Below are 69692 nucleotides of genomic sequence, written 5' to 3' on the forward strand. Positions count from 1 at the left end.
GTGTTGGTGGGATAGGCATTGTTCCTCTCACTCCATAACAAGGGAGCCAAGACCCAGTGGAGGTGCTGTGTGAGGTCCCACCAGTGTTTGGTGGCAGAGCCAGGCTCAGCAGCTGTGAGACGCAGCCTAGCACAGGCTGGGTGAGAACCAGATTGGAGGGAGGGTGTGAAGGCCGCAAGCCAGGGCAGAAAACTGGGGTTAGGATTTACTTGGAGGTTTAGATTGGAGGGGTACATTCCCAAGAAAGTGGGAGATGAGGGTGTCAGTGGAGAACTCTGGGAGAACGGGAAGAGTTACTGAGGAACACGGAGTCCTTGTCATGTATCAGACACGTATCTGCCCTGTTTCAATCAATCTTTACAGCAACCACTTGAAATGGGGTCTCACTATTTGGCACATTGGAAAGTAGGCTCAGAAAGTTTAGATTGTTTGTCCAAGACCACCCAGCTAAAAAGCAGAGGACTTTGAACTGTACCTCAGGGAATTTGAACCCAAAGCCCTGGGTCTGTCTATTGCTGTTCAATTGGGAGAAGCCAGGGAATGGGGGTGAGGAGGGAGGGGGCTTACTGCGCGTGGGTGTTTGGTTGGGAGGGTCAGGTTGGTGGATCCAGGACTGTGGAGCCTCCCACTGTGCTACAAAGAGTTAAAAAACCTTTGCCCCCTCCTCCCGCCTCTACCCGCCTCCTCCAGCCTCCTCCCCCAAGTCCTTCCTGTCTTGCTGTTGCAACACCCATCGGCCTCTTTCCCTTTCCCTCCCACCTCTTTCTCGTAGTCCGGGCTCAGGCTCGGGTTCTGGCCTTCGGGGTTTGAGGCCCCTGGGACTGGATCCTGATCTTCATCCCAAGCTCAACCCTACACTCCCCCACCTAAGGCCAGGGCTCCTCTTGGGATCTCCTGACGGGCTCATCCCGGGACTCCGGGACTCGGTGAATGCCACTTCGCCTGCCGCCACCACTGCTGCCTCCGCTGCCTGGGCCCTGATGGGGGAGTAAGAGGCCACAGCTGGCCGGACATGGGCCTCCCCACCGTGCCTGGCCCACTGCTGCCACTGGTGAGACCAGGGACCAGGGCGGAGTAGGCTGGTGGGAGCAGGGTGCCGCCGGCGGGCTGGAAGGAGCCCTCGCCGCCGCGGGGAGAGGGCCCATGGCCTGACCTCAGCCAGAAGCGCAGGTTTCTCTGAATCAGGGGCAGGGGAGAAGTTTGAAAGGTGGGGAATGAAGGGGGGCTCTGGCCCCTGATAGCCAAGGAAGTTCGCTGGGGTTAAGGGGTGTCTGAAAAAGTGGGGACAGGTGATGGCCGAGGGTAGGGCAGATTTGGTAGGGAAAGGAAAGGAGTGGGGGAAGGAGTCAGTCTCTCAGATTCCAGATGATTCAGAACTCTGGCCGGCCCAGGAGTGAGTTGGGGTGTGGATGTGCGGCTGCCAGCAGGAGAGCAAACCCTGCTAGAGGCAGGAGTGGGGTGATAGTGAAGTGGGGAAACAGAGTCTGGGAGAGGGGGTAGGTGGGTGTGGTAAGTTTGGGGTGGCATATGGTGGGAGCTATGTGGGAATGGAGTGGGAACTGGCATGGGCCGCCTGTGTAGAGCATGTCCAGTGCTCCCCCCAGGCTGAGGCCTCCCACTGGGGACGTTCTTGTTTGTTTGTTTGTTTTGAGATGCCACACTTTCAGTGGTAAATCTGGTACCAATGGGGGCATTCTTCAAACTCTGCCTCCGCCTCAGTTTCCAGGCTGGTGGCCTCCGCTGGACTGCCCCTCTCTAGGTAGCTAGCACCAGCTCCACCTGGACACTGCCCCTCTGCCTGCCTGCCGGCCCCTCCCCACAGCCCTAGACAACAATCCCTTGATTTCTTCTAGAGTCAGTTTGAGGAAGTTGGAAGAAAGTTGTTTTCGTCACTGGAAAATGTCCCTTTCTCTTGCCTTGGTCTTATGTCAGGTATCCCTTATCACTCTCCGTGTCTGGAGTCACCCTGTGCAGATGCCCCAAGTCCCGTCCCCCCCCCCCCCCCACACACACACCTGGCTAGGTGCATTTCTCACCTGTGATGCCCAGTTTCTTCTGAGTCCCTGCCCACCCATGGCTCCTTCCTCTCCTCCCTCAGGGTGTTAACTTTCTCTTCCAGAAATCTCCTCAGACTTCTCAGAGTCTCCTTTTGGAAACCCTTTCTCTTGAGTTGCCTTCCTCTCCCTCTCTTCTCCATATTTCTAGACCTTAGTGTCCCATACAACCTCTCTCTACCCTAATCTTCAGGTTCTCCCACCTCCTGTCTCCCAGCCCCATCTCTTCCCTTCTCTCACGGCTGGCCTCCCAGGTCACCCCATCCAGCAGCTCTGCTATCTTCTCTTCTCTTTTTGGCAGCAGATTCAGTTCTGGCTCCCTCACATGCTAGTTGCCTAAACTTGAGCAGGTTATATAACCCCTCCATGCCATCGTTTCCTTATCTCTAACATGAACGTAATAGTCACTACCTCATGATGTTGTTTGGAAGATTAAATAGATCGATATAGATTAAATATTCAATTTATTAAGTGTCTGCTCTGTGCTAGAGACATTGTTTCAGGTGTTGGGACTACAGAATACACAAAATCACTGCCCTCATAGAGTCTCCATTCTAGAAGAGGGATAGGATATAGCAAATAGAAAGTGCTCCGTAAATGCTGGCTTTCACATCGTTAGTGTTAGGAGTCCATAGTAAAGTACAGTAGTCATTACTTGATAGCTACTGCATTTGGAAAACAGGGGACACACATAAAGAAAAGTGTCTGGGGGCTGGGGCTGATCTGATCCAGCCCAGGTGAGAGTCTGACACCAGCTCAGCCTGGAGTTGGAGGGGAAATGGGAGGTATGCAAGGTCTGGATGAGGCTGTCCATGAACTTTCCAGCAGCTCACCATTCAGTGGGCAATTCAGAGCACACAGTGTGTGTGTGTGTGTGTGTGTGTGTGTGTGTGTGTGTGTGTGTGTTGGGGAGGGAGTGGGGAAGAATACAGGAGAGAGCGTGACAAGCAAACAGGACGTTGCTACTCTCAAAAAGCTTACAGTCTAGGAGCCAAGACAGCTTTCAGCAAAAATATGATTTTGGAACAGTGTGGAGGGAAATCTTCACGAAAGCATCGTGACGTGGTGCCCTGGGACACCAATGGAGTGTTGTCCAGCTGCCTTTTCTTGGGTAGCAGACCTCAACTCTAGTGTCTGTGCTCCTGTGCCCAGACCGCAGAGCCTACAAGTGGCTGTCTGCAACTGTGGAGAACTCATGAGAGCATGAGCGGTGTTGTTTCATCTCTGCCTCCCTGGTGCGTAGATTTTGAAAAAATATATGTTTTTATTGATTTTTTTTTTTTAGAGAGAGAGGAAAGGAGAGGGAGAGAGAGAGAAACACTGATCAGTTGCATTTCCCACCTGTGATGCCGTTTCTTCTGAGTCCCTGCCCACCTATGGCTCCTTCCTCAGGGTGTTAACTTTCTCTTCCAGAAATCTCCTCAGACTTCCTCTGACCAGGGATGGAGCCCACACCATGGGTATGTGCCCTGACCAGGAATTAAACGGGGGACCTTTTGGTGCCTGGGACAGGTCGATGCTCAACCATCTGAGCCACACTGGCCAGGGCCCTGGGGCATAGATTGATTGCTCCTTAACTATTTGTTGACTGAATAAAGGAACAAAAGATTGGTTAGATGGGGTGAGGTAGGGAAAACCTTGTAGAAAAGTGGATTTTCCCTGGCTGGATGGCTGAGTTGGTTGGAGTGTCATCCCATAGACCAAAAGGTTCAGGTTTTATTCTCAGTCAGGGCACATACCTAAGGTTGCAATTCCATCCCGGTCAGGACATGGGGTACAGTCAGGGTGTGGGGTGCATATGGGAGGCAACGGATCCATGTTTCTCTCTCATTCTTCCTCTCTCTCTAAAAATCAATGAACATATATTCTGGGGTGAGGAGAAAAAAAAGAAAGGAAAAGTGGATTTAGAGCTGAGATTCGAAGTCACTGACCGGCAGGGTGGCTAGAAAGAAGGGAGACTGGTTGAGGAAAATTAGAGGAAAGGAGAGAGGGGTTTTTGTGTTGGGTGGTGGTGGCAGGAAGCTGAACGCCTTGGCTGGAGTGGAAGACCATGTTGAGGAACAATAAATGAGAAGAACCTTGGCTGATATGGCTCAGTTGGTTGAGTGTTGTCCCATGCACCGAGAGGTCACCGGTTCGATTCCCAGCCAGGGCACATGCCTGGGTTGCAGGCTCAATCCCCCAATCAATGTTTTTCTCAATGATGTTTCTCTCCCTCTCTTTTTCCCTTCCTTCCTCTCTAAAATCAATAATAAAATAAAAAAAATTAAAAATTTAAAAAAAGAAAGAAATGAGCCCTAGTGGGTTTGGCTCAGTGATAGAGCATTGGCCTGCAGAGCGAAGGGTCCCGGATTTGATTCTGGTCAAGGGCACAATTCCGGTCAAGTACACGTACGTACCTCGGTTTCAGGCTCCTCCCCTTGCTGGGTCCCTGGTCAGGGCTCATGCGGGTATCAACCAATCAATGTGTTTCTCTCACATTGATATTTCTCTCTGTCTTTTCCTCTCTCTTCCACTCTCTCTAAAAATCAATGGAAAAATATCCTTGGGTGAAGATGGAAAAAAAGAGAAAGAAATGAGAAAATCGGAGGGAGTGTGGGAGGGGATGAAAAGAGAATCTTGAACCGTGGTGCCAGGTGCAGGAATTCATTCATTCATTCATTCATTCATTCATTCATTCATTCATTCAGAAAGGGTTCTCTGAGGGCCCACTGACCAGGAATGTGTTCAGAATTGTAGTGAGACACCTCTGCTATTCTCAGGATAGCAGTGACCTGTGGAAATGATGTCGAGGTCAGGCTCTGGAGAGGAAGATTCCCACACATGTGGGTGCAAGTTGAAGCATGAGTGCAGATAAGGAAGTCTGTGGGATGGGTTGGAGCAGGAAAGGGGCTGGCAGTCTGCTGGATGGCAGTTGCAGGAATCCAGGTGTGAGGCAACCATGAACATGGAGAGGGCCTTGAGATCACAGAGGAGGGACTGGCAAGAAGAATGACAGACTGGATGGCAGCAGAGGTGGGGAGGGCCCTGAGGAAAGAAAGGTGGCAGAGGTCTCAGCATTGGTGCTGAGAAGTTGGTGGTGCGACATTTTTCTAGGGCAGGAGATTGATGGATTTAATTCGGGGCCTGCGAAGGGTCCGGGGAATAGCCAAGTGAAGTACGTGTCTTAACAAGCCAGAGCAGAGGTTCTCAAACTCTTATCGGCCTTTGTATCATTCGTAGGTGCTGCTTTTACTCACCAGTGACTCTCAAAGGGAGAGTGGGGGGGGACACTTATCACAATCTCCAGTGAGGGTGTGCATGTGTGGGATGGAGGCGGGTACTTTAAGAACTCTCCCCTGGAGATAAACATATTCCTAAGGGGAGGCGGGACACTGACTCCCTCTTTGGAAATCATTGGCTTCACCTGGAGTGGAGGGCAGATCAGCCATTAGGTCAACCTTTTTTTTTTTGTTTTTTTGCTCCCCAAGTTCTGGGTGCTGAGAAGATACCCAAGAAGATAGGCCACTATCTCTGACCAAGATACTCTCTCTGGTCTCTTAGAGAGTTTATGGTCTAGTGGGAAGATCATATCTACTTACCCAAGATAATTCTATTATGATAAGTGCCAAGAATACATAAAGTTAATTCGTGTTATTAAAGTTCACAGGGGGCTGAGCATCTAATGAGCTTGGGTAGGGGAAGCCTCATTAATGGAGGGCTTCAGGGCAGGGAGGTGGGATTGCAACGGGGCTTTAGAGAAGCTGCATGAGCTCCTCAAAGGTTCTGACATTAAGTGAACAAACACAATGTAATGGACAAATTCTTACAGGGGCCCTAGCCCCTGTGGCTCAGCTGGTTGGGCATCGTCCCGTGCACCGAAAGGTTGCTGGTTCAGTTCCTGGTCAGGGCACATGCCTGGGTTGCGGGCTCAATCCCTGGTAGGGGATGTGCAGGAGGCAGCTGATCCATGTTTCCCCTCTGATGTTTCTCTCGTTTCTTCTCTCTCTAAAAACCAATAAAAGTCTTTAAAAAATTCTTACGGGGGAAGGGAACAGCTGAGCAGTCTGGCGAGATGGCTGGGTCAGAGTAGACCACAGGGTCGCTTTCCACCCCCTGCTGCAGCCCCAGCACAGGAAGTCGAACTTCAAAGCCTCCCCAGACGGAAGTTGTGGGGGAGTTGAAGGGGTGCTGGGCCACCCCCTCAGCTGTCTCTCCACAGGCACCCCCGGCTTCCTGCCCTTCCCCTGCTCCAAGTTACAGTTACACAAGCTGGGGTCTGGGTGCTCTGAGCTCACCTGCTTCTGCTGTTTTGCTGCAAGATGCAGCTGCTGAGGATGGTGCTCACTGGAGCCAGCCAGTGCTAACAAACAGTGCCGCTGCTGGGCCCACAAGAGACCTGGGCGATGGTACTGACTGGCATCCCTTCTTGTTTGTTCTCTCCTGGACGAGGGTATTCAGGGCTCCGAGGTTTTCCTGTGCTGCCTGTGTGTTTGGGGAGGGGCTGAGGAGGCAGAACTAGCCTTATTTCCCAAGGATCATCTGGGAGCCCAGAGAAGTCCCCAAACTCAACCTAACTGGTCAGAACCTGGCAGCCAGGCTGTGGGAATGTAGCAAACCCGATGGGACGGGGGCAGCCTTAGCTGGCTTCCTTCTGGAACTGGGGCCTGGGAGAGAACCCAGGGATGGGGCTCATCTGTAGGGACTGGTTGAACTGGGAGGAGGAGCCAGGACTGGGCCTAGTCTAAAGGAAGGGTGCTGGGGGGTGGGAAGGAATTGGGGAAGGGATTGAGTGGCTCTCAGGGAGGGGTGGGTAGTGACTTGATGGGAGGAAGCCAGGGGTTGAGGGAGACTTCCCTTCGGGATGGAATGGGAGAGGGAGCCACTTCCCGAAATACAGGGGCTTAGTGGGACAGGGGTCGGTTGCCTGGCTCTTTTGAGAGGGAGGGGAGGGAGGAAAGGGGGCGCACAGGAGGAAGGGATCCGGTGCTACCAACTGCTGGCTGGCCCCTTCATCTTTCTGCTGACTCATGACCCCTGAGGAGCTGGGGAACTGCTGGTTCCCTCTCCCCTCCCCCAGGTCCTCTCCCTCCCTTTGGCCTGAGTCACTGGGCGGTGCTTCTGGGAAAAGATTTCCCTTTCCCGGATTTGACTTAACCCCCAAAGTGCTGCTGGAGAGGGGACACGTGGCCGAGAAAGCTTCCCTCCCTCCCGCAGTCCTGGGAAGTTTATTCCTCACAGGCTGAGGTCCCTGAAAAGCTCCCCCCAAGGCTGTCCTGGAATTGGAAGCCCCCCTCCCACGCCCCCCCGCACCCCCCCCCTCCTTCTTCCTGGCTCTGCCTTTGCTGGTTGGCTTGGCTCCCAGCCTCCTGGATGGAATGCCAAGTGCCCACGACCTTAGGTGCTGAGCTCTCCTTCGGGGAAAGCTCTCCTTTTGGGATCAGGAAGTTCTTCTCATTAACTTCTCACACTCTTCCTGTTGCCCTGGAAGCCCCAGGCCTGCTCAGGGGAAATGGTGCAGCGCCTGCCTGCCTGCCCGCCTGCCCACCCGCCCGGAGTGGGCCAGGAAGGGCCGCTGCCCTCTGAGGAGGGGGACATGCCTCTTGGGGAGCTGCTCGGGTTTGCTGCTGTTTCTGAGCGAGGCTTCCCCTGTGGACGCCCGAGGCCCGGGCGTTTGGGCTGCTGCAGCGTCTGCCAGGGGGTGACTGAGGTGTGTGAGCTGCCTAACTGCCTGTTGATATGCGGGGCCACTGGGGCTGCGGGCTGCTAGGCCCTCCTGTCCGGGCCGAGGTTTCCGTGACCTGATGAGTCTGTGGCTCCCCATTATTTAATGTACTTTGAGGACATCCTCTTTTCTTGACATAAACAGCTCTTACAGCAGAGAAACAAAAACCGAGAACTAGGAAAAGCCAGCAAGAGGCTGACAAAGAGCAAAGTTTGGGTTGGATGGAGCTCAGCACTGACCCCTGGCTTTGCTGTTCAGGCACCTAAGCCAGAAATGGGCCAGTGAGTCAGCTGCCATGGGCTTGCCCCGAGGCTTCCAGAATGCTTCGGTGTGCAAAGAGCTTTGGGACTCCCTGGCCCCCCCTTTGCTCCTGACTTGACTGAGACTTAAGCTGGATCCCCAGCCTCTGGCCAGTGCCAGCTGCATGTAACCGACATGCCTTTGTCTACTCCTGTCTTCGTGGGAATTTTGTAACCCCCCCCCCCCCCCCCATTCTTTGACTCCCCTCCCACTGGCCCTGGCCGACCTGGAGTATCTGTGCAGATTAGGTGGTGGAAGGGGTGTGGCATAGAGTCTGAGGGTGGGATTCTGAGTGAGTTTTTGATACAAATTTATCAAGAAACTCTTGCTTCTGCGTGCTGCCCAGGAGTGGTGCCCACAGGGACATCACTTACCTCCATTCCACTGTGATGTGACTGAGAACCTTGTTGCTGGTATAACATAAAAGAGGAAAAGTGCACAGATCCCCTGGCCACCTCTGCGAACGTTCACTTTGTGGTAACACAGCACTCAGATGGAGAAACAAGCTCATTCCTTGGGACTGCTTATTGGGAAGGAAGGGGCAGAACTGAGGTAACCTATCAGTTCCCAATTAAAAAGAACAAAACACCTTCCTTGAACATCTGCCCTGTGTCCAACACTGTTAGCTGCTATGGGGAAATAAGGATAAAGATACAGCTGGGCCTGGGGTCCCCCAGACTTGAGTTGAAGGGACATAGGTCATGACTACACAGAACAACTAGAGGACAGTTAAGCACGCGATTGCACGGTGTCAGCTGTTCAAGCTTAGATCCTGATGGGATCTCCTCTACTTATTCTTCCCCAGGTGCTCCTGGCTCTGTTGGTGGAAATATACCCCTCAGGGGTTATTGGTCTGGTCCCTCACTCCAGGAACCGGGAGAAGAGAGAGAGCCAGTGTCCCCACGGAAAATACGTCCACTCTCTTAATAGCTCCATCTGCTGTACGAAGTGCCATAAAGGTAGGAGGAAGTCATAACCGTGAATCTCCTCGTTATGGGTCCTGCTACTTTCTTTCCTTTTGTCCCCAAGTCTCCTAACTTAGCTGCTTCTCTCTGGCTGAGATTTTCTCCCTCTTTTCCTCTCTGGAGAGGTGGCCCAGGCTGCTTTCCCTAGCATGGAGTTCCATCCTTGAGCTCTCGGCTGCAGCCTAATCCAGACCCTCCCAATCACAGGGACCTACCGGTACAATGACTGTCCAGCCCCAGGGCGGGACACAGAATGCAAGAAGTGTGAAAACGGCACCTATACTGCTTCGGAGAACTACCTCAGTCAATGCATCAGCTGCTCCATATGCCGGAAAGGTGAGTCTCAGGAGAGGGCAAGGGCTCCAAGTAGGATGGGCCAGGTGGGCATTGAGAAGGGTGTGCGTGCCTATCCACCTGGGAGGGTGTGCAAGTCTGTGCTGCTGGGTGCGGGCAGAAGTGCGTGGGCCTGTGTGATAGAGTGCGTGGGTGGGCGTGAGTGCGTGCCACAGAGAGAGAAGAGGCTCCTACCCCATCTCTTCCTCTCGCTAGAAATGGACCAGGTGGAGATTTCTCCTTGCACAGTGGACCAGAACACCGTGTGTGGCTGCAAGAAGAACCAGTACCAGGAGTCTTTGAGTGACACTCTTTTCCGGTGCCGGAACTGCAGCCCCTGCCTCAATGGCACGGTGCAAATCTCCTGTGAGCATGGCCCTCCTGACCCCAGCCCCATCCTCATTGCAGGGGTGGGCCCTGTCTTAGGGGGAGGGTCTGCCCCTTTCTGCACCCCTTCCCCAAGAGGCAGCACTTTCTATCCTTCCCATTCCTGCAGTCTGTGGGGACACCTCCGCTCGGGCCATCTATCCCGGGCCCTCCCGGCTCCCGCCCTGCTCCTCAGGCTGCAGGCCAGCCCTCCTCTAACTGTGCTGCCCCTCTCTTCACAGGCAGTGCGAAGCAGAACACCGTGTGCACCTGCCACACAGGGTTCTTCCTAAAAGACAACAAGTGCGTCCCCTGTGATAAGTGAGTATCTCCCAGCTGCTGGGCACTGAGTCAGGGGGCACAGGGTGGCTGAGGTGAGAGCCTCCAGCAGGACAAGGGGGACACCCCAGGGTGCTCTGGCTCCCACTGGTTGTTTGAGTGGGAGACACTTCATGTCAAGACAGCAGGTAGACCTTCTCCTTTCCCCTAACTTATCGGTCAAGTCTTAAGAAGTCTTTGGGGATAGAGGCTCAGACACCAGGGACTTGTAGTTCTCCTAACTCAGGCATTCAGATTCTTCTTTTTTTGACATTGAAATTCTTGGGTGACAGTGCCTATAATTAATTCACATCTCTGAAATCAGACTGCATCTGACAACAATGGATGCTGTAGCACGGTTTAACTGGTAGCTCTGTGTGAGTGTTTTATGCAAATAATGGTGCCTCCTAGTGTTGATGGTATCGTAGGTTTCATGCGATATGGTATTTCCTCCCCAGTCCCTTTGACCAGGCCTCCTCACTCCTGGCTGTTCTTGCATACTTGCTTGCAAAGAAAAAACTCTGAGAGCTCTAAAGTTGAACTGACCTGGGTTTAAATCTCAACCTAGCCATTTATTGGCTGTGCACCTTTGGGCAAGTGATGTAACATCTCTGAGTCTTAGTTTTTTTTAACCTTTAAAGTATGGGTAATGTCTGGCAAGTGTGGCTCAGTGACTGAGCATTGGCCCATGAACCAGGAGGTCACGATTCCATTCCCTGTCAAGGCACAAACCCGGCTTGCAGGCTCCATCCCCAGTAGAGGGCATGCAGAAGGCAGCTGATCAATGATTCTCTCTCATCATTGATGTTTGTTTCTCTCTCTCCCTCTCCCCTCCTCTCTCTAAAAATCAATAAAATATGTTAAAAAAAAAAGTAAGGGTATAATGACATCCACTTGGCGAAGTTGTAAGAACCACGATATATAGCTACAAAATGTCTGACAAGAAACTCTTCTTTTTCCCGCTAAGCTTTGTCTCTGCTTGAAAGAGCTTTACACCCATCCCATATGGTTCTCATCATGAACTTGTGAATCTGAATCTTTCTGCTTTCAGATTCCTGGTGAGAACTCACATTTTCAAGGTCCTTCTAGGCCTCCCATGGAGTTCGCATCACTCCACGCTGCCCAGTAACCGCTCCCAACGTGGGAAGATGTGTTTGTTCTAGAGTGCTCTCTGGTGCCGGCCAGCAATGTGTATTTTTAAATTTTTCACATGCATGTTGGACCCCTCCCTCAAAGTCAGGTATTGTCTATAGCAGTGCCATCTTGAGAAAAAGCTCTTTAACCTCTCTTTGCCACAGGATTCTCTTCAGCAGAACAATGATAAAGTAACAATCCAATGACAGCTACCATTTGTTGAGCACTTATTATATGTCAGGCAGGATTTTCTCACTCAGTCCTCAATCCTGATAGGTGGGTAGGATCCCTGTTTTCCTGATGAGGAAACCGAGACATATAGGTTACATGACTTGCTTGGAGTCACACTGCTAGCCAATGACTGGGCTGGAATTAAACCCCAACCCTGGCTGCTTTTAACTGTTTTCCTACACAGCCTCTTCAAGATCAATTACAGTTTTAAATTATTTAAAAAATATTTTTTATTGATTTCAGAGAGGGAGAGATAGAAACATCAATGATGAGAAAGAATCATTGATTGGCTACTTCCTGCACGCCCCCTACTGGGAACTGAACCCAAAACCCAGACATGTGCCCTTGACCGTAATTGAACCCGGGACCCTTCAGTCTGCAGGCTGACGCTCTATCCCCTGAGCCAGGCCAGCTAGGGCTAAATTAGATGATTTTGTGGTTCATTTGTTTCATTCCTTTGCATCAATTCCAAAGCTAGTTTTAATTTTCATTCTTTTTCAAGAGGTAGTTAAAATACTTGTAAAGCAGAGAATCAACAATGTGTTTTTTTCTTTATTTTTTAACCTGTATTCCTATGGTAGGGCCCCTACTCACCTCTGCAATTTCTTCCTTTAGTTGTGAGAAAAACACGGAGTGCACAAAGTTGTGCCCATCCACAGGTGAAGTTATTGGGGGCTCTCCGGACTCAGGTGAGGAGAAATAACCGGGTGCCCATGCTCACCTGCCCTGTCGTAACCTTGCCCCGGCACCCACCCTTCAGCCCTGCTTCCTCCTGTAGCCCGCCCTGATCACAATCTGCTTTGTCCCCAGTGCTGTTGTCCCTGGTGATCTTCTTTGGTTTCTGCCTTTTATGCCTCCTCTTCATGGGCTTAACATGCCACTTCCAACGGTGGAAGCCCAAGCTCCAGTCCATTGGTGAGTGGGGCCTCTGGGAGGGGAAAGGGTGCCAGTGGGGACGTGAGAGGAGGCCGGGTGGTAAGACCCACCTGTGTGGTAAGAGGCACCAGCGCGCCAGTGAGGAGGGGAGTGAGCATCCCCCTCGTTCGCTGTGGGGCTCCCTTGGTGGGAGGTGGCCCTGGATGGTGGTAAGAGGTCACACTGCATCAGTAGCTCTCTCATCCCTGGGACTCCATAGGCCCTGAAGCATGTCACCACAAGTCCCCAGGGCCAGCCCCAGTATGGGCGCCAGGGCTGAGAGGGGAAGTGAAATTTGTGACATATTGTCTCTCTCTTTTTTTTTCTTCTTCTCAGTTTGTGGGAAATCGACACCTGTAAAGGAGGTAAGATGAAACCAGGGATCCCTCCCCTGCTTCTCTGACTGCCCCTTGTAATCTTGTAAGAACCAAATTAGGTATTGTCGCCCCTGACCCTGAGGATCCCCTAACTCCCTCTAGCCCCAACCCCATCCAAAATGAAGAGGACCGGGCTGTTTTCACTCTCCCCCACGAATGCTGTACCTCGTCTCTTTCAGGGGGTGCCGGAGCTCCTGGCCTCCGCCCCAGGCTTCAGCCCCACCACAGGCTTCAGCCCCATCCCCAGCTCCATGCCAAGTTCCACCTTTACCCCTGGTGACTGGCACGACTTCAGAGCTGCACCACCGCCCAGAGAGATGGCCCCATCCCACCAGCAGGCCGGCCCTCTCCTCACGGCGGCTCCAGCCTCCACCCCCACGGCCACGCTTCTTCAGAAGTGGGAGGGCAGCACCTACACGCAGCGCCCAGAGGGTGAGCGCCCAGCTAGGAAGCCCGGTGGGGGTGCAGGCGGGTGGGGCTCCAAGAGAGCAGATGCATGAGCCGGGAGCCGGCTGGCCCGGGCGGGCCTGGGAGCCGCAGCCCCATGTTCACCCCCGCTTCCTTGCAGCGGACCCAGCCATGCTGTACGCCGTGGTGGACTGCGTGCCCGTGTTGCGCTGGAAGGAGTTCATGCGGCGCCTGGGGCTGAGCGAGAACGAGATCGAGCGGCTGGAGCTGCAGAACGGCCGCTGCCTGCGGGAGGCGCAGTACAGCATGCTGGCGGCCTGGCGGCAGCGCACGCCCCGGCGGCGCGAGGCCACGCTGGAGCTGCTGAGGCTTGTGCTCCGCGACATGGAACTGGAGGGCTGCCTGGAGGAAATCAAGGCGGCTCTGTGCGCCCCCCCCTCCCTCTCCCTGCAGCCGCACCTTCCCCGATGAGGCCATGCCCTCGGGAGGGGCCTGCCCCGAGGACCCGAAGACTTCCTGCCGGGGGACCTCTGAAGGACTTCGCAAGATGTCCTCTGGACCTTTTTTTTTTCTTTCTGCAGAGTAAGGGTCTTGGAGGGGCAGGCATGAGCTGGCAGCCACTTACTTGGTGCTACTCCCTCAGTGTTCAGAGCTCTCTCAGCTGAGCACTGCCGGAGGGTCAGCTGTGCGTGTGCATGTGCGTGCATGTGTGTGTGTGAGAGAGAGGGAGAGAATGGAGATGGATAGATGCGTTGTGTGCGGTTGTGAGAGCCTGAGTGTGCCCCGAGCCCAAGCGGGTGGTTGTGGGGACGGCAGGCGCCATGCCTCATTCCTGTTTTGCCTGGAGGACCCATCAAGGCCCTTTAGCAGCCCTGGTTGGTCCCTGGGCCTTTTCCACAACCCATAAGCAATCCGTATCAACTATGTCATGCTAATCGAAACCTGGCACCCCTGCGGTCCCTGCCTGGACACAGAGTAAGCTGGACTCTCCCCGGCAGGGACAGGCACACACCCTGGAGCCTCCCGCTGGAGCTTGGACTTCTGTAAATACACTAAAACTGGAGAATTAAAGCTCTGCTCCTGGAGGGAGTGGTCTTCTAAGTGGTGGTGGGAGCCCGGGGCCAGACCTGGGTCCCGCTGGGTGGGATGGTGACAAGTCCACTCGGGCCAGGTACCCCGCCACCATCATGCCCGCTGCCAGAGGAGCAGCCTGTGAGCACTGCTACCCCCTCCGCTTCTTCCCCCACGCAGCGCTGACGGGGCAGTCATTTTTATGCACAACTTTATGTGGGGCTCCGGTGTCTATGGTACACAATGTACAGCGCTCGATGCCCAGAGTTCTTAGAGCAGGGAGCCCGGGGTATCCCGGGCCAGGCTTCCTCATGGGGAGTGTGGACCTTGAGGTGCAGTCCTGGGGGGCGGGGTGGTGGTGACCAGCACTCTTGGGAGAGAGATGTCCTCGGGAAGCAATGCCAAACCAAAGGTCCTGCGTGTTCCTCACACCTCTCTGAAAAGACAGGGGATGAAGAGTGAGGCTCAGGGCCCGGCCCTGCCATGGCCCCTGCTCTGGCTCTGCCCTTTTCTACCGACCCCTCCCTACCGACCTCCTACCCTGACATACTGGCCCACTCCGTCCTGGCCTTCCTTCCCCTCTGCTCCCTCCCAGGCCACCTTCCCTTCAGCACTTACGATGTGGACACGGGGGTGTCCAGCCGTATGATGTGGGGCCCACGCATCCTCTGCAATTGGACCCGAGTCAGCTTCCGAGGCCCGCTGTCCCCAGGCTCCGGGCTGCCCTCGATCCTTTGGCTGGCCAGCTCCTCCCGGATCTCTCTGAGCATGTCCTCAGCACTGAGGGGGCCCGGGGAGGGTCTCCGGAAGAGGGGCCCCTCTTCTTCCTCGTCCTCTGAGGACGCCCAGGGGCTTTCCCCAGCAGAGTCAGTGTGGGTCGAGGAGTGTGGGAGCTGCCCCCGAAGCTGGGCCCTATGCAAGGTCTCCACTACCACGTTCCCTCCCACCGAGGTCCCATCTTCTTCCTCAGACCAGGCGGGCCGCTCTCCCCTGGGAAGGCTGCTTCCTCTTCGGATAACTTCCCCTGGCAGTTCAGGGGTGCTTCGGCGCTGGGGAGCTTGGGGGTCAGGAGGCTGGGGGCGCAAAGTAACATCCCGGAGGTCCAGGGCGGAGAGGGTGAAGCCGGGGTGCCGCCGAAGGGCCCATGGGCGCAGCCGGCTCAGTGGGGAGTGGGAATCCTTGGGGGAGACTGGGATCAGAGTGCTGTAGCCAGAGTCTGAGGTGTCATCTGGTACCAAGGGGATGTCTTCATCCGTGTCGTCCGTCACCACCAGGTGGGGGATGATGGTGCAGAACTCAGAATTCCTACGAATGAATGAATGGTCAGAGTCAGATGCTCAGGGGTCAAGTCCAAATCCAGGAAGCATCCCTTGATCACTCCATTCAGAAGTGGTCCCTCCTCCCAATTTAATTTGGTCTCGCCTTTACACTGTTCTATCATCTCTGGTTGGACTGTAAGCTCACAACACTTGGTCCAGGTCCTTGTGTCAAGTAAGTGCTCAGGTATGTTCTGTGGGGTTCCTGACATCCGAGGTTACCCCCCTGATGGCTCTTTTTTCTCCAACCATGCTGCTGAACAGCTGCTTTTAAGGATGAACCTCTCACACTCTGGGAATCTGGACTAAGTTGGTCCCTGCTGCTCTTTCTGCAAATCCCTACCGGCCTTCACTCTCCATCCCCAGCCTGGGGAGCCTGCTCCTCTCAGGGAGTTCACGCTTCTTGTGTTTATTTCTTTCAGTCTGCGCCAACCCTAGGCTGGCTAACCTCCTAGGCTGCCCCAGGAGGCCCTGCACATGGCTGATGCCAACCTGTTCTCCAACCTGTAGCCTGGGTTCCCCAGTCTATTCCTAACTGCCCCAAGCGCTGTCATATCATTTTGCAGCCTTTCCCCGTCTCTCCCTCTTTACCTGCAGCCTCCTTCTTGTGGGAGAGCTGGTGGTCCCTGTGGGTCTTACCTCCCCTCCACGCTGCTCTGAGAGCCCTCTGGGGAAGGCGTGGAGGGCCTGGTGCTCAGAGACTCCTGGTCCTGGTCCCTGTAGAGGGCCAGGAGTTCCCTCTTCTGTTGGACATATTCCTGTGCCTTTAGCTTTTGCAGGGCGACCTGGGATGGGAATACTTCCATTAAGATCCTTGATTATTGTTGGTTAGAGTGCCATCCTGATATGCCAAGGTTGCGGGTTTGATCCCCCATCAGGGCACACACAAGAATCAACCAATGAGTATATAAATTAGTGGAACAACAAACCGATGTCTCTCCTCTCTCTCTTTCTAGTAAAATTTTTAAAAAAGATTTAAAAATCTAAAAAAAAAAAAAAGATCCTAGATTATTGAGCATTTGCTGTATGCCAGGCACTGGGCTAAGTGCTTTACATACATTATCTCCTTTAGTCTTCACAACAACCAGATGAGACAGATGCTATTTTTTTTACTTCTACTTTGCTACTGAGAAATGGAGACTAAGGTTAATGACTGCCAAGATCATGCAGTAAGGAAGTGGGACAGAGCCAGGATTTGAACTCCTGGACAGAAAGCCCTCTTTCCTCCATATACAGTTCTTCCTGCTTCTCATGCCCCTTGACAAGCCCTCTATCTGGTCTGCCTCCTCCCTCAGGATGCCCTCCCTGATTGGTGGTGATGGTGGGGCATAAGTCCTGCATCCTCAGGTTATTCTTCCTCCTGCCACCAGGATGGGTAGGGGCAGGCTTTGTCCTGCACTGAGGACTCTGCTGTCCTTCAGAGATGAAAACAAGGCTGTCTCAAGAGGTTTGGAGAGAGGATACATTATGTTTTCTGTCTTCCTGCCTCAATGTTTTCATAGGGGCATCATCAGGATAAAATAGTGACATCTGAGAAGTGGTTCACAGAGCACCTCCACATGCACACAGTCATTTGAGACACACCATCACCCTGCAGAGTGGAAAAGCACGGATATTAGCCCATTTTACAGATGAGTAAACAAGACTTTGAGAGATGAGGGACTTGCTCAAGGTTGCACAGTAGAGAGAAACAGCACTGGGACTGGGCTTTTCCCTGAGTCTTCGGGCAGTAATCAAGGGCAGCAGAAAGGGTTCAGAGTTGTGAAAGGATAACATCTGCTGGGGGAGGAGGAGGGAAGGCCGCGGAACCCAGGAGAGGCTGAAGGAGGAGGTGTGGTGAAAGGGACTGGTGGCTTGCTGGGGGCAGCGCTGATGTCAGTACTCACTGGATGGCCCATAGTTGTTAAAATACTCAAGTACTTCCATGCTGGTAAGCCAAGGGCTGCTGTCTGAGCCTTCTGCCTCCTTTCCCTAGGGCTACCCTGCTCCCCCAAATCCAGCAACTGCAGGGGACAGTTAGCATCCTGCTCAGCAGAGGACCTCTAAGACCCACCACCTTCCCAATGCTCCACTCTGATTGGTTGGTGCCCATGCCATTCTGGATGGTAAGCATTTGAATATCTCCCCACTTCAGGTATATGAACCCGCAACTATTGGGTGCCTAGACCTCCCTAAAGCTTCTCAGGAACACAGTGGTTCGGGAGATCAGAACAAGAGACATATTGGAGAATGGTGGACAGGAATAGGAAAATGACATCAGCGACATGAGCTTCTATTTCCAATTCTCCTTGCCCTGGCTGTCCAGTCAGTCTCCAGAGGGAGAAAGCATTGTGAGGATTCTTAGCGGTCTCATAAGACTTGGTTGGTTGGCCAGAGCAAGGGATGATGGTGCCTGGGAGCAGGAACCCAGCACACCAGGCCAGGGCCTGGGACTTCTCCCTGTCCCCTCTCCGTGCTGAGTGTGGGAGGGGCCATTCTGGGGCCTGGGAGTGGCTGGGACAGCCGGCTCATCCTGCTTAGATGCCAAGCCCTTTTACCCTACAAGACCAAAGTTCAGTGTTGTGTTTGGGACGTTCAGGATAGGGACAGTGTGTGGAAGAAAATAACTGGAAATGGGGGTGGGGTGTCTGTAAGGAACATCCAATACCAGCATCTCCACTAACCTTGCTCCTGGCCCTGCCCCAGGAAGAAGCAGGGAGGCAGGGACCTCAGACACCAGGGGCTGGGGCTGTTTGAAGGGCCCCCGGCCACCCCAAAGCCTCTCCAGTAACCCAGAGGTTTTCTCAGCAGGGATAACAGGAAAGACATGCTGGGGGCAGGGTGGGAAAGGAAGAGGAAATTGGTGCTTGAGCCAGACTGTGACACCCCAGCAGCCGGGAACAGGAGGGGAGGGCCCCCTCAGCACACACTCTTCCCTTGCCCTGGCGGGGACCTGACGCCTTGAGAGGAAATGCCTCTTGTCCCGCTGCCCCTGGGGCGGCTCCCAGATCCACCCGCTCTCCTTCCAGAGGCCCCCAGATGTTGAGGTCCCCCACCCGCCTCATGATGACAACAAGCATGTATGGAGCGCCCATTTCGGGCTGGGCTTCGGGCCAAACAGTTTACAAACATAATTCTCTCGTCTGTCCTGCGTGGCAGTTCCCATTGTCACGGCAGTTCCCCAGAGACACGTAATGACTCCTGTGAGAACACAGACAACCCGAGCTAGGCTCCGCCCTGCCTCTCATTTCTTGGCCTTCATCTCTTTCTGTTCCTGTCACTGGTGTCTTTTCCTCTTCTCATCCCCTAAATATGGGCATTTCCCAAGATTCAGTCTGCCTTCCTCTGAGAAGCTCCTTTTCTCTAAAAGCTTAAGCCACTGTGGGCAGACTCGCCAGGAATAAATCTCCATCTGCATTTCTGTGAGGGGAGAAAAAAAATCTGACCCCTGGGGGTTGCTGTAGATCCTCTACTGCCCTCTGCAGTTTACAGTGACTGATGGCGATAGAGGAGGGGGGAGGGACGGGGGGGGCGAGGGGGGGGTTGTTCTCTGAAAATCTGGTGTGAGATAACAGCAGGACAAATTAATTTCAAAGCTTCCGTTCTTTGTTTTGCAAAGGGTGGCCGGAGTTTTAGGCATCAGAAGTGACCTCCTTTCCTCTGTTAGTCAGTAGTGAGACTAGGGGGCTCAATTATTTTGCATAATAAAATGTCAGCACGTCTTTGTGGTCCCTTGGGGGTTCTAAAAGGAGAAGGGGTGGGGGTACTGTCCTGGGACTAGGAACCAAAGGAAAAGGAGAAGGTCCTGCTGGCGGGGCTGGTACAGAAGGGAGGCTGCCTGCAGGTCAGGGCCCCACCTGCGGTCCTGACAGGCTGGGCTTGTCTCCAGTTTTGTCCTCAGCTCCACTCCTATCCAGCCTTCAGTACAACTCGACTGGCCACTGGAGTGGTGCCGGTTGTCGGCCAGTCCAGCCATGTGGACACTGTGTTTGTGCTGGGGAGAGTGGGATAGAGAGAAGGACCCTGTCACATAGAGAGAGGGAAGTATGAGGGGGCCTGAAGCAGGGCAGCCGGAGACCAGTCAACACTAAAACCACCCCCACCCCACACCCAACCCTGTCCCCTACCTCTGCCTTCCTGGGGACTGTCACCATCCTGTTTTAGGTATTTAAGGAAGTGGCAGCCCACAGGGCTGGAGGACACAATATCTTGAGGTTCCTCCTTTCACCCTTAATTCATTCTTCTTTTTTTTAAATGGCAAAAAACCCGTATTTATTTTTTACTCCCCCAATTCAGAATTTTTAATGTGGTATTTAAACAGAGCCCAAGCTCTGGTTTTTCTTTCCTCAAATAATCTGTCCATATTATGATACGATATCATAAATAAGATTGCGGAAAGAATGCTTAAAATTATTTAAAGAACAGACTCTTCACATATTCTCAGAAGTTTCAGAAGCCCTAACTGCCTGATATGCTAATGACAAATCATTGTTATCTATTCATTACAGCAAGCTCTATGAGGAACACTAATTTGACTTAAACACCTTAAACATAATGAAGTTGCATTCTTTAGAAATAATCTACAATAAGATTTCTTTCCTTGTTCAAAACGTCTCTTCTGTTTTTAAAATTGAGGTATAATTGACATATAACATTATATTAATTTCAGGTGTACAAGGTTATGATTTAATATATATATATATATATATAAATACATATTTATATATAAACTAGAGGCCCAATGCACAAAATTTGTGCACTCGGGGGGTCCCCTTCAGCCTGGATTGCGAGAGGGCACAGGCCAGGTCCAGGGACCCCACTGGTGCAGGATTGGGGTCAGGGAGGGATGCGGGAGGTGGGCCAGCCGGAGAGGGACTGTGGGAGGGCTCCAGGGCAAATCCAGCCCACCTCGCTCAGTCCCGATCGGCTGGACCCCAGCAGCAAGCTAACCTACCGGTCAGAGCGTCTACCCCCTGGTGGTCAGTGCATGACATAGCGAGCGGTTGAGTGGCCTTAGCTTATCATTAGCATATTATGCTTTGATTGGTTGAATGGCCAACCAGTTCGCATATGAGGCTTTTATTATATAGGATAAATAATGAAATGATCACCACACTAAGTCTAGTTAACATCCATCACCATACATTGTTAGAAAAAAATTTCTTCTTGTGGTTAAGATTTACTCTTTTAGCAACTTTCATAGTTCACCCTCATTTCTCACCTGAACTCAGGTCTGTGTTTCCATGTTTCGACAAGCCTCCAAGATGCCTCCCCTTGGCTGTCTCCCACTGACGCATTTCCAAAGTGCTTCTGTTTAAAACTGAATATTGCTACCCTAGGAAACAACTCCCAGGAAACAACAACTTAACAAACAGGCTTCTCTTTCTAAGGATTCATTTCTGTCAGGGGCACCATAGCCAAAGCAGTCTTTCATACGGGAACCTTGGGGAGCAACCATCCTTGGTCTCTGTGGAAGGGTTTCAGAGCTGTGATCATGCATTTGCTTAATCAGAATGACCTTGGAATCTTCTCTGTGAAGCAAGGACTGTTATCTTATCTAATAAAAGACAAACATGCAAATTGACTGTACCTCTGCTACACTCATAAGCCACACCTATAAGCCATGTCCACCAGACAGAGAGACTATATGCAAATTAACACAACTAAGATGGCGGCTGGCAGCCACGGAGCTGGAGCAAGCAGGAGGCTTGGTTGCCCTGGTGATGGAGGAAGCCAAACTTCCTGCCTGTCCTGGCCGGCTCTGCTCAAGGCAACAAAGTTTCAATTATAGAAGATAAATAAATCCCAGATACCTGTTTCCAGCTAGCCTCTACTGGGAGCTTTGGTGGCTGGGGGCTGTGGCCAGCCTGCAAACATCCCTCAGCCCCTCACCCAGGATGGCCAGGCACCCCAGCAGGGACCCCCACCCTGAAGGGGCTGTGGCCAGCCTGCAAACAGCTATCAGCCTCTCACCCAGGTTTGCCAGGCACCCCAGCAGGACCCCTACCCTGATCTGGGACACCCTTCAGGGCAAACCAGCCGGCCCCCACCCATGCACCAGGCCTCTATCCTATATAATAAAAGGGTAATATGCAAATTGACCCTAACAGCAGAATGACTGGGAATGACTAGTCACTATGACACACACTGATCACCAGGGGGCAGATGCTCAATGCAGGTGCTTCCCCCTGGCGGTCAGTGCGCTCCCACAGTGGGAGTTTTGCTCAGCCACAAGCCAGGCTGCCGGCTGCCAGTACAGCGCTGGTGGCAGGAGCCTCTCCCGCCTCCTCAGCAGTGCTACGAATGTCCGACTGCAGCTTAGGCCTGCTCCCCGCTGGCAAGTGGACATCCCCTGAGGGCTCCCAGGCTGCCAGAAGGATGTCTGACTGCCAGCTTAGGCCCAATCCCCCAGGGAGTGGGCCTAAGCCAGCAGGTGGTCATCCCCCGAGGGGTCCCAGACTGTGAGAGGGCACAGGCCAGGCTGAGGGACACCCCCTCTCCCCCCGAGTGCACAAAAAGTAAATAATAACAGTATATCCATTTGCAGGCGAAGGAATGGAAGCTCACCCAAGATGACCCAGCTAGTGAGAGGTAGAACTGGTGTTTGAGCCTAGATATTCATTCATTCAGTGTAGGCTTTTAACCAGTCTCCCTAAGTCTCACCTGTTTCTTCTTCTTTAGCTCCTTTCTTCCTCTCTTCCCCTACCCCCCCTTTTTTGGCAACGTGTCCCAAAGACCATGGCATTAAATAAACCTCAGTATTTTACACCCAAACCAGCAAAATAAATCTCCTGCCACCAATCTTCCCCTCCCCCAGCCCACCTGTCACGGTCACCTTACAATTCAAGACAAAGACAAAACACATTGATTTCACCATGGCATTCCTGGCTCAAGAATCTATGGTGGTTCTCTCTCATCAACCCAATTCAGTTCCAGTCTCGCCCAGTCCACTCTCTTCTGTAGCTCTTGGGGTCCTGTAGAGCCTGGCCTCTCAATCACCAGCTCACATAAACCCTTTTGCTCCAGACTCAGACACACAAGGTCACTGCCCCCAACGAATCCCACCAAGTGCTCCCTTGATTCTTCTGCTCATGATCTTCCCTGTCCTTTAAGTCCAGCTCCACTCCTCACACTACTTTGGTCATTCTTCTCCTGCAGTGGGTTGAACGGTAGCCCAGGAAGATTTGTCTAGGTCCTGGGAATGTGACCTTATTCGTAAAGAGGGTGCGAAGATCCTAAGTTAAGGGCCATCCTGGATGTAGGGTGGGCTCTAAATGTAATGGCTGGTGTCTTCATGAGAGACAGAAGAGGGAAATTTGGACAGAGGCAGAGAATAGAGAAGCCAAGGAACAGCTGGAAGCTGGGAGAAGCAAGGAAGGGTTGTCCCCTAGAACCTTGGAGAGAAAGTGTGGCCCCTTGGTTTCCAACTTCTGGCCTCCAGAACTGGGAAAGAACATGTTTCTGCTACTGTAAGTCACTCCGTTTGTGGTGCCAGTACAGTTCCATGTGGCTCTGCCTTCTGAACTCCTCTAGCTCTAATCACCTACATCTGCCCACGTCACTTTCAGCACCTTCACTGGTTCCCTGTCATCGGAAGGACAAAGTTCAAGTTCCTTACGTGACATGGGAGATGGGCAAGCTGGCGGGGCCTGCCTCCCAGCCTCTCTGCCGCTGTGCCTGCCTGTGCTTTATGTCCTGGTGATATGAACTCCCAGGCTGGTGCGTCTCTCAACACACCACACAGCTGTTTCATATCTCCGACCTTTGCACATTCCGTGTCTCCATTTGAAATACCTTTCCTTCCCACCCTGTTTCCCTGAAACACTCCTAGATATTCCTAGATATTCCCCCAAACGGAGCTCAGATAAGGGCTCCTCAGTGAAGGCTTCTCAGCGCACCCTCCCCCTTGTCTGTCCCCTTCCTAACCAACCCTCCAGGCAGAACGAATTATTCCCTTTTGGGCTGAGTTCCATTACATATGCATGTTTCTGTAGTCGTACACTAACTTGTCTAGCTAGGCTGCCATGCACATTCCTTGAGGGCAGGAACATTGTTTTACTCCTTTCTGATTGCCTAGCGCTGAGCTGGTGCCTGCAGCCGGTAAGGACCCCATTAATGTCTGTTGACAAGACTGAAGTTCAGAAGTAAATTGTTTCAAGGCGTAGAAACTTCTAGGGGATGCCGTCTTGGACTCTCCCAGGGACTGGCAGAGCAGGTGGCTCAAGGGGCTCTTCTCTTCTCTTATGATGGTCAGGGATAGTCAAGGCTGTGTCTCCCTCCTGAGGACAGTCTGAGCCTGCATCAACTCCAGCCTCTCTCTCTTCCTCCTCCCCTCTGTGCTCCAGGTTCTGAGCTCCAGGGCCCCCAGCCACCCCTTCCACACCTGGCTCTCACATACCTGGGCCTGCTGGGTCTTCTCCAGCCACTGGGCACGGTCTGCAGCGCTGGGACAGTGCACGATGAGGGCACTGGAGACGCACTGGAAGTCAGTGAGGTGGATCGCCAGAAAGCTGTCTGAGTGGGGGAAAAGGTTTGCTTCAAGGACTGGATTGTTTTGGAAGCCCATCCTGACACCTCTTTCCCTCTTCCAAGAGGAAAGGGGAGGGAAAAAGTCCTCACAGGGGAGACATACTAGGGTCCCGGAGTGGTCGACACACAAGCTTCTCCAGCATGAAGGGGGGGCGGATAACCTTGGCTTTGTCCGCCCTGCGTTGAGGCTTGGTCACCAGGAGCACGTCAGAGAAGAGGAACAGGTACACGTCCAGCTGGGGGCGTGTGTAGGAGAAAGAGGCCAGATCAGCTGGAGCAGGGGGAAGGGCGGGGCAGGGACTGGACTCATGCATGAGTGTGCACACGTGGGGTCTCATGCATGGGTATGCACATGTGGGTGTGCACATACATAGGGACAAGTGCACATTGTGGAATGCTAGGGCTGGAGGGGGTGTCAGCTTGGTCCCTTCTCTCACTTTACAGGCAGGGAAAGTGGCTGACTCAGGGTTGTACAAACAATCAGAGCTGTAGCCAAAACCATGTCTTCTTCCCCATACACACATAGAAGTGACCTACTCACACACATAGACACACACACAGAGACAGACAGACAGACACACACACACACACCCCTCTCTCCCATTTTCATCTTATATGACTCTTATCCCTACCTCCCATCATCTCTCCCTCTCTTCAGTCCATCTCACATCATCTCTGCTCCTACCCATGCTCCCTCACCTTCCCTTCTCGCCCCTCCTTCACTCTCGCAGGTCCCTCCAGCAGCAGCTGCCTGGTGTGCTCAGGAGCAACCCCCAGCATGGGGGACATCAAGTCCAGGTTGGAGAAAGGACGCAGGTTCTGAGGGACACAGAGGAGAGGGTTAGGGGACTGGATAGGACTCCTGTGTACCTCCTGGCCAAGGTGGTTCTTTGTTCTGTCACCAGCACTGGCTCTTTCCATCTGTCCTCCATCCTCCACTTGGAGGGAGAGGAAGCATTTCAGGGCCTTTCTTCTATTCTTTTGAACTCTGCCCCTGGGACCCTCACCACCAGGAAGGAATGATGGGCACACCCCTCTGTGGCACCTCCACCCCTTCCCCTCCAGGCTTCCGCTGCATCCACTTTCCTGGGGACCTTGCTTTCTCTGAGCCCCCTTCCCTCTCTCACCTTCTCCATCTCCTCACTGGACGGCTCCAGCACCTCATAGGGCCCAATGCGCTGGGCTGCCGCCACCAAATTCTCCTGATCTTCGCCCTGGCGGACCTGCTTATTGATGTGTTGCAGGAACGACTCCACAGCTGTGATCTAGGTGAAGGTGGGGTGTGGCAGGAGGAGCAGCTCAGCTCCACACCCTGTACATCCCACCCAACCAACGGCAACCACAGCCTCCTTACAGGCTGGCCAGTCAGTGCCACACTGTCACATTCATTCAAGAAAAGAGACCCTCAAGAGTTCCTGGAGGGCAACTCCCGCACACCACCCTCCAACTCCCAGGGTACTGGCCCTGCCAGGCCACCTACCATGTCGTTCAAGGCCTGGCGGGCTTGTGCCTCAGGGGTCCTCTTGAGCACGGCCTGTAGCAGCAGTGGGTACTTGGTGATGCGCTGGTGGGGCTTGATGAGTAAGTCACCCAGCATCTGCCTCCCCGAGCGCTTGTGCTTCTCACACCACTGCCAGGGAAGGTGGGCAGGGGGTCAGCAGCCTGCCCCACCCTAATTGATGGACTCAGCCTTGGGCCCAGCTGGAAATCGGGGGTGGGGGGTAGAGGGGAATCCAGTTGTCTAGGGTCCACCCATCTCCCTTCCTGCCACCCCCTCTCCCACCTGCACGAAGGTACGGAAGAGAGGGTTATTGTCTTGCTGCTCCCGGGCGTAAGCCATGGTCTGCTTCACTCTCAGGCAGTACTGGACATAGGGCTGGAACCGCTGGCTGATCTAGAGGGATGGGGGGTGGGAGGTGAGCAGGCAGGGAAAGAAGGTCATGAGATACAGGCTTTGGCTGCAGAGCATGGGGATCAGGGTGTACAGGGTAGGGTGGGGGTGGAGACAGCCTCTCATAGACCCTTAGTCCAGCTCCTGCCAATCCCTACCTCCCATGACTGCCAGCCCTTCTCTCTAGATTCCAAGGAGGAGTTGAGGACCTGAGAGGCTGACCTACTGCTGCTCTCTGAGCTTCTGTCCACAGCCCCTGCCTACCCTGCTGCTCTGAATTCACTCCTGCCATCAATAATTCAGCCGAAACGTTTTCAGGACATGCAGATCCCATTTCACCCGACAGGGGGGTGGTGATCTGAGGCTGCCCCAGAAGCCCTGTCCTGTGGAAGGGTGCCACCTATGGCTCCCAGGAGATTGTCTCCCCAACTCACTACCCCTTTCCAGCTCTGCAAGGCCCACATCTTCCTGGTTGGAGAAAACTTGGAAAGTCTGATCCTGGGCCTCTCTTTCTTTCTCTTGTCATACTTCATGCTCCAGGTACCCTGGTGGCCTTTTACACCCCTCACCCAGGCCCCATTCTTGCTTCCAGCTGTTTGTCAGATCTCTGTCTAAGAAGTAAGATGTTACAGTTGATAAGAGCTTAGGTGGAACTCTTTCCTCAGACAGCTGCAATTTCACGTCATATGTAAGGGTCTCCAGAAGCCCAAAGAACCTCTGGGACAGAGGTCATACTTGTCAAGTGAAGGGCAGGGGGTGAAGTGATATTTGGGGGTAGGGGCTGTGCCCTGGGACGCCCTCAAGTGATGGAAGGATTCTAGTTGTGTAGACATGCCCTGCAGACAGGACCCCTGGGTTCCCCCAGTCCCACTTCATCAAACCCTTCTCCATGCCTCACCGCCAGGAAACCGTCCTGCAGGCTGACAGGGTCCAGAGGCTGGCCAGAGGCTCGAGTCTTCCCCAGGGTAGGCCCCAGCACCTCTTCCCAAAAGCTCCGGTGGGCTCGAATCAGGCTGGGGACATTTCCGAACAGGGTCTCAGCTGACACCTGGAGGAGGGAGCAGAATTTAGCAGCATGACTTGGCAGGTCACCGCAGGCAACTTTGGCCATGGACAAGCAAGAACTGCTAAGCTTGGATGGTGAGGAGTGGGATGGGACCAGTGGCTTACTGGGGTCTAGACCAAGAAGGGGAGTAGGAAGGGCAGGTGTCCTAGAAAATGGGACAGTGGAAATTCAGACTGGGCAGCCTAGAGGGCTCTCTGTGACCCCTCCAACCCTACCTCCCGCTTCTCGGGCTCAGAGGTTGGAATGTACCAGACTCCCCTCCTGAACTCCCACTTACTTCTATCAGCAGCCCTACTCGCTGCAAGTTCAGCAAACCAGCGGCTAGGAGCTAGATGAAGGGAGAGATGAGGGTTTCAGCACCCAGCCTCTTCCTCTCAGGACCCCAGCCTAGCCCTTTAATGCATCCCCACCCCCAACTTCAGTACTGCCAACTTCTCTCCCAAGATCCTGGGAAGGTCTCAAATCAGGGGGATCTTTTGGTATCCTGCCCCTCCTTCCCCCAGCAACCCTGCTCCTCTGGTCTGGGAGGGTCAGAGAAAATGTAAGGGAGATGGGTATATGGCTGAGGATGGGGCCAGCGCTGGGACCGAGGGAGGCTCACATCGGTCATGATCTTGAGCATTCGAATGTAGGTCAGTTCTGTGGTCAGTAGCTCCCAGAGTGCTTCCTGTTGGTGGCAAAGCTCCCGGCTCATCTCCTGGGATGGGAGTGGGGCTGGTTCAGTTGGGGAACAGTGAAAAGAACAGAACAACAGCTACCATTTGTTATGCTACTGGATCTACTTCATAGATGACTTTTGTTGTTGTTGTTGTTAATCCTCATCTGAGTATATTTTTCCCCACTGGTTTTTAGAGGGTGGAAGGGAAGGAAGGAGGGAGGGGGAGAGAGCTAGAAACACCAATGTGAGAGATATTGGTTGCCTCTTGCACACAGCTTGACTGGAGCTAGGAATTGAAGCTGCAACCCAGGTACATGCCCTTGACTGGGAATTGAACCCAAGACCCTTCAGTGCATGGGTCTATGCTCTAACCACTGATTCCATCAGTTAGGGCTTATAGATGACTTTTTAATCTTTAAACCAAACCTCCAAAGTATAGGTGTCATCCCCATTTTACAGGTGAGATGACTGAGGCTCAGTGAGGTTTGCTGTCATGACCAAGGTCTCACTAGTAAGTGACAGAGTTTGGATTTGAACCTAGAGCAGTGATTCCCAACCTTTTTTTGGCCATGCCCCACCTAACCATCTCTAAAATCCTGATTACCACCCCCTCATGACATATAATTCTTTTATTCAAAAAGTGAATTTCTATTCACGTGGAGGAAGCCTAAAAGGCCATTAACTTGGTCTAAACAGGCTTACAAAGGCCATGGTATCCATGAAAGAGAAAAATAAAAGAACGAAAGGACAGTTGAAGTACAGAGGAAGAAATCACCAAGAAATAGTTAAAAAATAATAATAATATGAAGTGATATGAAAAAATAGCAAATAAAGTTTCAAAACATATACTAGTAATAGAGAACTGAAATGCATAAATATGTCACTATATATTTATTTTTTATAAAATATATTTTTATTGATTTCAGAGAGGAAGGGAGAGGGAGAGAGATAGAAACATCAATGATGAGAGAGAACCATTGATTGGCTGCCTCCTGCACGCCCCACACTGGGGAACAAGCCCACAGCCCGGGCATGTGCTCTGACTAGGAATCGAACCATGACCTCCTGGTTCATAGGTTGATGCTCAACCACTGAGCAATGTTGGCTGAGCTCACTATATATTTATATACTGTAGATGAGGCCCCTAGAACCATAAGAAATGCAAAAAATTCACTGTTAATAACTCATTCTCAAATTGCCCCCCTTAAAAATCAAATTGTCCCCCTGTGGGGCATGTGCCCCATGTTGGAAACCACTGACCTAGAGTAAGATCTCTCCAAACACTTTCCCCACATGACCCGAGGCCTTTCCCTTGGGAAGAGACAGAGGTGAGATGTGTGTGCTTGTGTCTGTAACCCCATGGGGACAGACACTATGTTACAGGCTCACCTTGTGCCCAGGCACCAGCTCCTTCCAGGACTTCTCAATGGTCAGGTCGCTGTCGCTGCCCTTTCCTATCTCCCAGTGCCGCCGGTCCTCAGGAGGCAGGCGGGGCATCCCAAACATGCTGAACGTATACAGCCTCATCTCCAGCTCATGGGCCTTGGTGACTTCCTGGTGGAATTGAGAAAGGGATTAGTTGTGGCCACAGCCCAGGCATGCAGCCCAACAGCCCAGGGAGGGCTGTGTGTGTGTGTGTGTGTGTGTGTGTGTGTGTGTGTGTGTGTGTATGGAAGCCTAGGGGACAGGGATCGACCCCTGCTGGGATTACAGGGGCAAGGGTGCCCTGGAACATGGATGGAGAGGCACTTTGGTCTGCAGAAAGGTCCCAGGATAGAGGGGTCTGACCTGGGCTCCCTGACCAGAAAGGTGCTTTCCAGGGGTCTCTTGAGACATAACCCTTTAGCGGGACCTTCAGGGGGAGACCAGAACAGGACTTAGGAAACCAGAGGTCTCAGGCAGCATTTTGATATTTGCCCATAATGTGGACATTTTTATGAGGAAGCATAGCTTAGGGACGTATCCCTGGGAAGGACTCCAGACAGGACCAGTGGCTTATTGGAGGGGCTGCCTGAGCTCGCGGCTCTAATATCTCTGGAGGACATCACAGCTCAGGTTGTGAGCATGGCAATGGGAAGAGAGGGACCCCTCACCTTGAGTTTGGGGGAGTGAGGTGGGCCAGCCCCAAAAGGGCTTCCAAGCCTTTTCTCAGGCTCTGGTTCTCGAAACTTCATGGGAGACAGGATTCGGGTCTGGCCAGAGCTCTTGGCAAAGGGGACATAGTCCTGGAGGCGTAGGCGACCGGGATCCTGGGGGAAGAGCAAGGAAAGGTCAGGGGGTGTCTCCCTTCCCCCAGAAGTCCTAGGGAGGGGCTGGGGGCCAGGTCCTTACCCGTCCAAGCTGAACTGACTCACTTCTCCCCTCAAACCAGTTTGGTGTGAGCCGCTCCTGCCCTGAGTCACAGTGGCTGCTGCCAGGGAGGCCAAGTGGGTTGGGCAGGGACATGCCAAGCTAGCTCCTCGAGTGAGCCCAGGGCAGAAGCAGGGCCTCCTGCAGAGCAGCACACAGGTGCGCACACGCCTGGGCTCTGGTGTGTGTCCTCCCCGTGTCTGCCCACTCACGTGTGCGCTCCCGGCACCTTAGGCTTGCATGCACAATGCATGGTGCACACTACATCTGGGTCCCTCACAGCTTCCCTGGTTTGGGAACAGCCTCCCTGACACGTGGGGATGAGGGCACACACATGTGTGGCTCCTCCCCAGGGGCATGCAGCCTGCGTCCCATCCAGCGGGGGCAGCTGCCCTTCCATGTGAGAGGCTGAGGCTGTGGCCACAAGTCTCCTCCTGGACAGGCCTGGTCACATTCCTTGATCGGCCTGTGGTTGGATTTACTCCACAGACTTCCTATTCTGCCTTTCCGCCCGCAGCCTGGGAGAACCCCCAGCTGTCCTCCCTATCTCCCAGGGACACATCTTCCTCCAGTAAGGCTGGGGATACCCCCAACGGGAAGCAGAACTGCTCTCAAGGTGGAGGGAACCGTGGAGGCTGAGGGAAAGACCGCTGGCCGCCACACCCCTTTCCTTGGTCAGCACTGGAGGCAGGCCAGGAGGGTGGGGCCAGGGTGGAGCTAGGGGGCCCCCACACCCCTCCTCACTTTCAGAGTAGGGGCACTCTGAACCTTTGCTCTTCCTCCAGCCCTGACTCAGAGCCCACAGGCTCCTCCCAGGAGAAGTGGGAGTCTGGGAGGTGCCATCCCCAGGGCTTGGCAAAGTTCCCCAGCTTCCTGACTCGGACCTGTCTAACAGCACCTCCTCTGAGGGCCTGGCACCCCTGGCTCTCTGCCTCGAGTGCCCCATCTGTCTGGGATGGGTGCAGAGTCCTGGGAGCCTGGCCCAGCACTGTCTTCCTCAACCTCTCCCAACCCAGGAGAGAAGGTAGGGTGAGGGATAGGAATAGAGCAGCCCACGAACCGGTAAAAGGCAGAGAGACCTGAAAGCCTGGGCACCCTCCCATCTGCCCCACCCAGGTCACCTTTGGGGCATGGCCTGGACTCACCAGCACGAGGCCTCTTCGGGCATAGAGATTGCTGCCAGTACTCTGGGCCGAAGCCCGATGCTGGCCCCCATAAGTCTCAATGCGGGACTCCACAAGTCCTCGGAGGGGACGCTCATCTGGAGGACCAAAAGGTTGCATCCCTTCTCTCCTAGGTCACCTCCAAAGGTTCATAGTTCCAAGGTCCAGGAGAAAGGGGTCCCCTGAGTCTGCAAAGAGAAAATGAATGGAAGGGCCAGCCTCAATCAGAGGGTGGCACTAGACCTGAGACCAAGGTGATGGAGGTGGGGAGTGAGGAGGATGGAGGGTCAAGGGCTTGGTCACTTGTTGGGAGAGCCTGGCTGCCTCATCTCTGACTTGGTGGGGGTGGGGAATGCCCCCACCTGCTGGTTAGAAAGCCCCTGGAACTATACTTCCTCCATTTGTGTGCACGTTTGGCGTATAAACTCCCACACTGGCCTCAGACGAGGCTGTAGTTCTGAGAGGAGTTGGATAGACAAGTCCCCAGTTTCCCGGATGCCCCCAGGTGGGGGGATTCCCCTTGCACCCAGTTACAGCTTCCCTTTCCCCATACGCAGCCGGCATGGAGGTCACATGAGAGAGGACAGGAGACTGCCTGGACCTGTCATCTGTTTTTATACAACCTGCCAGCTAAGAATGCTTTTTACATGTTTAAATAGTTGACAAAGAAATTAAAAATACGATTTCATTACAGAGAGAACGTATATAAAATTCACATTTCAGTGCCCATAATGGAAGTTTTATTGGGACACAGCCACATTTACTCGTTTACTGATGGTCCCTGACTGCTTTCCAGCTAGTTTCGATAGAGATCGTATAGACTTCGAAATCTAAAATATTTACCACCTGGCCCTTTACTGACAAGTTTGCCCACCCCTTACCTGGACGCTCCTGGCTACAGACACGGTGTGAGGGAGGAGCGGCTATGGAGCCCTTGGCCTTGGAGGTGAGCAGAGCAGAAGCAAGGTCTCTCTGGTCTCAGGGTACATTGGGTCTTCCCCAGTTTCTGTGGACACGTCTATGGAGCAGGGGGCCAGGTGTGGGGCTCCATCCCTTCCCCCTCTACCTGGGTAGAGGACCCACCCTCTGAGTAGGCAGGGCTTGAATAGAAGAGGCCTCTTAAGCAGCTGCTGGCCCCTCTCCGGTGGGCCTGGGCCCCCTCTCCTTACCTTTTCCCTGATTTATGAGCCGGGAAGAAAAGCTGTCACTGTCTCCCAGGCCCCTCCCTCCGAGGGCTCTGTCTCCCTCCGGCTGTCTTCCCACTCGGCTTCCCTGCGTCTCTCGCCCCGCGCCCCCGGCCCGCCCCGCCCCCATTCGCTCACCTGTGCTTGCAGGTGTCCCGGCGCCAGCGGGTCGCGCTGCCGGCCCCCGCCCGCGGGGCTCCCGCTAGCGGACGGCTCCCCCAGCGATGCCAGCCCCGCTGCCGGGCCTGGGTCTGGGACCAAGCGGCCCGCAGGACCCGGGCAGCGCAGCGCAGGGCCGGGCGGAGGGAAGGTGGCAGGACAGGGGCGGGGACGCGGGCAGGCACCGCCCTCTCACCGTGGGCGCCGGACCGACGGCGCGGTGGGGACGCCCACGCGGCCTGGGGAACCGAGGAGCCCCTGCCCGGGACGCAGCCCCCACCCTCCCGGGAAGAAGAGCTCGCTTCGCGGCGTCCCCATTTCCCTCTTTCCTTTGCACCTGAGCTCACCACCCACCCGGCCGGAGCGGAAGGGCTGCAGCCGCGCGCCACCGTCAGGCGCTCGCTCCCCTCTCGGCCGGACCCCGGAGGCTCCCGAGTGCTGAGGCTTAAGTGCGGGGCTGAGCGCGCTGAGAAGGCGGCCACCTCGCTTTCTGGGTGCAGTGAATGACCGGCTATTCCGCCCCCCCCCCCCCCCCGCCTCGTCTTCCTTTTTCAACCAGGCAGGGGAGCGGGGCAGCCAGGAGAAGGGATGTAGGGGCTCAGGGATGCTGGGGCCCTCATGGGGCTCTTTGGCGTGGAGTCCAAAGTATGACCCTTATCTCTCACTGCCCTGGCCATCTGTGGAAGGCTGGACTTTGTCTTTGCTCCAAGGACCGCACCTGGGGCCAGGTCCCTGACCCAACATTTCTCCCATCACCTGAGGCTGGGGAGGGAGGACAGGAGCCACCGGCGGGGGTACCTTCATGCTTCATGGCAAACAGGCACCCTCCAGGTTTCACACCTACAGCAGCTGCTCAAACAGACCTGCTCCCGGAAGGGCAATGCTGGACATGCCATGGAAGGACCGCACTGTCACATCCATAAATCATGACGCGTTGTCTGACAGAAGGGTGGATACTGGGAATCAGAAGTGTCCATGGAGGTGTGATCATTATAATCTTACAGTCATGAAGCCAAAGACCCTGTAATGGGGCAGGGGCAGGTCTGAGTGCCCCCACCTGGCCCCCCACCCCCACATCCTGGGTCTTCCTCCTGCAGCCCGGCTATGCAGGGACTGATACGACTTCTTGCATTTGTAGAGCATCCTGAAATTTACAAAACACATTCACAAGCATAATGTCAGGTTACTAGATCTTTCTCCACTCTGCTCTCCTGTCTGGCAAATTAAACACCTATATGATCTGCAGTGTTCTCGTCCTCACTCTGAGGACTCTATTTTGTTTGGGAGAGAAATCTTTATCATTCTTTGTATTTTTTTTTAAAGTGTCAAACAGCTTTATTTAAGCAACATGCATAATTTAAAGTTGTAATACAAAAATTAAACATACAAAAAAGTGTAAATAATAGTATAATGAGCCCCACATTCAACAACTATCAATTTTTTAAACTTTATTTTCATTGTTGACACTATTACAGATGTCCCATTCCGCCCCCAACACACACACACACACTTTGCCTCCCTCCACCCAGCCCCTAACCCCCTGCCCCCTTGCCATCCCCATATCCATTCATTGGTTTCTAGTTTTGTCTGCCCTCCTCATATTTGCCCTTCGATACTCTCTTTTTCTTAGCTTGCTGTTACGTGATTGCTCTGTTGGTTCAGAAGAGTTCTTTGTGCCTCTACCCCCTGCATGCTACTTCCTGCTTCCTGCCTCCCAGTGGGTTGGAGGGTTTTAGAGCAGGAATTGGAGTGGAGAGAAGACCTTTTCTCTTCCCATTCACTGTGTGTGTGTGTGTGTGTGTGTGTGTCTATTATCACTACCCTGCTTTTAAAATATATATATTTTTATTGATTTCAGAGAGGAAGGGAGAGCTAGAGATAGAAACATCAATGATGAGGGAGAATCATTGATCAGCTGCCTCCTGCATACCCCACACTGGGGATAGAGCCCACAACCGAGGCATATGCCCTTACGCCCCAACTGGGAATTGGACTGTGTCGACCTCCTGATTCATAGGTCGACGCTCAATCACAGAGCGTTGTTCAAACACAGAGATATCAATTGATCCAGTGATGACAAGAGTAGTCATGAGGGAAAGAGAGCTAATAATAAACCTGGAGATGGCGATTACTGGCAGCATTAAATGACACCCCAGGAATAGCTGGTGCCAAGGGTCCCTAGCTCCTCCTTCTACTGCCTCCCAGAAAGAGGTGGGAGGAGGAGTAAGAGAGAAATTGAAATTCAGAGAACACCAGAGATAAGTCTGGGCTCACAGCACTCTGGGGTGAGATATCTAGACTAGCCTGATGGACATGGGGAAAACTAACCCTTTCACTTCCTGCAAGACTGGAATCCAATCTCCATCTACTGCCTGCCCCAGGGCCTGTCTTCAGCCTCTCTGGAAGGAGAGGTTCCCAGGAAAGCTGGAGTCTTAAAGCTGGAGGTGTGGCAGGTCACTACGTGGGCTGGGAGGTGGGATCCCTGTGTTCTAATTGGTCTATTCTGGCCTTCTTGTCAGGTTGTTGTTCTCACGACTTCCATTTTCCCTAGCCCTTCTGTGTTGTGGAGAGAAGACACATGAATGAAGCCTGAAGAATTGGGAGGTTGGAGGATTGGCCCCTATTAAGTGGCACTGGGGAGCACCTGGCCTTTGGCCCAGAGAGGGGACCTGGGCACTTGTCTTTCTTTCTGGCTGGCCCCAGTCTTTCCTCACATCTTTAGCTTGAGTCGTATCCCTTCTCCATGCCTCAGTTTCTCTCCCAGTGCAGATACCCCTCGTTGGGCCCCAGCTCAACCTCACAGCTGGTGAGGTGTCTGTCCAAGATCAGAGCACTGGGGGTCAGAAACTTCCACCTGATACAGCAGGAGGGTAACTCTCTGGGGCTGGCATGGGGGAGGCCCAAATTTCTTCTCCCTTCTTCACAGGCAGGGAGGTCAAGGAGACTCACTGGAGCCCTGAGCTCTGCCCAGTCCCCACCTCTCAGGGCAGAGCGGAGCCATCTGGGTTAATAAGCATCTGGGCAGGTGCTAAAGGAGGCAGATGATCGGAAGGGTGTCCTCCTTGGCCCAGAGTGGGGGAGAGGGGAAGCTGAGGGCTCAATCTGGGAGGCACCAGGTCATGTGAGGCAGATAAAACCAGGAGGCTGGGCCACTGGGCACAGCTGCCAGTGACTTAGACCAGCACTGATGCCCTCTTCCTTTCCTTTTTAATTCTTCCCTTCAGCCCTTCCTCCTACACTTATTGACAGTGTGCAAGGTATGAGGGATAGTCCTATTCTTGAAATAAGAGACAGTTACTGACTTCCAAGAGATTACAGACTAATATGGGGAGACAGACAGACTAATGGTGAACAGAACATTGACATGCAAGTCATACATAGAAAGAATGCACCAAGAGCTGTGGGAGCACTTTGGGAGGGACTAGTAACTACATAAGGGAGTCAGGAAGGCTTCATAGAAGAGGTGAACTTTGTGCTGGGATTTTAAAGATGAGTAGGAATTTGCTGGGCAAAGTAGAAAGGAAGGGAATTTCTGGAGGAGGGAACAGCATGAGCAAAGACACAGATATAGAGGAACATGGTCAAAAAGAAAGGGGGAAAGAGCAGGCTTTCTCTAAGGCAGCGGTTCTCAACCTGTGGGTTGAAACCCCCGTGGCGTCGAACGACCCTTTCACAGGGGTCGCCTAAGACCATCCTGCATATCAAGATATTTACATTACGATTCATAACAGTAGCAACATTACAGTTATGAAGTAGCAACGAAAATAATTTTATGGTTGGGTCACAACATGAGGAACTGTATTTAAAGGGCCAGAAGGTTGAGAACCACTGCTCTAAGGCCTCCTGAGAGTCGGCCTGATGGATGCCTGGGGACATCCCATCCTCCAGCACCTGATCTCTGAGTGGTGATTTAGAAGGACATACCCTTTCCCTAGCATTCAGGACCCCCACAATGTGACCCCAGTATGCTGCCTGCCTTTCACCTGCCACTCCCCTACTCCACCCCTGGACATGTCCCTACTCTCTGAATCTGTCCGGCTTCCCTGATTCCAAGCCTGTGCTCAATCACTTTCCCTCAGCTGGCATCATGCCCTCAGCCCCTTGTCTTCCCATTTCCACACTCTCCTCCTTCAAGTCCTTCCCATGGACTGCCTCACTTCAGGAATCTTTTCCTGAGGATCCCCCAACCAGAGTGATCGCTTTTCGTCTTGTTTTCAACTGCCTTGGCCACTGTGTTTCTTTAAAAGGCACCACTCCTACTCTGCCCAGTACTGTTGCATAGATGTCCATGTTCCTTACTACACTCCAAGCTCCTTGAGGTCAGGGAGCAGCTACTAGTGGGTGCTGGGCACCTCAGCCTGAGGGTGACTAAAAGTATATGACATGAGGAAGTTTAAGGCTCAGGGTCAGTGTTTGTGGAGTTGAGCTGCATTGACTTGATAGAATCAGATAGAATCGACATTTAGGTAGACTTACTCTGTCATCTCTCTATTCCTACCTTTGCTTTTAAAATACCTGACATTCTTCCGTAACTTCAGTTCCACATTCCTGGTTCATTACTGTAGCTTCAACATTTCTTTGGTCCTCCTTCTAAAGGTTTCTGACCCTATAGAACAACCACACTATGTAAGTTTTACCTTGCTCGAATGCCAATTCTGATGGATTAGTAGTGGTTTCTCTAGAATATTATGTTAAGAAAAGATTCTGTGGATTATTGGAGGGGGAGCTCAGAAGAAAGAGTGCTAACTTGGTTTAGCAATGCCTGCCTTGTGTGTGTGGGGGGGTGGGGGGGGGAGGGTGGTCCCTCTGCCTTAATGTAGAGGTTAGTTTATCAGGTACTTTTCTTGCCTTAAGTCAAGATTGGGGCACTGTGAGGTCACAGGGCCTTAGACTCTGGCGGAAGCTGGCGGGGGGCGGGGGGGGGGGGGGGGGGACAGAAAGAAGAGTGAATAAAACAGGAGGTGAGGGCTCCAAAGGTAGATTTACCTTCTTGGAATTTCTTGGGGCCGAGCTTGGAGTCAGGTGCCTGAATGTCCAGGTCTGTGCTCTGACCAAGCCCCTTCCTGCTCTTGACATGATCAGTCCCCAAGGAGGCTGTGACATCTTAGTCAGGCCAATAGGGCCTGGCAGGTTCCTTAGCAGGTGAGGCTGAGGTGATGACACTGAGTCCCCCACCTGTGAGGATGTTCCCCACTTCTGTCTCCTCCTATGCAGCTCAGGCCTTCAAGAATGACAAGCACATAATAAAAGCAAATGATCTTTAGAGATGGTTTATTTCATGGCAGTCTACCTTTGCCCATTGCACCTGGGAGCTATAGTCTCCCCCAGTGGCAACCCCTGGAAATGCAATGAAATTTCATTTGGTTTCTGGAACCACAAGTTGACAGGCCTCCAGTCCTGGCCTTTCCCAATTGAATAGGATCCATACGGCCTTGCAGTCCAACATTCCTCCCCATGCAGAAATGCTGGTTGGTGTCCTTGGCAGATGACCCCTGCCTCTGCCTGACAACTTCCAGCAATGCTGCTCTCAGAGTGTGTCTTTCTTCAGGAGACTCTGATCAGTGACAGTGTGGTCTCTTCCTCCAGGCCCCCTTAGCTCCAAGCAATCATTTGATTTCCTCTCTCAGGTCTTTGCTGACATTGGGTCTCTACCTCCGCAGCCTGGGGTGAGCAAAAGTACATGTAATGAAGAAGATGAAGGCTCTGGGTCAGTTTTCAAAGTTAGAACAGCCCCACTCCTTACAATAGTCAACTGCTACAAGCTCCAGGGACACAGCCCTTGCTGTGGCACATGCATTGTGGCTGACTGTCTCAGCCCACCTCATTATGACACATCGTGCCCAGCCCAGGAAGATGGGCAGATATTTTACTCTTAGAGTAGATGCTGACACAACAATCCTAAATCATTATTTCTAATATAATTTGACAACCCTGATTTTCAGGAAGTTCTTTTGCATGTCTTATCCAAATACCTCCAGCTCAAGCTTAAAGTAATGTCCTCATGCTCTGGGGAATATCCTTCTCTGTATCATGAACCCCTCTTTGGATAATTGAACTGCAATTTGGGTCATTTTAGGAGGATCCAGAACCTGATCCTTCAGGGACCCAGGTTCTCAGTTTGGGTTCATATGGGCAGGCACTTGGGTCTCAGGACCCATCCTGTGTGCCAGACACTGTGCTGGATGCTCAGTTTGCACTAATCAACCCAATGAAGCAGGTACTCTTGGTATTACTCCTTTTGAAGATGCAAGACTGAATCTCTGAGGTAAGGTAACTTGGTTAAGATCACAAAGTGACCTCTGGGCCCTGGCCAGGTAGCTCAGTATCATCCTGATATGCCAAGGTTTTGGATTCAATTCCCGGTCAGGGCACATATAAGAATCAATTAATGAATGCATCACTAATTGGAAACAAAAATTGATATTTCTCTTTCTCTCTAAAATCAATAAATAAAAAAATTAAAAAACAAAACAAAGCCAACATGTGAAACAGCTGGGATCCAATTCCTACATCCCATAGGACTTTTTGTGTGAGCATTTGTTCCAACCACTGGCCTCCAAACAGGAGGCCTCTGTGAGCATTTAGTCCTGCTGTCTTCCTCTGACCTCTCTCCCCTTTTATTGTTGGTCTCCACCCTAATTTTGCATTAAACCTTCTCATCCTTCAGTCATGGCCTTATGCATTCCCACTGTTCATTGTTCCATGTCAGTGTCTTTGTTCAAGGGCAAGCCCTTCACAAGGGTTTTGGGGGAAGGTGGACTTGATTTCTCTAAGTCTTCATCCTTATATGTAAAATAAGGATAATAATACTAAATTTTAGGATCATGATAATAATACCAGCTACCTCTTTAATAAAGCAATTACTATGTGCAGGCATAATTAAGCACTTGACACATTTCATTTCATTTAATCCTCACAAAACCCTATGAGTTAGACATTATCCTCCTATAAGAAACAGGCTCAGAAAGGTTACATTCCACATTCAAAATGATGACGTTAGCAAGAAGAAAAGTCAGGATTTAAACTCAAATTGTCTTACTCCAAACCATCTTATAGGGAAAAAATTTGCTTGCTATGAGTAAGCCTGCCATATGGCAAGAAAACCAAAGAAAACTGACTTCCTTGTTTCTATCTTAAGGGTCATCTCAGCATTCAAAAAACAGAAATATAACTTCCAAAGCCTTGAGAAATGGCATTGGTTTTTGCTAAAGGCTGTTGACCTGGAGCATAGGTCCTGCAGCTGACCATGTAGCAACAGTTCCTAAAAAGGTGTCTTCACGCGTCATTCCCTGTCCTCAAAACATCACTCCTCATAACATCTGTTCAGACCTCGCCTACTCTCTTCTGTCTCCTTCCAAGCCCTCTTCCTGATCCCTCCCCTCGGTAGCTGTATTTCCTTTCCTTTGTAGAGCCATCTACTCTTGTCCTCCCTTTGAGAGTGCTGTCTACCCTTCTGCTCAGCAAATCCAAAGACTCTTCTGAGAACCCACCGTGTTCAAAAGTGGGTAGTGAACCCATATAAGAGTTGACTATGATTGTCTGTGGCATGTTGGGCACTCAATGCATGTCCAAGGCAGGTAGAAGGAAATCCTAAGGGGCTGAGTAGTCAACTGTGAGGGGATTTAGAAAACTGCTTTCCTCCTGGGACCCCCATTCCATCTCTCTTTCCCTTCCCCTTCTGTCAGTTCCCTGGGGAGGGAAGAAGAAGTGGAGTTACTTGTCCCTCTTTACCATCTGACTCAACTCTGCACACTTTGCAAGACCCAGGTCAATCCCCACTGGCCTTCCCAACTCTCCAGTCCACAGTATCCTGTCCTACCTTTGATTCCTGTTGCTACCATTTGTCTTGATTTTGTTGTTACCAAACTTGCCATGTTGAGTGTCTTGTCTCCTTAGCTATGTTGTAAGCTCTTTGAAAGGAGGACCTTGTCCCTTCACAGTGCCCATCAAGGTGCTGGGCACATAAATTGAGGGAACTAATAAAAGATTAGCTGAGGGGATGGCTGTGGAATAATCGTTAAGAATCTGGCTCTTAAGAGTCTGCTTCGTGGCTCCATCTCTATAGTATATCGGTTCTGGGTTTCCATGCCTCTGTGAATATATGCCTTCTTCCCACACTCGCTCTGGACTTGGCCTGGTATTGCTTTGGCCAACAGAGTGGAAGAAGTGATGATGTATTGGTTCCAATTTTTGGCTCCAAAGGCTCTGGGTGTTTCATCCTCTCTCAGAATCTTTCCATCATCATGACAAGCCCAGGGCAGCTTTCTGGAGGATGAGAGACCATGTGGAGGAGAGCCAAGTCATCCCAGCTGAGGCCATTCTAAGTTAGGCAGACTAAAGCTGACCCATGGACATAAATGCATGAGTGAGCCCAGCTGAAGTCAGCCTAGCCTGGCCCAAACCAGCAGAACCTCCTAGCTGACCTTAGACTCATGCACAAAAGTAAATAGCTATTATTAGCCTGTTATTAAAGTTTTTATGGCTGTTTGTTATGCAGCATTTATGTGGCAATAGATAACTAGTACAACCATTTACCAGCTGTATGACCTTGGGAAAACTATATAATCTCTGTGTACCTCAACTTTCTCGTCTGTAAAATGGGCACTTATTGGACACTGGTGACAGCTCAAAGCCTAGTCTCTCCTTCTTCCAGTGACTGCTTCATCTGAAGAGCTGCCTCACTCAAGGTTCTATCTCCTTTCCTGAGGCAGCCTGCTAATGTGGAAGTATAAAGTTCTAGCCCTCTTGTTCCAGTTTGGGACAATGCTACAGGGCCATCCTAGCTCCAGAGCTGCCTGTGGGATCAGCTAATGTCTTTGTTGTGACAGCATTATCTCCCTACTTCTCCCTCTGCCAAATCTTGCTTTATTTATCCTCTACAGGGGTTGAATCCCAGAGTGCTTCCCAAAATTCTCTTATCTCCATCTTAGAGACTGATTTTTTGAAACTCACCTGTGAAATAGGATGCAAATGACCATGTGGCAAATTCTGGCCAATGGGGTGAAAGCAAAAGAATCACATAGTGGTTTCCTAAATGTTCTTTAAGATTGTTCCTTTCAAACCTTGCTCTTGTTACAATATCCAAAAGAATTTTGGAAAACTATATACATCCTTGCATATTTTTTATATCTAAAATTTTCTTTATAGTTTTAATTGTAACTTTTAAGCATGTAATCAATATTAACATTCAAAATAAAACTATTCACTTATATTTTAACTTTATTAAAAATTAAAATCTGTAAAAAATTTAAAAATATATAGTGATTTTTGTATGCCCCTTTCCTAGACTCATTCATTATTAATATGCTGCCCCCCACTTGCTCTCACACTCACTATATAGCTTTAGAATTGTTATTAGTATACAATTAATCAAAACAGAAATATATTTTAAATTCATGTTAAACTTAAAAAGAGAAATTTTATTGGGATTGTACTTTCCTAATGAGATGGGCAGAACATCTCTTTGACTTCCCTAAATTTTTTCAGAAAGTTAGTGTAGTGTAGTCTCTAAAAATAAATAAATAAATATCTACACTAATAAAAGACAAAGATGCTAATTGACTGTAACTTCTCTATGTGCATCAGCCAATCAGAAGAGTATGCAAATTAACCCAACAAAGATGGCCATTAAATTTGCATACTGCAGGCAGATCCTGCTGCCCTGCCCTGCAGGGGCGGTAGTGCGATCCCCAGCCGCTGCCCACCCCAGCGCGGGATCCGGGCCTGCCGTGTGCGACCGGGGGAGACGGGGCAGGCACCACAGGATCGGGCGTGCCATCTGCCACCAAGGGAGCGGGCCTAAGCCAGCAGGTGGTTATCTCCCGAGGGGTCCCAGACTGTGAGAGGGCACAGGTTGGGCTGAGAGACCCCCCCGCCCCTGCCAATGCACAAATTTTTGTGTACCAGGCTTCTAGTATATATATATATATGTAAAATCCTCACCTGTGGATATTTTTCCATTGATTTTTAGAAAGAATGGAAGAGAGAGGGAAAGACAGAGAGAAATATTGATTGGTTGCCTCCTGCATGAACCCCGACCAGGACCTGGGCCACACGGGAGAAGTTGTGCCCTTAACTGGAATTGAACCCAGGACCTTTCCATCTATAGACTGACACTCTATCCACTGAGCCAAACTGGCTAGGGCCAGGCAGTCTTTATTTGAATCCTGGTTCTGCCACTTTTTAGCTGTGTGGCTTGGGCAAGTTATTTAATCTCCCTGTATCTCAAACTCTTCCTAAAATTAGTATCTGTCTCATATGGTCATGGTGAGGGCCAAATAAGTTAGTATTCTAAAGTGCTTGGAACATTACTTGATATACTGTAAGCACAATTTATGTTTATGATATAAATAGATGCATCAATGAACAAATATTTATTGTTAGAATAACAATTTACATAAAAAAGAATGTGATTTTCCATTATCCAATAATTTGAGGGTGAAAGTTAATGAAAAATTTTTTTCTACAAGTCAGTAAATGTTTGCAAAAATATAAAACACTGAAGTGCTTCAGATATATGTTCCTTTTATTTAAAAATGTCATGTTCATCTGTTGAAAGTAAATGTGAAACTTTCACTTCCTCTTCCTTGAAGTCATGCAAATATGCAAAGGAGAACAGACACAGACAGGATGGCTGGGTCTTGGCCACACTCTTTCTAACCACTGAGCACTGAGCAAGGGCCCTGAGTGCGCTTAGTGTCTGATAGACATTGACCAGAAGCTTTTTAAGAATCATGAATATTTTTAAGATTAGGCATGGAGCTCTGCCATTGTCACCTCCGTGCTATATGGTACCATCACTTTCAGTATTTCATTGCTTTGTGCCCAAGGGATTTTTCCCTCAGGAAGCAGGCATGCTTGGACAGTTTGGAGCCCATGGAAATGAATACCGCTAGCCCTACTCTATATCTGAGTCCAGAACATTTCAACATGAGCCAAACTATCTTATTTTAAATTTCACCTTGTACTCATTACAAAAATATGTACATGACAGAGAAAACATGAAGAACTGCCACATGTCTGTGACATTTCATCCAAAGAGGATTCGCCCTAGCCAGTTTGGCTCAGTGGCTAGAGCATGGACCTGTAGACTGAACCCTCCGAGGTTCCATTCTGGTCAAGGTTGCGGGCTTGAACCACAGTAGGGGGCGTGCAGGAGGCAGCCGATCAATGATTCTCTTTCATCATTGATGTTTATATCTCTCTCCCTCTCTATTCCTCTCTGAAATCAATACAGTAGGCCCTCAGGTTACGTTGGAGATCCATCCCTTCGGTGCAACATAACGCAATTTTTGCCGTAAGTTGGAACCCACCTACATAAACACCTGCGTCACTCACATGGAGCAATACACAGCAGTAATGAAGTGAAACAGTAAAAAAAATTTAAAAGAACGATAACAATTCCTGACCTTTACTTGTGGTGAATAAATAATAAAAAACATAAAGCACATATGTACATACGTCAGAATGATGGAACTTTTTTTTTTTTTTTATAAATAAATGGGAAATGGCAATGTAACCATGAAATGACGTACATCGAGTCTGATGTAACCCGAGGACGGCCTGTCTATCTATCTATATAAAAGGCTAATATGCTAAGGGTCCAACAATCCGACTGGTGTGCTATGATGCGCACTGACCACCAGGGGGCAGATGCTCAACGTAGGAGCTGCTGTGACACACACTGACCATTTACAGAGAAATGGCACCATGGACCTGATGCTGACCAAGCAACACTCGGCTTCCCCCAACTGGGACACAGACCCCGCTACCACCCCAGAGCGACAGCCCACCAAATCACCACTGACACTGCTGAGATCCCATAGCACAAAATGTGGCCCACAGCCCAGCCCAGCCCAGAAACGGTGGCTGTGGGCGCTGGGTAATGACGTCAAATAGCAACGCCTGGCTTCCTCTCCCTAGTGACTAGCCTCCTTAGAGTTTCTTCAGCCCAGGAACATGACTTGCTTTATAGCCAGGTGGAAACATTTTACACTTTGACAAAATGTCTGTGAAGTGTTTTCCCATGCCTCACCTCATTTTCTTTTTAAATATATTTTTTATTAAGATATTACATATGTGTCCTTACCCTCCCCCCCCCCCCCCCCCCGCTCATGCCCTCACCCCCCCGTTGTCCATGTCCATTTGTTAGGCCTATATGCTTGCATATAAGTCCTTTGGTTGATCTTTCCCCCTTACCCCCACCCTACCCTACCTTCCCTCCAAGGCCCGACAGTCCAATCAATGCCTCTCCGTCTCTGGATCAGTCCTTGTTCATCAGGTTATGTTGTTCATTATATTCCACAAATGAGTGAGATCATGTGGTATTTATCTGCTCTCCAGTTCCATCCATGCTGTGGCAAATGGTAAGAGTTCCTTTTTCTTCTTCCTCTTCTTAAAGAATACCTTTCAGCATTTCATATAATGCTGGTTTGGTGGTAATGAACTCCTTTAGCTTTTTCTTATCTGTGAAGCTCTTTATCTGACCTTCTATTCTGAATGATAGCTTTGCTGGATAAAGTAATCTTGGTTGTAGGTTCTTGTTATTCATCACTTTGAATATTTCTTGCCACTCTCTTCTGGCCTGCATGGTTGCTGTTGAGAAATCAGCTGACAGTCGTATGGGTACTCCCTTGTAGGTAACTGACTTTCTTTCTCTTGCTGCTTTTAAGATTCTCTCTTTGTCTTTTGCTCTTGACATTTTAATTATGATGTATCTTGGTGTGGTCCTCTTTGGGTTCCTTTTGTTTGGGGTTCTCTGCGCTTCCTGGACCTGTAAGTCTATTTCTTTCACCAGGTAGGGGAAGTTTTCTGTCATTATTTCTTCAAATAGGTTTTCAATATCTTGCCCTCTTTCTTCTTCTGGTATCCCTATAATTCTGATGTTGGTTCGCTTGAAGTTGTCCCAGAGGCTCCTTACACTATCTTTGTATTTTTGGAATCTTTTTTCTTTTTTCTTTTTCAGTTGGGTATTTTTTGTTTCTTTGTATTTCAAATCTTTGACTTGATTCTTGGGATCCTCTTGTCTGCTGTTGGATCTCTGTATATTATTCTTTATTTCAGTTAGTGTATGCTTAATTTCTAGTTGGTCCTTTTTCATATCCTCGAGGGTCTCACTAGATTTCTTGAGGGTCTCACTAAATTTATCGGCGGTTTCCATAAAATTCTTGAAAAACCTTATAAATGTGGTTTTGAACTCTATATCCAGTCGTTTGCTTTCCTCCATTTCTGTCATTTGTGACCTGTTTCTTTGTCTCCACATTTTTTATGCTTCCCTGTGTTGGTAGAGTGGTTTTGTGTACTAGGTGTCCTGTAGGGCCCAGTGGCTCAGCCTCCCCAGTTACCTGAGGTGGACACTCTTGGTGCACCCCCTTGTGGGCTTTGTGCACAGTCTTGTTGTAGTTAAGCCTTGATTGTTGTAGGATCACTGGGAGGAATTGACCTCCAGGCCAATTGGCAGTGAGAATCGGCTGTGTCTGCAGTGGGAGAACTTCTGTGCTGAAGACACCCTTCTGGGGCAAGACTTGCTTCAGTAGGGCTTTGGTGCTCACTGAGTCTGCCCCCTGGGTGTGTCCCTTATGGATCTGAGGAGTTGTAATCCGGATGGTCCCCCTCTGACCACTGGGTACACTGGCTCTTGGAGGTTACCCAGCAGGAGCTATGAAGAGAACTGCAGATTCCCCTTCCTTTTTTTGGAGTTTGGAGGTGCCCTGATGAGGCCCAGCTGTGAAGCAATGCAAGCTGCTGTGGGGCCTTGGGCCTTCTCTTGGAAGTTCTGGGTCTGTGGCCCAGCTGCAATTTGTTAGGTAATTTTCAGGTTGCAAAGGGCCAGGGGATTCATATGCAAAAGCCTCTGCCGCAGCCTGGGTGGGGCAGGGCCTCAGGGAATCAAAGGGCGGAGCAAGGAACTATGGCGGATTCTCAGCCCTGCCCTAAGGGGCCCTGCGAGTCTCAGTGTCCCGACAATCCAATTGCTGCAAGGACCTCTGAGGGAAAGCCGCCCTCGAGTTCTGAGTTCTGCCCACTGCCAGACAGTCCAGTTTCTCCCCATATGAGTTCTGGGTCCCCAGAGACTTCCCGGAACCGGAGTTCAGAGCAGTCGGGAGCTTGTGACTCCCTCCCGATTCAAAAAGACAGCCGCATCCTCAGGTACTAGCCCCTTTCCGCGTGCACAAGCCTCGGTACCTTTGCACTTTACTTCCGCAGCTCCTGACCCTCAATGTGCTTTTCTCCTTCCTTCTAGTTGTAGAATGTCCACTCTGCCAGCCTTCCTGTAGTTCTGGATGATGTCCGTTTTGTCTGTTTATTCTGTTTTGAAGTTGTTGTAGGAGGCAGCAATTTCGGTGTTTCCCTATGCCGCCATCTTAGTTTCTCTGCCTCACCTCATTTTGATCCTCACAGAAATCCTGGAGTAGGTAGATAGGAGACTCAGTGGAATCCTATTTTCTTTTCATTAGCCAGAAAACAGAGATTTAGAAAGCTTAGAAACTTGACTTGACCAAAAAGAAGTAAGAAATGATGGACCTTAAAAATGACTTCAGGTTTTCTCACTGTGAAGAATATAGTCAAACACTGCTGCAGTTAAATATTTTACCCTTTGTTTACCCTGCATGATCTACAATAATAATCTGCTTCGTGTTGATATTTACTGCTGTGTTACTGACAATTATCTGAAAGAGAAGTTGGGGTGCTTCACTGGGCTGGAAAAAGTTTAGCTAAATCAGAAAGCAGGTCAAATTAAGCAAATTTATCTATATACTAGAGGCCCAGTGGACAAAATTTGTGCACTGGGTGTGTGTGGGGGGTGTCCCTCAGCCCAGCCTGCACCCTCTCCAATCTGGGACATCCCTCTCACAATCTGGGACTGCTGGCTCCCAACCGCTCGCCGGCCTGCCTGCCTGATTGCCCCTAACTGCTTCTGCCTGCCAGCCTGATCACCCTGTAACCACTCCCCTACCAGCCCGATCGACACCTAACTGCTCCCCTGTTGGCCCAATCACCCTCAACTGCCCTCCACTGCCGGCCCGGTCACCCCCAACTGTCCTCCCCTGCTGGCCTGATCACCCACAACTGCCCTCCCCTGCTGGCCATCTTGTGGCTACCATCTTGTGACAACATGGGTGGCAGCCATCTTGTGTGAGGGCATGAGGGTGAATTTGCATATTAGCTCTTTTTTTTAAAAAATATTTTGTTTTGTTTAAAGTATTACAAAGAGTAGTACATATGTCTCCTTTTTTCCCCCCCTTGACCTTCCCCCAGCCTCCCCTACCCCCCAGTGTCTTGTGTCCATTGGTTATGCTTATATGCATGCATACAAGCCCTTTGGTTGATCTCTTAACACCCCCACCCCCCCCGCAACCATCCCAGGCCTTCCTGCTGTAGTTTGACAGTCTGTTTGATGCTGCTCTGCCTCTGTATCTATTTTTGTTCATCAGTTTATAATGGTCTTTATTATCCATAAATGTGTGAGATCATGTGGTATTTTTCTTTCATTGACTGGCTTATTTCACTTAGCATAATGCTCTCCAGTTCCATCCATGCTGTGACAAATGGTAAGAATTCCTTCTTTTCTACAGCAGCATAGTATTCCATTGTGTAGATGTACCACAGTTTTCTAATCTATTCATCTGTTGATGGGCACGTAGGCTGTTTCCAAATCTTAGCTATGGTAAATTGTGCTGCTATGAACATAGGGATGCATATATCCTTTCTGATTGGTGTATCTGGTTTCTTGGGATATATTCCTAGAAGTGGGATTACTGGGTCAAATGAGAGTTCCATTTTTAACTTTTTGAGGAAACTCCATATTGTCTTCCATAGTGGCTTCACCAGCTATTATATAAGATATAAAGCTCTTGCTGGAGTCAATCTATCATTGTAGATTGTGAATTTGGTTGACACTTCTATTATAGAAAAAGGGCAAATAGCGATATTAAAATATTTTTTCTAATTAATTTCCTTTGAATGTGCACGAATTTGTGCACCAGGCCATTAGTGTATATATATTAAAAAAGAGGATTCAACAAAACCAATATTTTGGTGTCTTTTTGTTTGGGGCCGTGAAGCTTTTACATCTTGAGCATTAAGTCTTAACAAAATTTGGGAGGAACAAGAGGCTAAGGTGTGCCTAAGGTGTTTGACAATGGCATAGATTATTTTTTTAACACCAATATAATGAAATAAAATGATTATATTTCATGTTTGCTCTTACTAAACAAAAATAGTCCAACTTGCAATTTTTCTCCTTTTTATTGTTTTAAATTTTAAACGTAAGTTAAAACTACAAGTAGATATGACATTGCTGTAATTAACCTAGTTATTAATAATAGGAAAGGAGCAAAGGGAAGGTCAAATATTATAGGCATGTCATTTGGGCAGCTTCACCAGGAAGCCAAAGGTTTACACTCCCCAGGGAGCCACCCATCTATCCCCACTGCAGATCACAGATCACTGCGGGAAGGGATTGGACAGGGAGGAGACTAGACTAGATAAAATAGGCAGTAAAGTTGAGGTGATGTCAGGAAGGCACTTGACTGCACGGGGGAATCAAACCTGCAATCTAGGTAGGTATGTACCCTGATTGGAAATTGAACCAGCGACCACAGGCCGATGCTCCAACCAACAGAGCAACACTGGCCAGAGCTTATATGTCATTTTGGACAAAGAAGAATGAGGGCGGGGCCTGGTATTTCAAAGTAAAAGTAGGCAATGCACAGGTAGTCAAGAAAGCAAATATGTGGTAAACAAATTATTGCTGGGCCACCCAGAAACAATGGGACACAGAGGGAAGGGCAACAAACAGGCTTTGCTGGATTTCTCCCTGTTCGCCAATTTTAGTTTATCTTATAATCCTTTAACCAGGTTTTCCTATCTGAATTCCTTTAGGCAGGTAAGGGGGAGGGTAAAAAATTCTTTCTGCTGAGACTTTTGTTTCTTAATAACCAGCTTAAAATCAATATCCCAAGAGGCATATTTTGGGCTGAGAAGATTTGGTCCTGCTCAAAAGCCAATGGTACCACAGCATTTGTTTCGATTTAGAAGTTAGACCAACAAAATATTTTTCATGGGAGGGATGTTTTATCACTGATGTTTAGAATTGCTGGTCAAGGTGATAACAAGGAGCAGCAGCCCATAGTCAATTACTGGTTTAAAATTCTGTGTAGACAACCTACTGCTGGCCCTTGGTGTGGGGGAGGAGGGGCAGTCCCCACTACCCTGCTCTTGCACATGGTTGGTAAGAGTTCTACCTTTCTTTCATAAAGTGGCAGCGCTGTGGAGCGTGCCAACAGGCAGGTGGGACAAGAGAACAGGAAGATGCCTTGACTGCAGGCAGGAATATTTTAGGAAGAAGGTGATGGTGGAAATTGATTGCCTTCCAACTGCAGAGTACTCCTGGTGGATTTAAGGACCTATTTTGAGGCACAATCCATGGCTCCTCTTCTACTTGCTCCCGTCTCCCTCCTGCTGGCAGGAATGTAGATACTGCCATCCTAGACTGTGAGACTGAGAGAGTCACTGGAGGGCTGGCAGAGTGGGAAGGAGCCTGGATACCAAGGATTCCAGGGAGATGCAAGGCCTCCTGCACAGCCCCACACTGGGGATCGAGCCCACAACCCGGGGAAGTGCCCTGACCTGGAATCAAACCCTGACCTCCTGGTTCATAGGTCACGCTCAACCACTGAGCCATGCCAGCTGGGCAAGATTCCATCATTTATGGGGTTGCGGACACTTCCAGGTGTCAGAGAAGGACCTGACAATCAAAGGGCCTAAGACCTAAAGGACAAAAAGGTGTTTTCTAAGTAAAAAGATGAAGGAGGAGAATTTCAGGGAACTGGAAGCTCAAGTAGGAAAGTCAAGAGCCAAGAGACAACATGGTGAGTTTGTGAAATGCAAAGAAGCTCAGGATGGGGAACTCAGTTCAAGTGAGGCTTGGGGTCTTGAGAAGGAACTCCAGGAGAATGGTAGATAATTTCCCTGTGCTCATTGGTATTACCTAATATCACAACCCATGAGCTCTACTGTTCTAGGAGGTGCTCAGAGGCCAAACCAGGAAATCCAAGGCCCTGCCCTCCCAGGGTTGTCCCAGGTAACTTCTGTTGTCAAAGAATCCTGTTTATTACCATTTGACTCATAGACACCTGTCGTTTCTATGGTTGCCACCAACAATGAGGCATAAATCCGTTCCTAGAGGGTGGGTCTGCAGGGCAGGGCTGTCCTCTCCCTTTTCTGGATCAAAACCCTGCAGAGTTTCCCAGCTATAGCAGAGGTGATTGGGAGAGTCTTTGTGTGCGAATGTCAAATGTGGGTTTCCTTGGGATGGGATGAGATAGAGGCTGCAGCAAGGAGCTGAGTGGGGTTAGGGAACAGATCTGTGCAGATGGGCCTAGGTGTGTACATGTCGTGTGTGAGAAACAGCTATGCAGCTTCAAGCTGATTAGAAGCCCCACTCCATCAAAATAATTATGAAAGGAGCCCAGGAGATGGAGGGAGGGAGGTAGGGAGGGTTAGAGGGAGGAAAGGAGAGAGAGAGAGAGAGAGAGAGAGAGAGAGAGAGAGAGAGAGAGAGAGAACCTAGAGCAAGATAGAGAGAGATACCTGGCCACTTTCTTCACCAGGAGCAAGCAGGGTTTGTTCCCCAAGGAGGTGGTGGGGGTAACAGACAAAGCCAGTGGTGGTTGGTGGGGGGAGAACAGGCTGACAACTGGTAGGGACACACACAAAGGAATGAAAAGAAAGGAAAACCAAAGGGACAGATGGCTTTTTAAAAGATGATCTCATCTCATACATTTGCTTGAAGGCTTACAAAGGTTACAAAGCACTTGTGTATCCATTTTTCTCATTTGCTTTCATGAAAGTTCTGTGGGGAATCCAGGAGAGGAAATGGCAATCTATTCTATAATGGGGAGACGAAGGCTTATGAAGTTGATTAACATGGCCAAGGTGAAACTCAAAACTAGAACCTAGACTTCCCGGCTCACAGTCCAGTGCGCTTTCTAAATCTACTACTTTCTACTAAACTTTGGCATCCACACACCTTTAAAAATTTATTATTATTATTTTTAATCCTTGCCCAAGGATATGTATTTTTTATTTTAGAGAGAGAGAAAGGGGGGGGAGGGGAGAGAGAGAGAGAGAGAGAGAGAGAGAGAGAGAGAGAGAGAAAGAAACAGGGATTGGTTGCCTCCCTTACAGGCCCCAACTGGGGATCAAACCCACAACCTAGGTGTGTGCCCTGACTGGGAATCAAACCTGCCACCTTTTGGTGTACAGGATGATGCTCAACTAACTGAGTCACCCTGCCAGGGCTCAGTTGCATTTCTATACATCAGCACTCAATAATTTGAAAGTGAAAAAGGAAAACAATTCTATTTATAATAATATAAAAAAGAATATAATACTTAGGGATAAATTTAACTAAAGAAGTACAAGACTTATACACTGTGAAATATAGGTGAAAAAAATTAAAGAAGGCTTAAATAAGTCTAAGGACATCTGTGTTCGTTGTCTGGAAAACAATATTCTTAAGATGGCAATAGTCATCAAATTGGCCTACAGATTCAATGCAATCTCTATCAAAACTGCTTTTATCTATCTATATATAAGCTAATATGCAAAGTGTCCCCTAGGGAGTTCTACTGGAAGACTGGGAGTTTGATCGCTTGCTATAACGTGCACGGACCACCAGGGGGCAGCGCGGAATGAAGGAGGGCCTTGATCCCCAGCCAGGCCTAGGGACCCTACCCGTGCATGAATTTCATACACTGGGCCTCTAGTAGTTTATAAAGGGACAAACATTCTAAATTTCATATGGAATGGCAAGAAACCAAAAGTAACCAAAATAATCTTGAAAACACACACACAACACACACACACACACACACACACACAACAAAGCTGGAGAGCTAATACTTCCCAATTTAAAAACTCACTACATATTACAATAATCAAGACAGTGTGTTACTGGCATAAAGACAGACAGATCAATGGAATAGATTTGAGAGTCCAGAAATAAACCCATATATAAAGTCAATTAATTTTTGACAAGACCATTCAATAGAGAGGGAACAACTTTTTCAACAAATGATGGTGGGACAACTGGCTATCCACAAGTAAAAGAATGAATTTGGACTCTTACTTCATATCATATACAAAACCTAAAAATAGATAAAAGACCTATATGTAAGAGCTAAAAGTAAAACTTTTAAGAAGAAACACAGGTGAAAATCTGCATGATCTTGGATTAGGCAGTGGTTTCTTAGATATGACATCAAAAGCATAAACAATCAAAGAAAAAATAAATATGTCTCCATGCCAGACTTCATGGGTTGAACGACACTAACAAGAAAGTGAAAAGACAACCCACAGAATGGGAGAAAATATTTATAAATCATCTATCTAACAAGGTTCTGGTATCCAGAGTATATACAGAACTGTCCATAACAACCATAAAAAGACAACAATTCAAAAATGGGCAAAGGATTTGAATAGACATTTCTTCAAAGAAGGTATACAAATGGCCAATAAACACATGAAAAGAAGCTCCGCACCATTAGTTATTAGGAAAATGCAAATCAAAACCATAATGGAATATCACTTCAAACCCACGAAGATAGCTATAATAGTTTGTAAAGGAAAATAAGTGGTGAGAATGTAGAGAAGTTGAAACTCTCACACATTGCTGGTTGGAATGTAAAATGGTACAGTTGCTGTGGAAAATAGTTTGACAGTTCCTCAGAAGATTAAGAGGAAATATTTGAGGACATTGAAAACATATGTTCACACAATAACTTGCACATGAATGTCCATAGCAGCCTTACTCACAATAGCCAAAAAGTAGAAACAACCCAAATGTCCACCAAGTGATGAATAAACAAAATATAGTAAATCCACATAATGGAATATTATCCCATCATAAAGAGGAATGAAGAACTGATACAGGATCCAACATGGATAAACCTTGAAAATATTGTACTAAGTGAAAGAAGCCAGCCACAAAAGGCCACCTATTATATGATTCCACTGTTATAAAATGTCTAGAACAGGCAAATCTATAGAGACAGAAATCAGCTTAGCAGTTGCCAGGGGGTTGAGGAGAGAGAAAATTTGGACTAATTTTCTAATAAATACAAAGTTTCTTTTTGGAGTGATAAACATGTTCTGGAATTAGGTAGTGATGATGGTAACACAACATAGTGAAAAAATTAAAAACCTCTGCAGGGTACACTTTAAAATGGTGAATTTTATGTATGTGAATTATATCTCAATAAAAATGTTAAAGCAAAACAGAATTTATGTGAGCACCTTTGCCCTCTAGAGTCAGCAGATTTCCTAGGGTTGCGGAGGAGGAAGTAGCTTCTTGTATTCACTGCCCATTTCTGCATGAACATGTTGAAAAGAATGTATCCTTAGTGACTGCAGTTTGAATCATGATGACAATGTGTTTGATTTCCGCAACACTGAATTGGGCTCAGGAGGCATTTTGAGGGCTGTCGGTGGTTCTCTGTGAATTAAACAGTGTTAAACTGGCATTGATGCGATGGTAACAATAACAGGTAACTTTGAGTACACCAGACATTGTCCTAAGAACGTTGCATCTATTTCTTCACTAATCTTTACCACAACTGTATGAAATGGGCATTATTATTACTTTTAGAGGCCTGGTGCACGGATTCGTGCACCAGTGGGGTCCGTCAGCCTGGCCTGTGCCCTCTCGCAATCCGGGACCCCTTGGGGGATGTCGGACTGCTGGTTTTGGCCCGATTGCCACAGGGATGGAATAGTGTACGAAGTGGCAGGTGGCTGGGGAGAAGCCCAAGCCTGGGCCAGGTGCAGCACCATCCTGCTCATCCCAGCCCCTCTGTGCTTGCTGCCACTCGGTAGCACTGCCACGGAGGTGGGAGGGGCTCATGCAGCTGCAGTTGCTCTTGCCAGCCGTGAGCCTGGCTTCTGGCACCCATTGGTCAGCCGAGTGGTGCTCCCGCTGTTGGAGTGCACTGACTACCAGGGGGCAGCTCCTGTGTTGAGAGTCTGCCCCCGGTGGTCAGTGTGCGTCATAGTGATCAGTCTACTGGTCTTTCAGTCGTTCAGTCATTCGGTCGTTTAGACTTTTATATATATATACTAGAGGCCCGGTGCACAAAAATTTGTGCACTCGGGGGGGTGGGGGATCCCTCAACCCGGCCTGTGCCCTCTCGCAGTCTGGGACCCCTCAGGAGATAATGCCCTGCTGGCTTAGGCCTGCTCCCAGGTGGCAGAGGGCAGGCCCAATCCCTAGGTGCAGCCCCTGGTCGGGCTCAGAGCAGGGCCGATTGGGGTGTTGGGGCGCAGCCCCCTGTCATGCACAGGGCAGGGAAGATTGGGAGGCTGCGATGCCACCCTCAGTCATGCACAGAGCAGGGCCAATCAGGGGGTTGGGGCACTGCTCCCTTTCACGCACAGAGCAGGGCCCATCAGGGGGGTTGGGGCTCTGTACCCTGTCATGCACAGAGCAGGGCCCATCAGGGGGTTGAGGAGCTCCCCCCTGTCACTCACAGAGTAGGGCCTATAGGGGAGTTGGGGCACTGCCCCCTGTCACACACAGAGCAGGGACGATCAGGGGGTTGGGGCGCCGCCACTCTCATACTCAGGGCAGGGCCGATGGGGAGGTTATGGCTCTACCCCATCACACACAGAGCAGGGCCCATGGTGGGGGGGGGCGTTGGGGCGCCGCACCCTGTCACACATAGAGCCGCAGGGCGATCAGGGGGTTGGGGAGCTCCCCCGTATCAGGCACAGAGCAGGGCTGATCAGGAGGTTGGGGCGCCGCACTCTGTCACGAACAGAGCAGGGCGGATAGGGAGGTTGTGGCCCCACCCCCTGTCACACACAGAGCCGCAGGGCGATCAGGGGGTTTGGGCGCTGCCCCCTGTCATGCTGATCCCGGTGCCAGGATGCCTCGCGGCTCCGCTGATCCCGGTGCTGGGAGGCATATTACCCTTTTACTATATAGAATAGAGGCCTGGTGCATGGGTGGGGCTGGCTGGTTTGCCCTGAAGGGTGTCCTGGATCAGGGTGGGGTCCCCACTGGGGTGCCTGGCCAGCCTGGGTGAGGGGATGATGGCTGTTTGCAGCTGGTCACACACTGTTCAGGGTAGGGGTCCCCACTGGGGTGCTTGGCCAGTCTTGGTGAGGGGCTGAGGGATGTTTTCAGGCTGGCGGGTGATTGAGGCTCCCAACTGCTCCTTTTTTTCTTTTTCTTTTTTATTCTGGGCCAGCTTTAGCTTTGGCTCCAGCTCTGAGACCTCTGCTGCTAAAAGCAGGTATCTGGTTTGTTTGGATTCTATAATTGAAACAATGTATAACTCCAGCTCTGAGATCCCGGCTCACTGAAAGCAGGTTTCTGGGGTTTTGTTTAGCTTCTATATTTGTTACAATGTTTAAAACTGCAAGCTCAGAGGCCAGCAAGGCACGCGGGGAATGTTGGTTTCCTCCGTCATTGAAGCAAGCAAGCCCCATGTTAGCTTGAAGCTGCCTGGCTGCCGGCGGCCATCTTGGCTGGCAGTTAATTTGCATATCGCCCTGATTAGCCAATGGGAAGGGTAGCGGTCGTACGCTAATTACCATGTTTCTCTTTTATTAGATAGGACTAGTGGCCCGGTGCACAAAATTCGTGCAGGGGGGGGGGTTGTCCCTCAGACTGGCCTGCACCCTCTCCAATCTGGGACCCCTCGAAGGATGTCCTATTGCTGGTTTACAGGGATTGGGTCTAATCCGGCAGTTGGACATCCCTCTCACAATCCGGGACTGCTGACTCCTAACCATTCACCTGCCTGCCTACCTGCCTGATTGCCCCTAACCACTCTGTCTGCCAGCCTACTCACCCCCAAATGACACCTGCCAGCCTGATCACCCCCAACTGCCCCCCATGCCAGTGTGCTCACCCCCACACCTTCCCTCCCCACTGGCCTGCTTGCCCCCAACTGCCCCCCTGCTGGCCTGCTCACTCCAAATTGCTCCCCCCCCCCCCCGCCGCTGTCCTGATCACCTCCAACTGACCCCCACTGATGGCCTGCTCACCCCCAACTGGCCCTCCTGCTGGTCTGCTTACCCCCAACAGCCTTGTCCCCCATCAGCCTGATCACTCACAACAGCCCTCCCCTCTTGGCCTCTAACCACCTCTACCTCGGCCCCACTACCATGGCTTTATCCAGAAGAACGTCTGGAAGGTCTCCTGGAAGGTCTCCCAGTCTAATTAGCATATTGCCCTTTTATTAGTATAGATCAGCAATTCTCAACCTGTGGGTCGCGACCCCTTTGGCGGTCAAACGACCCTTTCACAGGGGTCGCCTAAGACCATCCTGCATATCAGATATTTACATTACGATTCATAACAGTAGCAACATTACAGTTATGAAGTAGCAACGAAAATAATTTTATGGTTGGGTCACAACATGAGGAACTGTATTTAAAGGGCCAGAAGGTTGAAAACCACTGGTATAGATAGAGGCTTAGTGCACGGGTGGGGGTTGGCTGGTTTGCCTTGAAGGGTGTCCCGGATCAGGGTGGGAGTACCGCTGGGGTGCCTGGCCAACCTAGGTGAGGGACTGAAGGCCGTTTTCAGTCCCTCAGGCACCCACTGGGGTGCCTAGCCTGGGTGAGGGGCTGATGGCTGGTTGCAGGCTGGTCAAGTCCCCCAGCGGGGACCCTCACCCCATGGGGGAGTGGCCAGCCTGGGTGAGGGGCTGTGGGCTGTTTTCAGGCTGGCCACAGCCCCTTCAGGGTGGGGGGTCCTGCTGGGGTGCCTGGACAGCCTGGGTGAGGGGCTGATGGCCGTTTTCAGGCTGGCCACACACCCCCAGCGACCCAAGCTCCCAGCCTCTTTTTTTTTTTCAGCGCCTCCTTGGGGGGAGGCCAGGGTGGGCTGGAAGCAGGTATCTGGGATTTATTTATCTTCTATAATTGAAACTTTGTAGCCTTGAGCAGAGCCCAGGGCTGGCCAGGGCAGGCAGGAAGCTTGGCTTTTTCCATTGCCGGGGGCAACCCAAGCCTCCTGCTCTCTCCAGCTCCGTGGCCACTGCCATCTTAGTTGGGTTAATTTGCATACTTGTTCCTGATTGGCTGGTGGGTGTAGCAGAGTTATGGTTAATTTGCATATTTCTCTTCTATCAGCATCATCATTCCCAATTTTCAGAAGGAAAACTGAAGCAAAGAGCGGCACAGCCTCTTTTGTTAAAATGTCAACTCCCCACCTTCTTGCTCCCAAAACCAGTGTCCAGCTGCACTGATTCTGGTGTGTCTTTTTCATTCACAAAAGAATCTCCAGTAACACAAATGTTTTCCCCAGTCATAGGGAATTTTAGAGAGAGGGGAACAAAGAGTCAACAACTTCTTTGCCATCATGTATACCTTCTCCTTCTAAAAGCTATTTCACAGTCTGTCAGTCAGGATTTTGGCCAACCATAACGAGAACTGAACGCTACAGGCACACACGATGGTGACTGTTCTTCACGTTGTTTGCCATGTTTGTGTGACATCCAGCAGCGGCACTTGATAAAACTGCCTCCTCCCTAGTGTTTGTGTCACGGACTTCACAGCTGGCCTGCCCAGCTTCTCTTATTGTGCAAGTGTCTTGTACCTGTATTTGTTCTGAGGAGTGTGTCCAGCTTTAAGTGCTGTGCTATATGCTTGGTGCCTTTCTCTGTCTTTAACACAAAATTAAATTTTTATCCTGGGAAATTTTATTTGCCGCTTATTCTGGAAAAAATCAGTAGGCTTTGACTATAACCAATACGGAAGCTTTGATGAATTTAAGGCATATTTTGACATTTCACAGTTGATATACATTTGAGGATAAGAGGCGAATAGTCAATAAAACCCAGGTTCCAGATAATCTTGGTGGCAGTTCCTGTCTGCAGCCTCTTGTTGTTGTTCTTCTTCTTCTTTAAAAAATCTTTATTGTTGAAAGCATTACATATGCCCCCCCCCCCCCTTGGCCCCTTATAGCCCGCTCTCCTGCCCCCTCCAGGCCTCTACCACCCTATTGTCTGTGTCCATGGGTTATGTATGCATATATGTATACAAGTTCTTTGGTTGATCTCTCCTCACCACCTCCCTGGGCTCCCCACCCACCCCTATCTTCCCTCTGAGATTAAACAGTCTGTTCCATGCTTCTGTGTCTCTGGATCTATTTTGTTCAACAGTTTAATTTTGTTAATTAGATTCCACATATGAGTGAAATCATGAGATACTCGTCTTTCTCTGATTGGCTTATTTCGCTTAGCATTAATACTCTCCAGGCTTCTTCTTAAAAAACAAAAACAAAAACGTTTTTATTGACTTAGAGAGGACGGAAGAGGGAGAGAAAGAAACATCGTTTTGAGAAACATGGTTGGGCTGCCTCCTGTCTGCCCCCTGCTGGTGCATGGGAAGATGCTCAGCCTCACACTGTGAGGGCTGCAGCTTCTTTTCGCTATTGTGCAAAATGATCTGTCTTACATCTTCCTTGGTCCCAGCACATACAGACATATTAATTATATTCCCACTGAAATTCTGTTCACTGTTTATGGATGACGTTGTTCTGAGTTGTCAGGTCTACACTACTATTCTCCTCGCTACTTGAGTCAATAAAGCACATTTAAGCCACTAATGACTTTTTGTGACTTGGTGACACATAAAGCATATTTTAAAATATAAACAAAAATATTCATATGATAGGAAAATAAAATTAGCCAAGGTAAATGCCCCTTGTGATTAAAGCAGTTCTGAAAACTCTAAGATTGTAATAATTCCTGGGAATGCAATAATTATTAACATAATGAGATGTTTGTGACAGCCATAATCAATGCCATACTTCAAATTTGTGAAAGATAGGGAAAAACATCTTCGATCACTTTTTCCCCTGAAACTACCCCCTGAAATTACCAGTCTTACCTGAGGACCTAGTGATAAAACTGTCCTTGGAAGCATTTCACTGCTCCAAGAGAATTTAAATGCCTAAGATGTGGGCTTTGGAGAAGATGTTTAAGAACATAGGTGGACAGAGGCCTCTGAAGTGTTGAGGGGGAGACTGAGGGTGGACCCTGGAACACTTCCCCACAGAATCCTATTTCCTCCTCTGGCCTGGGAGTCCTATGCGATAGTTAAATCCCACCACCAGGGGGCACTGTAGAACTGAGGATGCCTGCTTTGGACCAGTGTGTCTAGTTAGAGTTCTTACTTTCCTCCAGGCATTCTTGAACACTACCCAACCCTAGGGTCTTCCATCATTTTAATTTTGTTTTTCTCTGCTCTATTCAGGATTCTTAACTTGATATTATGGACAGGCTTCTGATGGTCAGTGAACACTAGCTGTATTTTTCTACCTAGAAAAAGGTTTTATATTTTAAATCAAACTTTCCAAGTGATTTGTGACCTCCCCATCCCCCAAAGCAACAGTATCCCCTGAAGTGTAGAATGTAATGTATCCCCTTGAAGGTGTAGAACATAGTGCTGTTAAGTACTAAGCTGCTGACATCTATCTACCAGTGGTGAGCACTTCATATGTTATTTCACATAATAATTCCCCAAACTACCTTGCAAGATATTCCATTCTCTTTGAGCTTGAAGTTCAAGTGCTTTATTCCGGGTCACATGGCTATTAAGAGTCTGGGATTTAGTTCCAGGAATGGCTGACTCTCACTGCTCTGTTACCACACAGAGAAAAAAATGAGAGACTCATTCACTCCTTAGCAAAGATGTATGAGAGGCTGTGTGGGTCCAGCCATGCGAGGAGAACACACAACTTGGTTTCCTGCCTTTTTGGAGCTTAGCATCTGGAGGTGGTGGCTGTGGTGATCATGTTAATGGGACACAGGCAGTAAACAAATAATTATGCAACTGCAAATTGCGAAAAGTGCCCTGCAGGAAATAAACAGAGGATAACAACATAGAAAAATGGGGAAATCTACAGATAGGTTGGCAAGGGAAGGCCTATCTGAGGGAATAGGGTGTTAGGCCAGGGTAAAGAATGAAGGAGCCTGCAGTGGGAAGATGAGAAGATAGCACCTGGGTACACATGTCAGAGGCAGCCAGAGTGGCTGAGCAGGGCACCATGAGCAAGGGTGAGAGTGACAGGGAAACAGAAGTCAGCAGGGTTTCTAGACCAGGTAAGGAATTCAGATTTCATTTTCAGAGGAATGGGAAGCCATCATAGGGCTTAAAGCAGGGGGGAAGCTTGCGTTAATTTATATTTTTCCATTTTATTTTTAATTGTAAAAAAATCACAAAACATCAAATTTACTATCTTCATTTTTTTAAGTTTATAGGTCCGTAGTGTTCAGTACATTCACATTGTTGTGCAATCCATTTCCAGAATTCTTTCATTTTCCAAAACTAAAATGTTCTACTCACTAAACAACAATTTTCCACCCTCTCCCATCCAGGCCCTGGCAACCACCATTCTACTTTCTGTCTCTATGAATTTGACTACTCTAGATACTTACATAAGTGGAGTTAGACAGGCTGTGTGTGTGTGTGTGTGTGTGTGTGTGTGTGTGAGACTGACTCATTTCATTTAGCATAATGTCCCCAAGGTTCATCCATGTTCCAGCATGTGTCAGAATTTCCTTCCTTTTTAGGGCAGAATAATATTCCATTATATATATATATCACATTTTGTTTATCCAGTCATCTGTCTATAGATACTTGGGTTGCTTCTGCCTTTTGGCTATTGTGACTAATCATGCCCTGAACATGGGTGTACAAATATCTCTTCAAGACTCTGCTTTCAATTGTCTTTTTAAAAATTTATTCCTTGTCATTAATCTTCTTCTGTTGGTATTTTCCCATTGATGTTTAGGAAGAGTGGGAGGGACGGAGTGAGAATGAGAGAAAAACATCATGTGAGAGAGACTGGCAGTTACAGCAGCCCCAGGGGGCGTCTTTCCTTCCTGGAGAGGTTTAGGAGCAGAATTGGCCCCGCCCCCAACCCTTTAGTTCCCAATCTTCCAATCTATTTGAGGTCTGATAGGAGCAGCCTGGTCTCTTTTGGTGCAGAGTTTCATTCATCCAACACCAATTTATTGAGCCCCAAGATATGTAGAGACTCAGTCTTCTAGGTGTTGGAGAGATATCAGTGAACAAAACAGAGAAAAAGAAACCCCTGTCCTGCCCTGGCTGTGTAGCTCAGTTGATCAGAGCATCATCCAGATACACCAAGGTTGTGGGCCTGATCGCCAGTCGGGACACATACCAGAATCAACCAATGAATGCATCAATAAGTACTTGATGGTTTTTTCCTCTCGCTCGCTCCCTCCCTTTCTCTCTCTTACAAATAAAAATAAAAATCCCTGTCCCGTGGAGCTGGTTGCCTAGCAGGGGTATTTGTTTAGGTTTGTTCTAAATGCAAAAGCTACCAGCAGATTAAATTACTCATGGCTCCTGGAATCTGGATGAGAAGTGAGTTAAGAGAGTGAGTCACTTTTGTTGCTTGGGGCAGGGAGACGTGGGGGTGACAGTGGAGGGAAATGGAAAGAACCTGAGGACTGGCTGTGTGAGGCCTGAGCTGTGTGACCTTGAACAAATCATTTACTTTTCCGTTTGGTTGATCTGTAATAGGGGGTGGGGTGGGGGAGGGGGAGTCGGGCATTCCCCGAATTGTTGTGGAATTAAATGTAAGTGTTGCCTAAATAATTAAGAGCTCTACAAATGTCATCAAGTCATACTTGAGCTTTTATTTCCTTTTCTAAGTATGGATACATAATAGCACTTACCCAAGGTGGCTGTGTATATTAAATAAACAATATGTATAAGAGGCTTATCTTGGCACATGTGACTGGCACATGGCACTGGGTAAACGTTGGCCACCATCATTAGTCCCCTGTTATCTCCAGTGAATTCTTGCTGTCTCAGGACCAGGCCCCACCAGGCAGGGGAAATGGGTAGTTGTGCCAGACCGAGCGCTGGGAGTCAGGCTGCTGGGTGCCAGGCATGGAATCCACCTGGAACTGGCATGGTGAGCAGGTGGGTGATCACTTTTAGTGCCTTAGCTCCTTGAGGGTGAAGGAGGTGGAAGAAGACTGAGTTCCTTGATGAGCAAGTTTTGTGAGATTTCTAGGCATAAGTGTAGCTGGAGACGGAAAGGATGGGACCCACCACTCCTTCTGCCTGACCCCCTGTGCTCCAAAGTCCTGCATCCATTCTTTCATTGAGTTCATAAAAAAATGTTTTTATTGATTTTAGAGAGAGAGGATGGAGATAGATGAGAGAGCTGCCTCCTGCACCCCACTATTGGGGATCGAGTGGGAAACCTGGGCATGTGCCCTGACCCAGGCATCCATTCTGCGACCTTTCGGTGCCTGGGAGGACTCAACAACTGAGCCACAGCGGCCAGGGCTCATTTCGTACTGTTTGTTGAGGATCTAGTGTATGAAAATACTTGCTTAACGTTGGGAATGGCGTGGAGAACCCACGTCCCAGGTGGGGACAAGAGGTAGCAGGTTAGGCCGCTGGTTGGCTCCAGGGAGCTAAAGGGGTATTTCTAGTCTTTCCTCTTGGAGGCTGGCGTGGGTGGGGAGGCCGCGCCACTGTCCAGCTCCAAACTGGCCTTGGGTTGGGGTCCCAGGAGAAGGCCAGGAAACTCATCTTTTAAAAAATGCTCATATCTACAAGAAAATGGAAAAGTACTCCCCTAGATTCCCTCACTGTCGGCCTCTTGCTGGGCTCAGAGGCCGGTAAAGAGCAGAGCGAGGGTCTGAGCGCGCGGAGGCGTTGGAAGCCCAGAGGGTGCGGGGACGCGGCGAACCCGACAGGGGCAGCGGGGCCGGGGCGCCTGGCTGCGCTTCCAGGTGGCCGCGAGGGGGCGCCGCGGCCCGGCCCGGGCGGGACGGGCGGGACAGTGGCCACTTTGTGGGGCCGAGCTGCTCGGGTGACTCACTGAGTTGGTGGGAGGATGAGTCAGCCCTGGTCCGTTTCCTGCGCCCAACGTCGCTCGCCCTCCCCTACCCCCCCGCGGCGGCCCCCGGGCGCCCGCCCAGAGCTGACCCTTGGGAGCGTCCTCGGCCCGGCCCCTCGGGGCCTCACTAACGCCCCCGTCCAGGGCCGCGGGCTTTCCGGGAACCCGGGCTCGGCCTCCCTCCCGCTGCGCTCGGAGCGGCCAGTGGCCCCCGCGGCGTTCGCGCCTGGCCGGGTGGCTTGCATTTCCTCTTCTGGGGCCAGGGCCAGGCCTCTCCCCGGAATCCCAGGGCGGCTGCTCTCCCGGGGTTCCCTTTCCTGCAGGAGACAAAGGTCCCTCTGGGCGCGATCAGAGGGTGTGTGTGTGTGTGTGTGTGTGTGTGTGTGTGTAGCCAGGCGCGGCCCGGCGGGGAGGCTCTGGGCTGGGCCAGGGTGGCACTCCCTGCGGGCCGGGGCGGGGTCCCCCACCCCCCACCCTCCCTTCGGGACTTGCATCTCTCCAGTACGGGCTCAGGATCCCGCCTGGGCCTGGGCTGGGATCCGCGGACTTCTCCGTACCAGGGCTGGGCTGTGGTGGCGCCGAGGGAAGCATGCCCCTGCCAAAACCACTGGGAGAGAGCCTGCTCTGTTTTTGGGTGTGGCGGGGTGTTTTCGCCTCTTCTCAGAGTAAATCCAAAGGAACAGGAACCCCTGCGTCCTAAATGCAGGTTGGAGAAGGTGCCGGGAGAGGACTTGGCTCAAACCATGCAGTGTTCAAGTTTCGAGAGACGGTGCCGAGCTCTTGCTTGGTGGGTCCAGCCCCGGGAGGGAAGTGACCTGTGTCCAAAGGCTTCAGGGAGGAGCCCCGAGCTCCTGGGTGCCAGCCTCCCACTCACAAGGTGCATGGAAAGTACCTAAAATAGTGCCTGGCACGCAGTCAGTTGTGTGTGTGTGTGTGTGTGTGTGTGTGTGGTATTAACTAATCTTTATAGGGCACTTCTGGCGTGCCAAGTATTGTTCCAAGTGCTCTTCATGTATTAATTACCTCATTTGATCCTCACAACTACACTAAGACAAATACTATTATCATCCCCATATGGCAGCTGAAGAAACAACTGCTCAGAGAAGTTAGGTAACTTGCACAGGATCACATAGCTAGGATGTGTTAACGTAAAAAAAAAAAAAAAAACCCATTGAAACCTGTAAAGAATTTTTGTGAGTTTATTTGAGCCAAACTGTCGACATATGCCAGGTAGCAGAACCTCAACGGATTGAGATAATGCTCCGGAGAATGGCGGGGTTACATTTGTATTTATACATTGCAATCAAAGGAGGAACATAGGTGGGTTACATGGGAGTCATTGGTGACAGACTAAGGAGGAGGGATAAGCAAAGCAAGGAAACCCCTGGGATTGGATAAAAAATAAAATGATGGACACATACTTAGGTGGGTGCAGGATCAATTAACATGATGATGAAGGAATTTGTGGTATCTGTCCTGGGGCCCAGCACATTTGGTTGTGCCCCAGGGGCTCCAGATAAAGGGAAGTCACAAGTTACCCAGACATTTCAAGGGTATGTTATCGTAGATGCAAAAAGACAGTTAGGCTCAGTTAAGGTAAAGGTTGACCTTGTCAGTGAAAATACTGGCCTAGGACGTAACTGCCCACCATAACTGCTTTTGGTTAAAGTTTAATTTCAGACCATCCTTTGTGGTGACTTTAGGTCTCTGAGTCTGCAAAACTGCCATGCAGGCCTCCCCTGAGCTTGTCATGTGGCCCCTTTCGTCCACAGATGTATAGGAAGTAAAGTCAGACTTCCCCCTTACCCCCTCCCTGGCTTTACAGGCTGCTGCCTGAGACTGACTTCAAGTATTGGTGGAGTCTAGTGTTGAAGAACAACATTAAACCAAGTAAATTTGAAGACCTACTTGGTTCTATTGAGTGACTCGTGAATCTAGCAGCAATAGAAGGGCGCTCTGAGGAGTTGTACAAAACGGATGGGCAGAAAGAGGATGGGACAAGAAAGTTAAGTGTGGATTATTTTGCCGAAACCGGTTTGGCTCAGTGGATAGAGCGTCGGCCTGCGGGCTGAAAGGTCCCGGGTTCGATTCCGGTCAAGGGCATGTGCCTGGGGTTGCGGGCACATCGGGGGATGTGCAGGAGGCAGCTGATCGATGTTTCTCTGTCATCGATATTTCTAACTATCTCTCTCCCTTCCTCTCTGTGGAAAATCAATAAAAAAATATATATATATATATATATATATATATATATATATATATATATATATATATTTTTTTTTTTTTTTTTTAAAAGAGTGGATTATTTCAGGCCAAGTCATCATCCCTTAGGAGAAGGGAGGAGGGGGACTTATCAGTCAGGTTACCTGACTAATGCTGACCAGGAAATTCCAGACTGACTGGTTTAAAATTCCACTCCTGGGAGAGGCTGGAGCAGCAGTTAGGTCGTGCTGGGGCTTAGCAAAAGTGACTCCATTTTGGGTCTGTTGTTTCTTGTTAGCAGTAGGAATATACTGTAAGTGGTTTGCATCCTCAGGGAGTCTGAAGAGCAGTGTTATTCCCAGCTCTGGGGGAGGAGGCCTTGCTGGCTCTGCTACTGCAGTGGCCTAAGCTCTGTAGTTTTTCCTCGGGTCCTTGTTGAAAATCCCTTAACTTGGGCCACAGTGCCAGAAGAGAATCGCTGAGAGCGATTTTTGTTACCTTGTTAGTTATCTCTATGGCCCCAGGACCTAGCCCCCACTATTCCCCCTTGCTGGTTTGGTAGACTACCCTTGCCACTTTAGAGAAAGTTACCGTTAGCAAAGTTTCCCAAATACCTTTCAACAGAGTGAGGTGGACTTGGGTTCATTAGAATCACTTGGGGAGCATTTGTTAAACACAAAGATTCCCAGCCCATTGGAGAGTAATGATTCTCAACCTTGATTGTACATTGAAGCTATGGGGCTACAAAAAAAACCCAACACAACAATTTTCCTCCCACCTTCTAAGTTGGGCTAACAATCAAATTAACACGAGATAGATTAACAGGAGAAAATGTCCAAAACTTGTTATGGCTATTCATCTAGGGCAGTGGTCGGCAAACTATGGCTCGCGAGCCACATGCGGCTCTTTGGCCCCTTGAGTGTGGGTCTTCCACAAAATACCACGTGCGGTGTGCACGTACAGTGCGATTGAAACTTCGTGGCCCATGCGCAGAAGTTGGTATTTTGTGGAAGAGCCACACTCAAGGGGCCAAAGAGCCGCATGTGGCTCGTGAGCCACAGTTTTCCGACCATTGATCTAGGGTGTCATAAGATATGAGATTCAAGCACACACTGGGTGGAGGTTTATATGCCATTTTGGACAGAGGACAAGGCGGGCAGGGGTCTGGGATTTCAAAGGGCAAGCAGGCAGTTCACAGGCAGATGAGAAAGAGCAAACATGTGGCAAATAAATTCTTGTTGGGCCACCCAGAAACAATGGGACATAGAGGGGAATCTAGCACACAGATGTTTGCTTGCATCCTCCTTGTCCAGCCACACATAATTCAAATGTGCTGAGTATGCTGATTCCCTTTCTGAAGCAGGTTCTTCTATCTGAATTTCTTTAAAAAATATTTTTATTGATTTTTGAGAGAGAGAGGAAGGGAGAGGAAGAGAAACATCTATGTGAGAGGGAAACATCTATCAACTGCCTCCTGCGCATTCCCTACCAGGAATCAAGCACCCAACCTGGGCATGTGCCCTGCCCAGGAATCAAACTGGCAACCTTTGGCTGCATGGGATGACACCCAACAAACTGAGCCACAAGGCCAGGGCTGAATTCCTTTTTTTAAGGGGGAGGGGCAAAGGTTTTTCCTGAGTCTTTTGTTTCTTAGTGACCAGCTTAAAATCAATACCCCAAAAGGCATATTTTGGGGTGGCAAAACTTTGGTCCCCTTCAATACCCAGTGGACTTGAAGAAATGCTGATGCCTAGGCCCTACCCCCCAAGAATTCTGATTGAATAGGCCTGGGGCTCAGCCTGGGCATTGGGATGATTCCAGTGTGCAGCCGAGGTTGAGCCACCACTGCTCCGAGGGGTGAGTCGGTGGCTTTTAAGGAGCAGCTCATGCATTGTGCAGCTGTGTGGGTTTTTTGTTTTACTTTTAAAAAATATTTTTATTGATTTCAGAGAGGGAGAGAGAGATAGAAACATCAATGATGAGAGAGAATCATTGATCAGCTGCCTCCTGCAGGTCCTGCATTGGGGATTGAGCCTGCAACCTGGGCATGTGCCCTGACCGGGAATTGAACCATGACCTCCTGGTTCATAGGTCGCCGCTCAAATGGAAGTTTTTAAACTTCTGGTGTAGAATTTACTTTCTTCTAATTGGCTTTGAAGGGTGTCCTAGATTCTTCCAACAGAAGTACCCGTGTCACATGTGGGAACTGCTTCTGAAGGAGTCAGGTCCCTTCTCAGCCTCTCCTGGCCTCTACCTCAATTTAAGGGATTTCTCTTCTCACCACTCATCAGTATTCTCACCCACCCAGTGGGATTCTTTTCTTGCAGGTTCTGGGCAAGGTGGTCACTCCTTTGAGTTCATGACCGGGACCTGAGACCCTTGATCTCTGAGGCTCAGACCAGACAAATTGGCAGCCCAAGGACCTTAGTGAGCCCTCATGTCTGTTTTCTTTCCACAGGTCTCCACTAGACTGGGTTATTATGACCTGTGAGCTGGGTGGAGTAATTGTTTCCTCCCCTCATCTTTCAGTCTTGCATTCTACCCTGGAGTAAAGCTGTGTCTGTCATTCGTTAGGCAGACGTGAGCAAAGCAAGGACAATGGGCCAGGTACAGGTCACTAGGGCGGAAAGCCCTCGTGCCCAGCAAAAGGCAAAACTGGGAAAACAATGACCTCGCCCCCAGGGTAACCTTTGCTCTCCTAGCACTGGTCATGTGGTTTGAACCCGTGACTTTTTGTATCGCTAGTCATGTGGCTTAGGTCCCCTGACTTTTCCTCACCAAAGATAACATCTAGGCCTCAGTTGTGTTTCAGCTCCAGGCCCAGAAAAGCAGCAAAAATGAGACAAGTGACACCATGGCTGCCTCAGGATCAGCTGTATTGACTAATGACTCTGTCCTGGCCCCAATCAGTGGAGACCGAAACCCTGAAAGAGCACACCTGGAAAGCTGATCAATAGTCTATTGAGATCCTTCCCGGAGATTCCGACTTGCAAGAGAGGGAGAAATACCTTCAGGATGAAGGACCCAGCACCTCTCCCTATGGGGAGCAAGCCCACACCTTTCCCTCCTCCCTCTTCTTCCCTCTCTTCTTCTTTCACAGGGGTGAAGGAACCCCACAGAAACCTGCAACGAGGGGAGCAATAGGCTATGGCAGCTCGTGATAGTCTAACCCCCTGAACCTGTCTCCAAGACCCCCCTTTCTCTGATTCTCAGTGAGTCAAAGCAGCCCAGCCTAGGTTCTCTTTTTACTTCTTCTATGCTAAGCCCTTCCTTGCTTCACTGCCCCAGCTTTAATAAACATCCCATCTGAGTGTGCTTTTGCTGTGGCCAATAAATTGTTGATTGCTTTGCTGCACTTTGTCTCTTGACTGAAATCTTTCCTTCAAGAAGGCCAAAACCAAGGTCTCGTAGGTAACATCATCTCCCACCTTGATAGCCTTTCCTGTTTGTCTTTGAATACTAGGTGTTATCCTGGGTTCTAGGTACACACACTAGGTATTAGGCTAGGAGTCTAGGGACCTGGGTTCTGGACTAACTGTGTTCCCTGGGTCATATCACACAACCTCTCTGGCTTTCAATTTCCTCATGTATTTAATGGGCTGATGTATCCTGCCATCTCACAAGACTGCTGTGTGGTTCAAACAGGATAGTCTGCAAACATGTGCTTTGGTGGCTGCAAATTGTGACACCAATGTTACCTATAGTCATCAAGTTGAAATCTCTTTTCTAGTTGGCAGAGTAAGGGGTAATTTGCCCTTTCTTAGGAAACACCCAAGCTGGTATTGAAGTCCCTGACAATGGTATATCATAGGATCCTGTCTGCCTCCCTCATTGAATCAGAATGTATTCATTGCTTGTTTTTAATACAGTGTGTTACACTGCATTGAATTTCACCAGTGTGGGTGGATTTTCAACTATCCACTGATAAAACTCCTAGGAGCCACACTTACCTCATTTGTAAGGAGACTTTGCTTTCTTATTAAACTGTCTCTGATTTCAGAGACACCAAGAAAACAGGAAGAGATTTCGGTGCTCAGAGCATGGGACAGAATTCTGGATGGGGTTATGTGGTTCAGTGGTATTCTCCAGTGGGGGTGGCAGGCCTTGGAGGCC

The 69692-nt window shown here is 50.0% G+C and overlaps 2 protein-coding genes and 1 long non-coding RNA gene across 20 annotated transcripts; 2 read left to right on the forward strand and 1 right to left on the reverse strand.

Annotated features, from left to right (window-relative positions):
- Positions 1–720: 720 nt before the first annotated feature.
- TNFRSF1A (TNF receptor superfamily member 1A) lies at positions 721–14190 on the forward strand. The gene is made up of 10 exons (XM_036297511.1): positions 721–1051; positions 8864–9017; positions 9231–9359; positions 9573–9722; positions 9965–10043; positions 12021–12094; positions 12216–12320; positions 12657–12685; positions 12877–13129; positions 13266–14190. The coding sequence occupies exons 1-10, from the start codon at positions 1013–1015 to the stop codon at positions 13574–13576; spliced, it is 1323 nt and encodes a 440-aa protein (XP_036153404.1). The 5' UTR covers positions 721–1012; the 3' UTR covers positions 13577–14190.
- Positions 14191–14370: 180 nt separating this feature from the next.
- PLEKHG6 (pleckstrin homology and RhoGEF domain containing G6) lies at positions 14371–32627 on the reverse strand. Of its 18 annotated transcripts, XM_036297498.1 has the most exons (19): positions 32450–32626; positions 32009–32145; positions 31110–31315; positions 29709–29864; positions 29005–29169; positions 27559–27654; positions 27235–27285; positions 26790–26939; positions 25784–25894; positions 25481–25630; positions 25128–25265; positions 24700–24819; positions 24104–24236; positions 23870–23985; positions 18156–18301; positions 17077–17083; positions 16132–16277; positions 14795–15481; positions 14371–14612 (listed from the first exon to the last, which is right to left on the reverse strand). In XM_036297498.1, the coding sequence occupies exons 3-19, from the start codon at positions 31245–31247 to the stop codon at positions 14603–14605; spliced, it is 2520 nt and encodes an 839-aa protein (XP_036153391.1). In that variant the 5' UTR covers positions 31248–31315; positions 32009–32145; positions 32450–32626; the 3' UTR covers positions 14371–14602. The 18 variants fall into 18 exon arrangements, 13 of the variants coding, with proteins under 13 accessions (XP_036153391.1, XP_036153390.1, XP_036153392.1 ...); XM_036297497.1 differs by lacking the exon at positions 32009–32145; XM_036297499.1 differs by lacking the exons at positions 32009–32145; positions 32450–32626 and adding an exon at positions 32297–32316.
- On the forward strand, positions 16442–21051 carry LOC118649938. The gene is made up of 2 exons (XR_004965806.1): positions 16442–17597; positions 20703–21051. It is a non-coding gene; the product is annotated as an uncharacterized LOC118649938 (long non-coding RNA).
- Positions 32628–69692: the final 37065 nt, after the last annotated feature.

Source organism: Myotis myotis, unplaced genomic scaffold, assembly GCF_014108235.1.
Source record: "Myotis myotis isolate mMyoMyo1 unplaced genomic scaffold, mMyoMyo1.p scaffold_m19_p_3, whole genome shotgun sequence".
Taxonomy (NCBI): Eukaryota; Metazoa; Chordata; class Mammalia; order Chiroptera; family Vespertilionidae; genus Myotis; species Myotis myotis.

What these genes read in the sequence shown, in the direction of transcription:
- TNFRSF1A (XM_036297511.1), top strand. Translation starts at nt 1,013, where the DNA reads ATGGGCCTCCCCACCGTGCCTGGCCCACTGCTGCCACTG. An exon ending in CTGGCCCACTGCTGCCACTG is followed by an intron (nt 1,052 to 8,863) that starts GTGAGACCAGGG and finishes ATTCTTCCCCAG; the next exon opens with GTGCTCCTGGCTCTGTTGGT. An exon ending in AAGTGCGTCCCCTGTGATAA is followed by an intron (nt 10,044 to 12,020) that starts GTGAGTATCTCC and finishes TTCTTCCTTTAG; the next exon opens with TTGTGAGAAAAACACGGAGT.
- PLEKHG6 (XM_036297497.1), bottom strand. Translation starts at nt 31,247, where the DNA reads ATGCAACCTTTTGGTCCTCCAGATGAGCGTCCCCTCCGAGGACTTGTG. An exon ending in TCTTCCGTACCTTCGTGCAG is followed by an intron (nt 25,631 to 25,783) that starts GTGGGAGAGGGG and finishes CTTCCCTGGCAG; the next exon opens with TGGTGTGAGAAGCACAAGCG. An exon ending in GCCAGGCCTTGAACGACATG is followed by an intron (nt 25,266 to 25,480) that starts GTAGGTGGCCTG and finishes ACCTTCACCTAG; the next exon opens with ATCACAGCTGTGGAGTCGTT.